The following is a 70,276-nucleotide window of genomic DNA, read 5'->3' on the forward strand; positions in this document are numbered from 1 at the left end:
CCACCCCGGCATCGATCCGCCGAATTTTCCCGTGCCATTGATGACAAGAAAACCAGCTGCTCCGAGAAGTTCACGAGCTTTTCTGCTTGTGTCGGTTCTCATACCCTGTCATACAAAAACACTACTTTCTGAGAGTGGGGAGGGGCGGACCCAGCCTAAAACATGAGCGGGGTTATATCAATGATTAAACCTTTACAACTTCACGAAAAATAGCTAAATACACTGAAATCCATTGAAAACCAATGATTTGAGTAGGGTTGTCAAAATAAGTTACCTTTTTTGTGAGGAAAAGCATGAAGTTTTACTATCAGTAGTTCAGTACAAATCTGGGAACAATACAATACGCTCAGATAAACAACGGCACCAGCTGCCACCTAACATGATTGTTGAGCAAGATTGTGTGCTACAGCAACATTTTGATGTCCACTGATTTTCTGAATACAAGTGTCATTCTACTGCGCGATCCGATTGGAGGATCGCTCGGTTGTCTGCCTCATTGAGCTGCCAGCCGCAAGGTTCCTTTGCAAGCAGCTAACGCCGCCCGCCGGGTCTGCACAATTGAGGAACTGAATAAGACATGATGACAACCACATCACCTTGCCGTGTCAGTCACGCACAAGAGTTGTTTAACCACAAGTGAGGTGACAACCAATTCAAGTTTGAATAAATGAACTCCAGTTGAGAACGAGCGTAGCTTGGATGTTTAGACGTGCGTTTAAATAAACTCCAGTTTTCATTGTGATGTGACAGTTACTGTTAATACAATGCGTTGAAAATAAATGTATCTTCTAAAAAAATGTATGTGAAAAGAATAGTGCAATGGATATTTGATCAGGAAGCTGACCATACCAGCCGCTGTATGGAATGATGGTTTCTTGAAGATATCCAACCATAAAAATGTCCTCCAAGCAGTTTCTCCTTGCTCTTGGAAAAAGGATCTGACCAGGGAATGATAGAGAAAATGCAGACGTTGACCTGAATACTAAACTTCTTGGTTTGCAATGCTGAGAACTCTAGTATAAAAGCGCCATCATCCAAACCATCATAAGTAAATACAAATCTTCAGCAGCGATTGTCGCTCCAGTGCTCAAAGTTCGAAAGAGAGGGTAATGTAAGCCAACTATTCTCATTCCTCAACTATGTCTCATGTTTCATGAAGCAAAACCCTGTAATAGGGAAAATTTTCTCTTCGTTTCATGCAAAGTATTTTCTGTCATAACCTTTTTTCTTCAAGTGTACATAGAGTCAGATGGTTCAACTAGTAAAAGGGCAAAAGTATATTGTAAATAAGTTGAGAAGAGAAGAGAAACAACAGTAGGAGTATCTTTTAGGCCAATCACGTGCAAGCGAATTTTTTTTTGCTACAGCAGCAATAATTGGAGAGGGTATGTGGTTTGTGAACTTTGGTGAACAAAGTGTAGCCACCTTTCGTTATACTGGCGTGTAAACCTTAGGCTTCCGCAGATCACCAAGAGCAGAGGATCAAATTCAGCAAAACAAACGAAAATATACACAATGAATGATGCCACAATTTATTAGTCTATCTACACATAACTTTACAGATTTCAACATTTATATCATATAAATTGTGTTGCTAACATGCCTCAGTCCTCGGGTTACCTATAGGTACTCAGTTCTCTTGTACGGTGCAAAGCTTCCACACATAATTTACCTGCAAAAAGTAGTGTCTGGCAATACTAAGTTCTATAATTAAGTTGTTGATAAGATTGATTCGGAATCCTCATTGTTTCAAGACAGACATTAGAATGGGGAAACTAGTGGCGGCAATCGGCAGGTTCCTCTGCTTTGCACAGGTGAACCAGTCAACAGTAGGCATCAAGGAAAGATTTGGGAAGTTCGAAGAAGTGCTCGATCCTGGGTGCCATTTCGTCCCATGGATAATCGGAAACCGCATCACTGGTGAGCTCACACTAAGGCTTAGGCAGCTCGATGTCCGTTGTGAGACAAAGACAAAGGTACTATGGTATCTCACTTTTGACTTCTCACAAGTCAGATTCAGCTTCCATGTTCATCATAAAGATTGTCCAGAAACCTATTAGTTTTTACTATGTATTTTCTGGTGCGATTATTTTGGTCTTTTGCTCCCCTTATTCACTACTTCTTCTGAAGATAATTTCTGAACGTATTTTTGTTTATGCATCCTCTCACAGGATAATGTTTTCGTAACTGTTGTTGCATCCATTCAATACCGAGCAATGGAAGACAAGGCAAGTGATGCATACTACAAGCTGAGCAACCCAAGAGCTCAAATACAATCATATGTCTTTGATGGTAAGTTTAACTTCTTAAAAATATACTCACTCCATAGTCCATTTGCGTACATACTAGGGAGGTACATAGTCAAAATTATAGTCGATAGCATTGAGTACTGGACCATGCTTACCCTTAATTATGAAATAACTCATTTAAATCAAGCAACATCTTCATGGTATTTATAGGATGGAAAAGCTGTAATGACTACAGTCTTGGTTCCCTGGATGAAAACCATTTTGAACCTGAATCCTACAAAAGTGTGCAGCTATTCTGAGACCGGGGGGGGGGGGGGTAGTCATTTCTGGAAGTTCTCAAAGATATGGATAATACTTGGATTTATCAGTGCTAAAGATCCCCTCGACAAGGTTTTTGACAAGGGCATATACAGGACATCTACTTAGATTTCCATAGATCTTCTACAATATAATAACAGTAGAATATCCTATTGAATCTTACATGTTCTCTTTCTCACAGTTGTAAGGGCAAGTGTTCCCAAACTTGAACTGGATGACGTTTTTGAGCAAAAGAATGAAATAGCAAAAGCTGTGGAGGAAGAGCTTGAAAAGGCAATGTGTGCTTATGGTTATGAGATTGTGCAAACACTCATTGTTGACATAGAACCCGATGAAAAAGTTAAAAGGGCTATGAATGAAATTAATGCTGGTAAGTGTCCATCTACGTTGGTGAAACTTGCTTTGGTCTATGAAGGATGAACTCATATAATTTGCAATTGAAGGGATCGGTGACGTTTTAAGAGAGCAGTTAATTAGGATATTTAAAAACCTAACTGGCTCTAAAAACTTCACAAGATAAATCTATATCAATTTCTATCTAAAATGTTTTGGGTTTATCTAGTGTCTACTCTATCGTTCAAAAAGCTTACAACCTATAACCAATCCTAGCAAACTACTCTAGAAAAATAAATGAGCAAAGATAGATTGCAAGTATGTAATGCAGAAACGTAAATAAGGTAGAAAGCAAACCCGTCATAAGGGATTTTTATTCTGTGGTATCGATAGTTCACGTTGGAGCTCCATCAAGGATATGCTACCGGACAGCATCCGGTTACAGCTCTTGAGCCACCAAGGCAAGACCTCAAGCCGGATGAGCTGTCAAACCACCAAGGCAATGTCTCATCACTAGCCTCTTCCGACTGCTTGTCGTTGTAGTCACTTCGAAGCTTGAGCCACCAAGGCAAGACCTCAAGCCGGATGAGCTGTCAAACCACCAAGGCAATGTCTCATCACTAGCCTCTTCCGACTGCTTGTCGTTGTAGTCACTTCGAAGCTTGAGCCACCAAGGTAATGGTCTTCACGTCCCTGTACAAGCATCTTGCCACCGCTCCACACTAAGTTAGAAGGTCAACAAGCTTGAGCCACCAAGACATAAGATGTCGGCGAGTCACCAAGACTCCAAGGCGTCAGCGCACCTCTCGGTACAAGCTTAGATCACTCGTTGATCCACTCTCTAAGCATCAATCACCTAGCAACACTCTCTAGGTCTAATAACACTAATCACTCACTAATCTATGTGTTAATTGCCTTAGATTATCACTTTTAGCACTTTGGTGGCTTAGATGTCTTCTCAAGTGTCTCTGTGTTTCTCTGGACTCCAGCACGCTCCAGCTCCATCAAATACCGAGTTGTAGAGATATTTATAGCCTCAAGCCCGTGGATTGGCCGTTGCCCAACGGTCAGAATTTTTCCTTAACACCGAATTGTTTGGTGTGTTGCTTCCTCTGGACATCGTACAATCCCGTATGGTCCCCACTCGCAGCTAGCCATTTGACATGTGACACTAACCGTTGGAAATACTCTGGTAATCATCTGGTGTGCATACTCTTCACACCGGAACAACTGGTGAGTTAAGCTTCAATCTTCAACAGCTGACACCTTTTCTGGTAGAAATACTCATGTGATAATACTCCGGTGTACACAACACAAGTGTTGGACAATCCGGTTAACTGATCTTCATTCTTCAGCACTTAGAATCGCCTCTGCAAGTAATGCTCCAGTGCTTTATACCCCTCGTCATCGGACTATCCGGTGCTTTCAAATCTTTTTGCCTTGAGGTAACTCTGCTGCATAAATACTCTGGTGATTTTAACACACAGACCACCAGACTATCTGGTGAAGTCATTAGCCTTTATTTTGCCTCTGGACAAAATACTCCGTTGAGTTCAACCCCTGAACAATGGACCATCCAGTGGAATCATTTTGCCCAGAACTCGTCCAATTCAATCAATCTTGAGTTCGGTTGTGGTGACTTCTTTATGCATTGTACCATGAGACATACTAAAGCATATACTTGGCAAACATGTTAGCCTCATTAACTATGTTATCATTAATCACTAAAATCACATACATAGCTTAATATGGTCATTTTCGCTACAATATCTCTCTTTTTAGTGATTGATGATAACACAACTAAAGCAAATAGCAAATAAATAAATGATACCAATTGTAAAGAGCACAAAGTCTTATTACATTGTTTAGATGTATGTTCTTACCACTTAATCCCCTTTTGTTGTGGTTTCTCGTTTCTCCATCGCCACTTTCTCCCTTGATGGACTCATGAAAGAGCTTCTTCATTGCATGTTTTTAATACTAAATGTAGATAAATCCCCCTTTGTCAACCTTGACATCTTGCTTATTCTTCACTAGGCATGCCTCTTGCTTTGGTTTTCAAACTTCTCCTCTTTTTATCAATAATATCAAAAAAAGCTACAAACATATATTAAATTTGAGGAAGAGTGTTAGAGCACATGAGAGAGAGCTTCATAAATCATCATTCAATAAAATAATATCAAATAAAACGATACCACTTGTAGGGATAATATTTAAGAATATGATATTAATTAAAATGAAAGCACATGGATCACAATTCATGAAACTCACATAATATGATTTGTACTTCCCCTATATGTATACATACATATGATAAGAGATAGATATATGCACAACTACAATATCCATAGAGATAGCTTAAATAAACAAATGAATTGACAATGATACCAATTGTGGCCTTTAAGCATTGCATACCTCCGGTGACGTATTGATTTGCACCATAAGACTACAAAAGATACATCTAGCAACACATGTTAGTCTTAAAATCACAACCTATATGATATGTTCCTCTAAATATGTGCATACAAATGTTGAATACTTGTGAGAGATATGCACTTGATTTTGATAACAATGAAAAATTATCCTATAGAATGGATCATAGCATATGAAAGATATCAATTGTAAAACTAGTGTCATAAAAGGAACCTACGACTAATAAATCATATAAGTTGCTCATAAAAAAAAACACAAGCAATCTATCATATAAAAACCTACACTAGACATTACAATAAATTAAAATATGCACATGCAATCCTGGACAATGCATAGTAACTAGATGCAACACAAAATACATGAACAAGAAGCTAGCTACTATTACCTCTTTTTCCTTTGGATGGGAGATGTTGGGTATATGATGATTATGATCTTCATCAATGCGTCCAAACTTGTACATTTGGCTTCTTTGCTTGGATCTTCACCTCATTTTGTATGCCAAGTCTCCAACTCTCCCAAGCCAACCCTTGTGCTTCGAGTCTTCTTTGTAATTCAAACCGATTAGGGTCTCTTCATGTTAGTGATGACTTTCTTGAGCACCTAAATAGGTTAGTTCCACATCCGATCCTTTTTCCTAACCATATGTGTAACCACCTTGCCATTGTTCTTCTTCTTGAGCTTGTAGTGGTTGCTCTTGTTCTTAATCTTATAGTTGGACTTAGTGTAGAAGGTAGAGGTCATGTTGGAGAGATTCATCACAATCTTTTTCTCCTTAGTCTCATTTTTACTTGTTTATATTGGAAGAACTTGTGGCCTTCTTGATATCATTTGAAACATGTCATGGTGGATCCCTTCGTAAGCTTGTTCACTATTGGTAGTACGGTTATCTTGAAGAGATTGGTCACGTTCTTTGCCCTTTAATCTTGCCAAGTCCTTCTTGAGCTTCTCCACTTCTGGCTTGAGCTCATCATTCTCCTGTGCAATGAGTTTGTTAGGTGGTTCTACAACAACATTCTCAGCATAAATCTCTTGCAAAAGGGTGAGCTAGATATATCAATCAAATCATCACAAGAAGTGAAAGTATCTACCTTAGGATTGAAATTAAATAGAGACGTAGATTGCTTCAAGGAGACGGTCAGAATTTTTTCTTATAGCCTCAACCCCGTAGATTAGCCGTTGCCCAACGGTCATAATTTTCTCTTAACACCGGATAGTCTGGTGTGTTGCTTCCTCTAGACACCGAACAATCCCGTGTGGTTTCCACTCGTAACTAGCCATTTGACAGGTGACGCTAGCCATTGGAAATACTCCGATGTAAGCATCCGGTGTTCATACTCTTCACACTAAAACACCCGGTGAGTTAAGCTTCAATCTTCAACAGTTGACACATTCTTTGGTAGAAATGCTCCGGTGATAAGACTTCGGTGTACACAATACAAGCGTCAAACAATCCGGTCAACTAATCTTCATTCTTCAGCACTTAGAATTGTCTCTGGAAGAAATGCTCCGGTGCTTTATACCCCTCATCACCAGACTATCCGATGTCTTCAAATCTTTCTTTCTGCCCCGAGGTAACTCTGCTGCATAAATGCTCCGGTGATTTCAACACACAGAACATCGGACTATCCGGTGAAGTCATCATCCTTCACTTTGTCTGGACAAAATACTCCGGTGAGTTCAACCCATGAACACCGGACCATTCGGTGCAGTCATTTTGTCTAGAACTCATCCAATTTAATCAATCTTGAGTTAGGTTACGATAGTTTCTTCATGCATTGCATCCATAAGACATACTAAAACATATATTTGATAAACATGCTAGACACATCAACTATGTTGTCATTAATCATCAAAATCACATACATAGTCTAATAGAGCCATTTTGCTACAACAACAAATTAAAAAAATTCCATTCATGTATAGTACGATTTAATCTGATGAGCTTATGTTTACGTCATTATAACAGTTGGTCATCCATCTAAAATCCTAAGGTTGGTTTCATAATGAGTAAAAAATCAATCACTCAACACATCCGAATCACAATAAAATACATCAGTTTGATGTTTAGTGCTAACCATTGAAGGCCCAGATTTCAGCTCACGAGACTCCCTGCCTATCTTCAATGTTTGCCCTCTATTGTTTCACACAGCACTCAAGCACAAGAGAAACAAGACACTAGTATCTTGGCTACGTGCTGTCTCGCACAACAACAAAACCTTTTCTCTTTTTTCTACTTCTACTGATGCAACCACTGAGTAGAAGTATATAAAGGACTCAACCGGTGAGCTCCAACTCCATCCGGTACTTACGCAACAACTCAGGATATCCTCAAACAATCTAAAATCATGCATGCACTAACATATCCTCAAACGTGCAGCTCTTTGACTTGGCTTCCCATAACTAACCACACTCCTAATTACGTGCAACTGAATGTTTATCATCACTAATTCCTCTGCAGTCCGTTGGCTCCATGGTTCGCATGCAACACCGCTTCACACGGCACGCAGGCACTCGCTATGCATGTACTGGCACCTGACACCATACTAGTTTTGCACATCTCACACGTACACCAGCCAGTATGCGGCGGCCTACACAAATACACTAACTACATGCAAAGGAAATAAACATGCAGATACAAAATATCAAGATTAATTTCAACAACCATGTCCTTTTGTTATTTTGTTCAGCTGCAAGACTCCGTGTCGCAGCAAATGACAAGGCAGAGGCAGAGAAGATCATTCAGATAAAGAGGGCTGAGGGTGATGCTGAAGCGAAGTATCTCTCTGGCCTTGGCATTGCAAAGCAGCGGCAAGCCATAGTTGATGGGCTAAGAGATAGCGTGCTTGGCTTCTCTGGCAATGTGCCTGGGACTTCAGCTAAGGATGTGATGGATTTAGTTCTGCTCACTCAATACTTTGACACCATGAAAGAGATCGGCGCAGCATCCAAATCTTCTGCAGTTTTTCTCCCACATGGTCCTGGCGCTGTTGCAGACGTTGCCGGTCAGATTCGAGATGGATTTCTTCAGGCATCTACTCAGCAGGCAAAGTGATGGATTGCATTGAACCTGAATCCAGTTTCATGAATTTGGATTGGTTGGGCCATCCCTACTGGTTTGTCATAACTGAGTGATCCTGCATGCTTGAGTATATTGGCGGTGTGCTTCTTAAACAGTATTAAGCTTGTAAATTGGCTGTGTTTAGTTTACAACAGATAAGGTAGTCTGTGTATAGGTGCCCAGATACAAAATGGAGCATGGGCACATTACAAAAATCTGGTTAATGATTGTGGTGTGACCATACTTTGGCTTATGAGAACTCTCGAGAGTAATGTTCTCACATCTTTTAAAACTTCAATATACCGCTTAAATTCACGCACTTCAGTATTCCATTCTAAGGTTAATCATGATGGTGTCACCGTATTGTTTCAGATAGCTCTACCACAAGCACAACTTACAGCATTAAGCAAACCAGGAAATCACAAGTTAAACAATTAAGAATGGCAATCATAAGCATCAGAAGTAGCATATTGATAACATAATCACATCAACGGGTATTACGGAAGTAGCATCTACAGAACTTAAAGAGTAAAGGAGAACAAAATCTAAGATTGGCACCTCCTCGACTCCTCAAGCTCCTCCCATCTCACCACAACATTTCACACACTCGGGATCGCATTGCATGAAACGAGTCAAATTCTCCGTGGTAATCTCGGCGACATTTTCAATTACGTAGCTGTACACACTAGTTACTAGTGATAATTAGTGACACTAGAACATATCCCTGGACTGAACCAATTAGGTCAGAAAAAGCTACTCAATTCGCAGCTCGGATTAACTAATGCCTTCGCAATTGCACAAGAACCCATCAACGAATCCGTCATACCTAAGGAGACGCGCCGTGTCAGTAGGGGTGGTCCTCCTTGGGGTACCCCTCCTCCGGCCAGTAGCTCAGCCACGAGAACATGGGCCCCTTCGCCATGGCCAGCTCCAGGATGTCAGCGCCGGCCACCCCAGCGTCCACGTCCCTCCCCACCACCCTCACCGCCTCCACGAGCTGGTCACCCAACGCGCGCCCTGCTTCCCCGTCCCTGTCCGCGCCGCCCTTTCTCCTCCCGCCTCGCCCCGCCGCCCTGTCGTCGCGCGCGGCCCGGCTCCTCCCGCTGGTCGGAGGCGGGGGGATGAGCAGCGTGGGCGGAAGCCCGCGAGGGGCCTCCGCGGCGGCGGGCAAGGAGGTGGTCTCGCCGTCGCTAGCGGGCGCCGTCGGTGAGGGCGCCGGCGCTTCCGCCATGCTTCGCGGGGAAGGCGACCGCGGCTCGCATCTGCGCGGGTTTTATTAATGAGAAATTCTACGATTTGCCATCAAATTTCTACAATTTACCATCAAATAAATTCTGTTTACTTCTATACCATCAAATAAATAATTCGGTTTTTTATCCGCCATTGAGTCATCTGATTTTTTAAAAATTCCAAAACTGCCATCAGCTGAACTGGTTCAGCTCATTATAAACAGTATCCAAGAGCTAAAAAAGTCAAAAAAATATGTCAATTTTTATGCACGCTCTATAATTCATAATTAACCTATTTTAACTGCATTCACTAAAAAATACTGTGTAGAATTCAAACTAAAAATCCTCAAAATGTGCTACTTTTGTAACTTCTCGTAATTTTTAAGCCTCACAAAAATTTAAAAAAATCTGAGAAAATTTACTAATATTCCTCTAACGTGATGTAATAATTTCTAAAATTATCTCCCACGTTGAAAAAGTGAGTTATTTGAAATGCACAGTATTACAAAAGTAGCACATTTTGAGAAATTTTAGTTTGAATTCTACACAGTATTTTTAGGTGAATACAGTTAAAATGGGTTGATTATGAATTATAGAGCGTGCACAAAAATCGATATTTTTTTGATTTTTTTAGCGCTCGGGTACTGTTTATAATGGGCTGAACGAGTCCCGCGGAGGGCAGTTTCGGAATTCAGATGGCTCCATGGCGGATAAGGAACCAAATCATTTATTCGATGGTATAGAAATAAACAGAATTTATTCAATAATAAATAGTAGAATCGGTGGTTATTCGATGACAAATCGTAGAATTTCTCTTTATTAATCCGGTGGAGCCATGGACCAACTAACTGAGATTTTTCTGTTTGGGCCTTGAAGGGCCCAATGGGCTAAGGCCCTTCCAGCCCAATATTTGTGGGCCCGAATTCTCTACACGTGGGCCCTGCACTAACCTTGGAAGAATCGAGCGGACCCACCTATACAGCTGGCTTCGGTAGTAGGGCAAGTCCGGGCAGGTCTAATTAGCGCGCGCTCAGAGGCCAGCAAACGAACGATCAGACAACATCCTATAAAAAACCATTTATGGCGACTACGTTGTCCCCACCATTGCCCTTTTCGGTACTACTATGCATGCATGCAGAATGCCCCCTGTGCGTGTTCTCGCCGATTCTCTTTCAGAATCATTTTGGGACGTGGGATATGAGGGTAAGAGAAGGGTGAAAGATTGAAATTACACTTTCAACTGATTTGTATATTCACTTTGATGTGACAAAAGCATTAAAAAAATAAATAAGAAAATTCAAGAAGATGTGCAACCGAATGACACAACATAGACATTTGAAAAAAGTGTGACTTCATGATCTTTCCTCAATCTCCAAAACTTGTATACAAAACATAAAAATAGAAAATCAGATGTAGAAATTGGGATAAAGAAAGTTATAATAAAAAATGTACAAGATTTTTTATCAATACTTTGGTGCATGAAAACTTTTTGATATGTTGCTTACAAGTTACAAATAAAAACTTCAGTGAAACCTTTCCATAAATGTTGTAGGCAAACTTAAAAAGGTTTCATACAATTTATGTAGATAACTTTTTCATATAACCTTTTATTTATAAGTTGTCCCATAAACTTATATTTGAAGAAGTTTTGCATGTAACTTATCTAGGCACCTTATTTATGTGAAAATTTGTTCAAGATAAATTATGTAAAAAAGCTTATTCAAGACAAGTTATTTATGAAACTTATTCAAGACAAGTTATTTATGAAACTTATTCAAGTATATGCAAAGTAGTCAGACTTATTGAATATAAGTAATATATGAAACTTATTCAATATAAGTTATCTAAACATGGTCAATACAAGTTCTCTTTACAAACTTAGTCAATAATCTGAAAAAACTTTTGGAATATAAGTTATATAAACAACTTCTTGAACATAAGTTATCTTGTCAGACTTATTGAATAAACTTATTCAATATAAATTATCTGTAAGAATTTCTCGAATATAAGTTATCTAAAAAACTTGTCCAATATAAATTACCTTGAAAAAAGTTGTTCAACGTAAGTTATGTAAAACTTATTGACTAAAAGTTTCCTATACAAACTTATTCAAGATAAGTTGACCATAATAACTTATTCAAGATAATTATGTAAACATGATATATCCTGGATAAAAATGTTCAGTACAGGCAAAGCTCAAGATAATTATGTAAACTTTTTCATATTTGGGACATGATGTTATCAGGCCAAGCTCACTGCTGCTCACCTCGCTGGGATGCTCCTCGGTCCTGATGAGTGTATATTATGAAGGAAATATGATCAGTGCAAATAATAGTGAAAAAAAAGACATTATGAATTTGCTACAGAAATAAGCACAAGTCAAGTAAAGAACATATAAAGAGAAAAACAATATTCAACAACGCTTACGGTGCTGGTTCTCATCTGCGTCGCGGCCTCCTTGGGCAGTTTGAATAGAGAACACTATGCCGAACACGAGTTCCAGTTACAACCCTTTTAGCTCCAGTGCAAAGGTTGAAATCAACACATTTATGTAGATTTACTAACAGGAACCTACCGGCTACTATGTTGTTCTATCACCATGAAAGGCAAGAAGAGCTATTTATTCAAAAAATTTACAACACGTTAAAAGATAAAAACATTAGTTTTCAGGGGACAGTAAACAAGCTTTCCAGCCAAACGCTTCAAGATGGCAAGGAGAGAACATAAAACAGAGCAGCCGTTATGACCAAATATTATAACACTTCTTCATGGCTAGGATGGACTGGAGGGCGATCCTAAGCACTTCCGAACTCTAGACCATACCAGGATCCCTCAAAAAGCCACAGAAAGCATTTTATCCCTTTAGACATTCTGTGGCTACTACTTAGTAACCCTTCATAAAGCTTGAAAGGGTTGGAAAAGCAGCATAGCTTATCACTTGTTCAGACAGGTGACTGGTGATTACTTGTTTATTCAATGTCCTCTGACTATATACATGTTATATTTGTTACGATTAGCTACATAGATCCACAGATACTAGTAACAAGTTACCTTCCCATTTACTCATGTAGCTAACGAGATTAAACAGCATTAAACAACTATTGCAGCCGAAATGCCTTAGCAAAATCACGAGTACCCTAAAAAGTAACATTGTTACAGTAAACTGGGAATCAAACCTCATCCCACAATCCCCGTGTTATATCAATCGGACATGAATACAACCTAAGAACATAACATCTCAACCAGCATGAAACTAAATTACTAAAAAAATCAAAACAAGCACATGTATTCGAACTAAATGCACCACCACCACCTCACCTCCAAGACGACACCAATAGCATGCACCAAAATTCAGCAAATAAACCAATCAAAATCCAAGATTTACAAACCACCAAAAACTGGATACACGGACGAAAATGTGTACCAACCACGACCGTGCAATCTAACAGATTCAAACGAACCCTCGCAATCAAATTTGACCCAACATGCAAAACCTATGCGAAATCGATCACATCCACCTAAAAACGCCTGCTAAACTACCCGCAAATAGCGTTTGCAGGACCCATCACACACGAATCCAACTGCGTAGCGGCGTAGGCCGCGCCACTAATCCTATCGAAAATACCACTAGTTTTTCCCGCAACAGAGATAAGGGAGGGGAGAAGCAAAATCGGGCACTCACAGCTGCAGCGCCTCGAGGAACTTGTCGTGCTCCGGCTCCGTCCAGAGCTCTCCGCGACTTGGTGATGGTGTATGACTTCATGGTCTTCCTTGCCTCCTCCCTCGTCGTTGGATCCAGGGCATCGAAGGTGCGGTGATCGCCGCTGCCCCCTGCATCTCATGTTGTTTCTTCCCGCCTCTGCCTCCGCCTCCTCCCTCATCCACACCTCCGCCTGCACCTCGCGACGGAGGCAGCGTCAAGCGGCTTCAGCGTCATGCTCATCGAAACCATCAGCCGAGGGCTTGCAGAATAGGGTTTTGCCTCCACTCGGTTGTGTTTTCCCCCTCTCGGCTGCACGACTTGCGAGTTGAGTCGAGAGAGTGAGAGAGAGGGGGGGGGGTGGACTGCGGGTGTGTCGAAGTGAAATGGGCCATGCGCTGCGTGATGTAAATCTAATATGTTTGAGAGAGAACGAGAACAGACGGATCACAAAAGGGGAAAGGAGATGAAAGACTCGGAAACGGAGATGGGACGACTCGAATACGGACTGACCGAACCGCTTTGCTGTCGGAGTCGCGCGTGAGTTGGTAAGTAGCGGGCGTGCTCAAAAAAGAATTTCTGGTCCATCCGTCACTCCAACTACGTTTCTATAGGACTGCTAATCCCCGTGTAAGAGGATCTCCCTTCAAAACTTATTTTTTTGAAAAGTTTTACATTTTTCTGACTTAAAAGTTTTTCAATAAAAATTATCGAGAAAAAATCACCGAGTAAAATTTTAAGAAAAAAGTTATCGAGTAAAAGTTTTTTGAAAATATTTTAAATTTTTTTAATAGACCATGACTTGAACCGTTATATGTATCACAAGTGGTGCACGAGTTGATTTTTAGATTATCTCTAACTATATTTCTTTTATTTTGTTCATTTCTTAATTTTTTTTATTTTCTTTCATCTCCAATAATTTTTTTTAAAAAGAATCGTGAAAAAAAATAGAGAAAGTCTGCTGATGATAATCGCGAAGGAAACAAAATCACTCACCACGGGATTTCGGCCCGGAAGGGAAACGTTGGCAGTGGCCTCACGGAAGCGTCAATCAGGATTTTCGGTCTCCACGTCAGCCACCCGTCGGCATCCTACTCCTGCCTTCCGCTGGCTTCCTTCCCGGGCACGGCTGGTCGTCCCCTCCACTCCTCTTCATCACCCGCACGCGTCGCTTGCTTGTCGTGCTGAGCCGCTCCGCTCCGCTCCACTTCGCCACCCCCACCCCCCCCCCCCCCCGCTGCTTGCGATTCGATCACGCGTCTCTTCCCCACCTCTATGTCCGCCGTGACCGCGACCCTCGCCGCAGCGAGGTCCCCCGCGGTAGCTGCGCTCCGCCGCCGCTGGGGAGCGGCGGCGCCCCTCCGCTCGGCGCCTGGTCTTCGCCCCCGCCGCCGAGGCATTGCCATGGCCGCCGCGCCCGCACCCGTCCCCGCCGATCCGCTTCCCGAGGTACGCGCCCGCGGCCCGCCTGCTCGGATGGCTCTTTCGCTGATGAGTGATGGTTGATGTGTGATTACTGATTAACTCGCTGACAACGTTCGGACGGGGATCGTGTTTGCCGGCGACCCTACGCGCCGTCGGTGGAGAGTGTGGTGTGCCGTATTAACTTTTTATTGGCGATGCACTGTTGTTAACTTGTTATTGGGGGTCGTGATCTCGAGTCTCGAGTGTGTGACGCAGAAGAGAAAATTGATTTTTTTTCCCCACTGGGCGTTTGGTTGGCTACCGCAACTCGCCGCACCAAGGTTAGGCACGCCACAACAAGTTAGCCCCCCTTTTGTTTCACAACCAGACTTCGGCACACCGAAGAAAGTTAGGCGTCGGCCACCTGCTGCGCCACAACATTTTCTGCCAAAGGTTTGGCGAACAAATCGTCCGCCAAACCATCAGCGCGCAGCACCCTTGAGAGAGAAGACGTGCTCCGGTAACCGCTCTGAAATCTGGCGCGAAGCAGAGGTAAGAAAAACTCGTTTGCAAAGAAATCATGCTAAACAACTCATCTTCTCGCACCCTTCCTTCACAAACTGATCCCCATCCTTTCCCCTTCTACGCGCCCATTCACACTCCTGCAGTCCTGCTCTACATCCACTCTTCAGTCCTAATGAAATCCCTCTCAATCCCGTATCAAGAATGGACCAACATACAGGTGAGAGAGGGACCAATGTTAACTTAGCTAGAGTACTGTGTTAAGTAATTATTTGGTCCTTCAAAAAAATTAAGTTATTTTCTAAGGTAAATTATCGTTAACTGTATATTACGCATATTGGAGATGTAAAAGCTTGGATGGTAATCTCACCACTTCACCAAATAGGGTGATCAAATATAAAGTTTGGCTACAAACCAAATAGTTGCCACAAGTTTGGCAAAAACTTGTGGTAGGTTTTGCGATAAGAATCCAAACGGTAGCCTTGCTCGACTTGCCACAATTGGGGCAACCAACCAAACAACTCTATTCTATTGCAATGTTAGGCATGCCGTAACTATGGCATGTGCCTAAGGTTAGTTGTGGCAATCTATGGCAACTAACCAAACACACCCTTAAAATGCCACACTCAACCCAAGGGCTTCGACGATTTGCCACTCTTGGACGATTTTGCCCTTAGCCCCACCCGTCAGTCCTCCTCTCCACTCCCATCTTCTTCCTCCTTGGGTCCAACTGCCCATTCTTCTCCTCACTTGCTTCCGTCGATAGATGAGATCTCCACCTGCGGTGGGGATTCGTCGGGGGTGGTGAGGCGGAAGGGCAATATGTCCTTTTTCCCCACAAAGGAGCTTGCATTGAACCGCACCGTCCCAACAGCGCCATGTCGGAGCTGGTACGGTTGGCGAGGAGCACGGGGATGGGGGCCGAGCGGTGGTTGTAGGAGATGTCGAAGGTGGAGAGGCGGACGAGGAGGCCGGGCTCGTCTAGGATGGGACCAGACTGTGGAGATCTATGATGTTGAGGTAGGCACAGGTGGAGAGCTCTGGTGACACAAGGTTGGTGCAGTTGGAGAGCTCCGGCAGGATGGCGCCGCCAAGGGAGAGGCGCAGGAGGGTGAACTTTGTACACGAGCCTGTTGTAGGCTGCCCCGCGCCGGGAGGGAAGGTGTTGGGAAGATGGTAGCCCGGTGGCAGAGGAGCCAGGGGCCGATGGGAGGACGAGTCCGTGGTCCGGCGACAGAGAAGGGGAAGAGATTGACTGGAGAATAAGATATTGGGGAGGAAGACGACCGACACATGGACCAGGGGTGTAATTGTTTAGAGGGGCAAATTGTCAATGTGGTAACGAAGAGTGGCATTTTGACAAAGCCCACCCTTGAAGTGGCAATAAATCAATTTATTCGAGGCAGAAGTAATAGTGCAATGCCTCGTACCATAAGTTAGGACCATGGGAAGATTTTGAGAGGGGCCGGTGACCAAACAGACATTTTATTTAATTTTTTATCATTAAGAAAATCCAGTCCTTGGAGCTATCGAAGAAACACCTTTGGAGTTAATAACCCATGTTAAACCTCGTAAAGCATGCCTCTAGGTGAGGCCTGCCTTTTGACTGGGGGGGGGGGGGCAAATATCAAGGAAACTGTAGCCATCGTGTGGCAGAGTTGAGGCAACGCATTTTCTGTTGGGTGCAAATTGATACAACCAGCTGGAGATACAACCTACTGGAACCCACAACATTTTATAATTATTCTGCAGAAAAAGCAGTCTGTTCCTTTTGTCTCCCTGAAAAATAGTGCATGCTTGTTGTGTTGTCGTTGTTATACAAGAAGTTTGGCATATCATCCGACTTAATTTGTGATTATCAGCTACAGTATTTATATTACAAATATGCTTGTTGGCATGGTTTGTTCGTTTCAATGTGCTAGATGTTGTTCGAAACGGATGTTATATGTGGCATGTAAAATTGTACGGCAATAATGTAATATCCAATTGCTAGAATACTGTCACTGTCAGTCACATTTTGTTTTCATCTCAATGCTTACCTTTTGTTTTGTCTTATGTGAGTTCTCAGATTTCTGGAGGAAATGGAGTGATGCTCTTAACTTTCTTGTATTTCAGGGTGCTGATTCATTTTTCCGGTCAGTTATCTCAAACATGGAAAAAGTTTATCTGAGCAGGAATCCAACAGCCAGAACCATTTTGGAGCATGTCCATTCTTATGATGGCGACCGCATTTGTTATGACCACTTTGCTTTCCGGACATTTGGGGTGAGTGCTAGCATAGAACTCAGTTATATACTCTTCCTGTATGCATCGTTTGCAATTGTGCAGTGTTGATTATTGTCAAGACAACTAACATTTTTGTCTCTTACAATCGTAGGTTGATGGTTATGGCATAAATTCACTTGCTGAATTTTTCACTGATTTTGGTTATCTACCTCGTGAAGAACTACGGTTTCCAGCAAAAAAACTTAGAGCACTATGGTTTTCCCCTCCCACCAATGATGGCTACACTGGAACTGGTATATATGGGCCCCTGCCAAGGATATTCATTTCGGAACTTCTTGTGGATGAGTTGACCGTGCAAAGCCAGGTAATTCTTGACTTTCTACATCACTTAGCTCGCCCATTTCGGAACTTCTTGTGGATTAGTTGACCACAATTAACAACTGTGCATTTCATAGATCATACTTAGGCTGAGGGAAGGATTTTGAAATGTATTCACAAAAACATTGCTTGTTTTAGGAGAAAAGTAGGGTGAACCCTACTGAAAATACTATATTATGTAAGGTCTTTCATGACCAAAGAAGTAAAATATAAAAGGTCTAAAAGACAAGAACTGAGAACTCCCATCATGATTGCAGTTAAATCTAGGATTAAAACAAATAAAAGGATTAACTACATTTCAAAAGGATCAAAATTGCTTTCTGGGTTTCAATGCCTTTTAGCTTGTTTCTGTATTTCAGTCAGGCGGCTCGGTGGAGCGTAGTGCTTAATCACCGATTAGGCAGGCTAGCTGTCCGATTTTTTAATCAGAAGCATTATATTAATTGTTGTACACTATTACTTGATAAGACTGTTAATAACGTAAACTAGTTTGAAAATCTAACCCTAATTCAGATATGCTGTCAGGCAGGGGGTAGGGATGCTGTTATCTGATAACAACTGCAACTAATCTGCTTTTATTTCCACCACATTTACTCATGCCGATATCTTTTGTTTACCAAAGACATTTACCAGGTTATTTTTCTGTACAGGAAATTATACATAAGTACATTAAAACTTCTGGTAAAGGAAATAAACATGCTGCTCTTGCAAGTACATCTGGGGAGCTGACATGGGAGAAGCCTGTTTATTCTGATTTCCAGGTTTTGTCTAGGTACAAGTTTTAATGACTGTTTTAAAAGTTAAAGCACATGCTGTCAACACATAATTGTTTGAACACACTCCATTTCAAAATATAGGGCGCGGTTTGACTTGGCACAGTCTCCAAAACTGAACTTTGACTTTTCATTTCTCTTATTGTGTATTGTTGATAGCAACAAAATCATACTCATAAGAAAGCACATTCAAATACAAATCCAACGGTACCGTATTTATATCACAAGTCCACATATCGTTAGATTAATTGTTTAAAGATTACCAAGTTTGAATCCTGAAATGCGTGTGCGCCTTATAAAAAGAAATGGAGGGAGTATTAGTTATTCAATGCAAATTCTGGAAGACATGAAAACCCTTTTGTTCATTTCTTTACTGGCGTGTCTGATTCTGTCTTTTGCACTTCTATTTCTTTATTCTAGTGACCTATGCACTTTCTTCATTCGTCTTTGGACACAGGGAAAGTGAATATGCTGCATGGACTCTTGTTAATGGCTATGCACTAAACCATGCCACAATTGCCACTCATCGCCTAGAGTCAGATATCAGAAGTATTAATAGGTTCAACAAATTTGTGGAGGACAATGGGTTCAAGTTAAATTCAGAAGGAGGGATTTTGAAAGGTCTGTTGCTGATAGCTGTTCCACACAGATTATATTTAGCGGTTAATGGCTCCCTGATTTTGTGCAGTACTCTGTAATTTTTGATTTTTTTGAAATAATATTATTTTATTGAAAAATTGCAAAAATATTGTTCAAAATAAGAAATTTGCATAAATAGGTGTCAGTCGGCACTCCAATTGTTGACTAGCCACCTATCGGCAATTGGAATGCCGACATCCCATTTAGCACACACATGGAGGCTTGTCGGCACACCAACTGTCGACATGTCTTGCGTCCCAATATTAAAAGAAAATTTCTTAACTTTTTCATATGATCTCGGATGGAGATGATCTTTGTATAAAAACTACACCTATCGACGATATCTACAACTTTGCAGTTGAACACTTTTCCATTTGAATCCATTTAGATGCCCAAAAAAGTGACTAGAAATTCCAAATGTAAAATTTATAACCACCTTTTGGACATCTAAACTGATTCAAATAGAAAAATGTTCAATTACAAAGTTATAGATATCCTCGATAGGTACAATTTTCATATAAAGACCATTTCCATTCAAGATCATATGAAAAAGTTATGAATTTTCTTTGAATACCGTTTACGAGACACATGATCTGCCGGCAATTGGTGTGCCAACAGGTCCTTGGGGAATTACTTGGTGGCTATCCGGTTGCTAACAAGAGCTAGCACCTATTTCTGCGACTTTCCTATTTTGAATATTATGTTTGCAATCTTCCAATAAAATAATATTATTTCAAAAAAAGATTCGTAATTTCCTGATATATTACCTTTAGTTTTCTATAGCTCAGCTAATTACACTGAACATTGAAAGTATATTTTGCCTGGGAGCATTACAAATAATTGCAGTTTCTGGTACTTGAAGTTTATAAGGAGTGTAGTTTGACCATGTTGAAGTACGCACGTCTTCAGAGAAGGCTATTAGGTTTGGTGTTGCCTTGAAATAATAATCCTTTTCATGGTCATGTCACCTTCGATGCAATCATTTGGCATTCGTCTAGAGTTATTTACCGTGTAGCAGTTACAAAAATAGCCTATTACAGTCGCAAGCATGCCAGATGATATTTTTCCCACCAACTCGTCCTATTCAAATACTTCTAATTGCTTCTAATTTGCACCCCAACTTCTCAACTTTGATTCTGTAAAAAAGGAACAAAGTTTGAATACCCCCAAAAGCCAGAAAATTGGGGCACTTTTGCTGGAAAACAAACAGTTTTTGGCGAGAAACCGGAACCAGCTCCCCTCCTGTTTTGGCTGGTTATGATTACCTGAACCCTAGTATGTAGAATATCTTGAAAATTTATTGCATGAAGTGCACATGTTTTCTTATTGTTACTCCACATTTTTGTAGGGAAGCTAATTTGCATGCTTTTTTTTGTTATGATTTAATAGTGAGTCCTGATGGTCTCCTTCAGCAAAGCTCAACGGTAGCTGATTCAGCATTGTTTACTTTTGCTGATGGAGTCACTGAATCTATTCCTCGATCCTATATTGAATTTGCTGAACGCTTGCTGCTCCCGCAGTTCAAGCATTTGCAAGATGAAGAGGTTTGCATAATTTTCTCACTGTTTTGATTCATCCCTTACTCCTTTTCTCCTATTGTACATTAAGATTGCAGACCATGACTCAGAATTATATATCAAATATTTCTGTTTCCTGCGATAAGTTAACATGGGGCATGATTCACTATAACCTACAGGGTTACTGTACAACTGTTGTTCTCTTTTGTAAACATTAGATTATCAATATAACTATTATCAGAGAATTTATTTCTGGTGCTTCAATAAACACTCATGAATATCAGCAATAATCACTTCTACCCATTGTTCTCATTTTTTTAGAACTATGGGGGTCTCCTGGATTAGATGCATTACGATTCCCTGGAGAATTATTTTACTTTACTCCTTAGCTATTTCAAGTGCCCTAATCTGCTGACCGTAATGTTGCTTTTGTAACTTCTGAAGGTAAAAGAACGCCACAGGCGCGATGGTTTTGAGGTGGGCAATGCAGACAAGATATTCGAGAGCACGTCGAAGGATCAGCTGACACGGAGATGAACAGTGAACTTGATGAACCATTCTGCGAGTTACCCAATGTGCCTCTTGGAAGTGTGTTGGAACCGTGCATTGTGTAAATAATTGTATCTACCTAGGTAAAATAAAAACATGAGAATCAATAAAAAACAACATTTCTACATCATGGTCTTGAATCTGGAAGTTAGCTATCGTTGTCATTGTTACATTGGATCATCAATTATAAATCTGTTTCTGGGGCTGCATGCGAGGTTTCATGTTCTAGAATAAAACATGGCAGGATGGCCAGTTCCATTTTCCAAGGAAATGCTGAGGCATAGCACTTATTGTTAATTCTTGTTGGACGTCCTTGTAAGTTGGAACTATGACAGCAGGTCAAGACAGGTGTTGCCATGCTGGGGGAATGAAACTGAACACTGGTCATTCAAAAAGGTATTTTGTAGGTGTTATTGCAGTTAGGTGCTATTGCAGTATAACTGGAGCAAATTATCAGAAGGAATATCTGGTGAAGTTCAGAAAAGAAGGCAGGATTTAGCAATTGAAAGATCTTTGTTTGCAGATATTTATCTTCGTCTGACAGATCTTTGTTTGCAGATGTTTATCTTCGACTCAAGCATGGTTCCCTGCCATTCCTGATGCATTCCCTTTGTACCTACTTCGTGACTCATGGTACCGGCTCCATGGATTGTCACCAGAGGTACGAATGCAACGATACCTACTTTCTCGGTTTAAAGAAATGCGCACGATACATGCTGCGTTTGCATATTTCATGATAAGTTGCCGTGCTGAATTGTAATAATTTAAGTATACATTACGATCAATCAACACCTAACATCAAATTTCCTATCTGCAACGACCATTGATGCAACTAAAATGACACCAAACAAAAGCAGAAAGCTAAATAAATGGAAGCACCAGTAACACCCATTAATTTAGCACAGTTTTCGACTCTTGGTGCAAGCGATGGGTCAAAGAAAACCAAAGCAGCAGTCTCAACACTTTGCATTGATCCATTTGTCTTTGAGATCCCCTGCTTTAGGCGCGTTTTCTAGCATTTGTTCACTTGAATTCTACAAAGCTGTCCTCGCATGCAGACATGAACCACGATTCCAGCACTTGACATGTGGAGAAAAGAAACTGAAAGAAATCTGGAATAGGCCCTGCTTAAACAAATATGCTAAAAGGTTAAGGTACATCCTTGCTAGATAATGTTAGCTACTATGAGCTCTTCACTTGCCCTTACACATATATAGTAATATATCAGCTTTTTTCTTCAGATTGGTGATCCATCATCTTAAGGAGCCTCTTTAGCAGTGTTTCCGTACATACCCTGCATTAGAAATATTTCATATTGCAGAGTCTGTCTAGTTGCTAAATATTTTGCATCACAGATTTGCACGATTGCCAAGTGGTTGGGAGTTGCTGTTGACAAAGATTCAGACTAATAACATGCCCAATTCATACCAAAGGAGAAATGCTAACTTTTCATTTTCTGGAGAAAAGTTTGCTGTAATTTGCCTTTTCAAAACTATAAAGAAACTCTCCCTCACTTTGTTTCAGGCAAGCCACAAGATCCGAATATTACAATCAGCTGCATCTACCAGTGGAGTACAGTTCACCCAGTTACCCAGAAACTCTTGTATTAAACATAGTAGCGACTAGCAGCCTGTAAACCTGTGTGTGACCTGTCACAGTCCATCTGCAAATTGACCCACCTACTCAGACACTAGCACTCCTAATGGCTAAAGCATAAAGGTAGCAGCCAGGCCATGGTCCGAATCCAATGGTGATATCACTTACCATCATGGATTTATCTGAGCCAAACGTTACATACACCTTGCAAGCTTTCGGATCATGCAGGTACAAGTGTGAAGCAAACCAGTTTGCTGACATTTGTGCGCTCATGTTTGCAAGCTGAGGCTTGTCGCATCTACTTGTAACAATACTATACTTTCCCTTTCAGAAAGAGAGAATGAAATGCAATGCTTTTGCGAAACTTCTGGCGCTTGCTGGTCCAGATGTGGGTGCAAGCTTCCAAAAAGGTGTCAGCTTAATCCATGTAAGCCAACCAATTCCATTTATGTCACTATCCTAATATTCTTTGAAAGTCCTTACGGTTTACTCTCTCCAGTCCCAATAAAAGTCCATTAACTCTTGTCACAAATAACCAAATATAAGTCCATCAACAACTCCAAGCTACTCCCTTTGATTGCAAATGTAGATCGTTTTAGTCTCCTCAACTATTCTCTAAATATAAGTTATTCTCGAACTTCTATACACTTTTTTCTCTTTTCTTCCCTTCTTATCCTTATTTAATAAATACTATCACTCTCACAAATGAATGAGTTATCTTTTTCAATGCAGAATAAATAAAAGATAACAAGGTTGTTTGATCTACTTTTTTAATCTCTGTGCACAAGTGTAAAACGACCTACATTTACAATCGAAGGAAGTATCTTTTATCTCTACTTTATTGTTTTGCCTCTACATAAAGCCACGTAATCAATGAAGTATACAAGCTAACCACATTAGTAATGACAATGGTTGAAGGACAATAGGGTCTTTGCACAATCTATATTATATTTGGGATCGGAGGGAGTAGTAAATTTGGGTTTTTTCCCTAGGAATCTGGCAAAAGCCACTCTCAGAAAATTAGAGAAATCACGAGAATTTTGTGGTTGAATGCTGAATTAGATTTGAGTAAGACAGGTATAAAGTTGGATTGCCCGTATAGTAGATGACAGGCGTGCTTATTGTCAATTAGGAGACCACGTTTCAAGAAATGACCACTGCCACAACGTAGATTCAACCAATTGGGTTCGTTTTGGAAAATAGCTAGAACTAGTTTTATCTCCAAAGTATTAGAGCCATTTTACGGTGATCCATACTACCTGTAAGTAAGAGGTAGTATAAATTTAATCTGATCGTTCACGTGATTGGATATTTTTTAATTATGACAGAAATGTTAATATTTACCCATCATATTATTGAAGGGCACTGTAGTCTTTTTTTATACCTAATCTCTAAATAATTGTTTAACCAAATAATCAGCATTCAGACTAATCTAAACATCAAAACCTATAAATTTGCACGATATAACTACTATATCATTTTTTTCCCAAAAATACTCTTATACTACATATATTTGCACGATATAACTACTATATCATTTTTTTCTCAAAAATACTCTTATACTACATATACTCATCTCATATACTACTTATACTATCTTTAAATAATAGATAGTATTCTAACCAATCTAGATCATCCGATTAAAAAATAGATGACTTAAGTTTGTCCGAGATCACCCTAAAATCTCGGTGGTCTTTAGTAGCTGATCGACCAAACCATTGAGTTCCGGTCTTGTAGATACATCGACGTTGGTATGCACCTTAGATTAAAAGGAAAGCAGTTATCCGAACGAATTAGACCAACTCCAGCAGTGCTCCAAATTTACAGTATCCAATGCTACAGTGTTGGTATATTTGCGAAGTTACTGTAGCACCCATAACACTGTAGCAACGACTGTTTACAGAGGCTGACAGCGGGACCGGAGAGAGAAAAAGAGAAGTAGAAGGTAGGAAATATGGTAGCTGCTGGAGATGAAAAAATAAGGGATACTGTAGTAGTGATAGGGAATACTATAATAATATTTTTAAGGATGAAAATTTAAGATAACTGCTGAAGATGACCTTAATCATAATCCATCTCAATGCTGAACGGAGCCTTACTCCTTAAAGATTCTAAAAACGAGGCTGCGCGATGGAAAGGATAAAGCAAGATTCTACGTCCCTCGCACGGCAATGCAGAATCAGCTTTGGCCCACTAGCTTCAGCAATGCAGTCTCCATCCGCACGCAGTGTGGCAGACAGAGAGGAACATGAAGGACTTTTACCGGTTCATTTTCTGTGTGTTGATTCTCTGGTCAGCACGTATTTGCACGCCTAGATTCCCAGCTCCTTTAACCTATAGGTTTTGCCCCACTGTTTAATATTTTAACCAAAAAGATTAGCATGTTGGATAAGAACGGATTAGCCCTTGCTTTAAGTAGAATCACTTCACTGTTCTAAAAGTGACGGGCCTTGACATACGTTACGGATACAGTAATATTTACTACTTATTTTACTTACAAAGCTGAAATGACCTAGTCATAGCCACTGGGATACAGTAATATTCCCTTGTACAAACTTGAGTCTTAAAATTAGACTCGAGTTAGGGCCTACTTGGTTCATTGCCACACTTTGCCAAACTTAAGTTGGGCAAGTTTGCATGCGTTTGGTTATTTGCTATAGCTGTGGTGCGCCTCACTTTCATAGCATTAGTATTGAGAGTAGTAGAAATTGTAGAGACATAGATAAACTCGAAATTGAATTCGTTTTCATTTCATCGAATCATGTATTTATATAAGATGAAAATGTAGATTCATGTCCGTTTGGAAAGCATCCCTTCCGAACGACATCTCTTCCGAAGGGGCATGAGCAACTATCAAAAGCTATTGAGAGTAGTAGAGATAGAGATGAACTTGTTGGAGTATCGAGTAAAGGGGCTATCGTAGTATTGAGTAAGGGAGCATCTTAACTAACGGACCCTACAAGAGATATGCCCAATCAACAGAGGATATTTTTTAAACCCTAGCCCATCGAGCGATTAGGTCCAAACTCACACGACCAGCGTAAGGCTTGCACGACTAACCTCCTTACATATTATGAGATCCTGCAACTAGCCCTTGCTAGTTGCAGGGCTAGTCCTTACCTAACATATCTAATCACATTTATTACTCTCTACTTAAGTGTTTTTCTTCACTAGACACCCCATCTAGTGAACAAAAACATGGCTGGTGTGGTTAGGTACTATCCCGTCCCGTAGCATTAAATGCTACGAATGGAGCTTTGCGGGTCGGCGCAATATCACACGGTTGACGAGATAAGGTCTGCAGAACGGCCAGGCAAGCGAACGATTTTGCAGGTAGACTCGCGAGGCGCAGAGACAGGACGGGCGGTCAGGGGAGGCAGGTGTGGAGGCTTTCCACTATTGGGATATGCACTCAAAACTCTCAGGGCAAGTTGGACTCACCCGGTTCTTCAAGATATGATCAAAGAGTAGAATATCTAGCTAAGCATGAGTCTACTAATCGAGGTCCACTTGTAAATTCTTCCTTTCTCTAGTATATAAAGAGATGAGGACCCGATTTGTAAGGGAAGAATCGTTAACCAATTAACAAGCACTCATAAAAAAAATACATAGGACGTAGGGTTGTTATCTTTCAGGAGGTCTAAATCTGGATAACTTCACTGTTCTTGAGTTCAACACACACACACACACCGACGAACGCACACCTTAAACGTTGTTTACACATTCTCCTACCGGTACACCTAAAATTATTATCAAGGATTAACCCTCGATAGAAGTCGAGATTGAATTCATTATATTCCATTGCATTGAATCATGTATTTATACAAGATGAATAGATATGTTCATGCCTTTAGATGCTTCTGAATGGACATCTCCTCTGAAGGGACATGATCATTGGTTCATAACACTCTCTTTGATCAATTTTGTCATCTGTATAGATTACGTGAAAACTCTTCCGAAAACCCTATAATAATAAAAATGATGATGATGATGATGATGATATGCCATCGAAAATTCCTTTAAAACTCTAGTGGGAAAATTAGGAGAAAATAATGTGATATATACTTGTATTGCTATTGCCTCGTTAAAAACCTTACATAAGAAACTTTTATGGGAAAACACTCGTAAAAGAAAAGAATACAATATATGTGATTTGATGATCTAAACATGTTATAATTTAGAAGTTTACTCCTCCTAAATTTTTCAACTTTTGAAGTCGTCTCATACCTATTCTAAGAACACATTTTTGAATAAATGTGTTGGTAAAGACTTTATGAATAAATCTGTAAGATTATCACATGATTTTATTTGCACTATATATATACACTTATTTTTCTATAATTTATAAGGATAAAATAATTTTCAGTCAATATGCTTTGTGACATTGCTCTTTATATAACATATATACATTTGAGAATACAAGTAGCATTATCTTCCTAGATAATGGTCGATGATTCTAATGAACTGATACCATATTACTCTTGTATGTGGTTGATCATTTTACGAAGCTATATACATTCACATGATGATTCATATAATGCAATTATTTCAAAATGGTTAGTGGAAGTAGCCACGATGGTATGTTTTGATGACTTCCATGAGAAGATTGTTCCACCGTATAAGAACACAAAGCTTATTTGTGATCTGTCATTACGAGGATCAGATAAATAGCTAGCATCAGTATATTTATCAATAGTCATGTCTTGGTTTTTCTGATAAAATAAACCAATATCCTTTGTACCTTGGAGAAATATGAGGATATTCTTTACTCATGCGCAATGATGTTTTGTGAAACTGCGTTATGTCTAACTAGCAAGTTAACTACAAATACAATATCAAGCTTGATGCAATTTATAAGATATATTAGTGCTCCGATGTCACTGAGATATAAAACTTGAGGACCCAATATCTCTTTATCATCATCCCAAGGCTCGAATAGATCTTTATCCATATCAAGAGATCGAATGATCATATGCATTTTTTATGGATATGATTTGTCCATATTGAGTTTCTTTAATATTTTCTGGATATATGCAGACTAGTGTACTAGTATTTTTGAGAAAAGATTCTAAGTTGTAGATATAATCAAAATTTAGTTTTACCCAAATCTTGTATCTCAAATTCCGTCATAAGATGATTACGTGCTTCATTTAAGTCTTGTGTATTTTCGATGATATTGAGATTATCTACATACAGTGAGATGAGATTATCTGCGGTGATCGTGCAGCCATTGGACCTGATGGATCTGGTGCCATCAGAGGTCATTGTGGCAACGGTGAAGGAGATGACAACCTCCCCCTTCGGATCTGGCGAACCCATCGCCGAGGGTGATGGAGAATGAGGGGCTCATTGGTAATTGAGGCTGCACTGCCGTTGTCATCATCCGGGAGGGACGTCACCTTCAGCGTTGCGTTTTGGCCACGCCTACTGACGAGCAGCGTTGCACCTGAGGGTGTCATCGTTGCGCCTTGGCGTGTGCCTTGAAGAGGTTCCACACCATGACGCTTTGTCGTGTGTGTTGCGCGCATCGTGGGCACCGCGCACGCCGTCGCACATGCTATTGCATGCGTCGTGGCATGAGCCGATGTGAGCACTATGGCGTGTGCCATAGAGGCGCTAGCGGTCGCCGCGGTGAATTCGAAGCCGTCGAGCCTTTGTTTTTCTGTGTTGTGGTCGATTTGCGGTGAAGCGTGCTGATACCATATTGAGAACAGTAAAGATTGTAGAGACAAAGATAAACACGAGATTGGATTCATTATGTTTTATTACATTGAATCATGTATTTATAGAAGATAAACATATATGTTCATACCCGTTTGAAGATATCCCTACCAAACGGACATGAAGACATCTCCTCCGAAGTAACCTGAGCAGCTGCCAAAAGCAATTGCTGGTTTTGATCATTGGTTAACAATTAGATCGCACTTGTCACACACTCATTTCTTCAACAAAAAGATGTACCAAACCGACCCCTAATTTTCAGCACTCTGTTTGGAACACAGTTTTACGGTATTACTCCTTCACTTGTCTTCTTTCTTTTCAAAAAAAAAAAAAAAACAGAGAGAGACTCCTTTGGGATCCCCCTCCCCTCTTTCAAAACCCCCCCAACATGGCCTTAAATGTTGTTGTAAACATGACGCTCATCTGTTGAGTACATGTTTGGCGCATATATTGGCCTTTGCTTTCCTTGTTAAGAACATAAAGCTATTTTTTCTTCAATTTTTTGGTACGAAGCCTCAGAATTTTTAAGACACAGACACGTACATGGTGTACCCGGTCTCTGCAGGCGACTGTTTGCATAGACCTGCTGTCTCCGACATAGACGTGCTGTTACTTCACAAGATTTTAATGATGCAACAACTCCTTGGCAAAACCTATTATTTTACGTACACCACCTACCGTTGCTGGTGACCGGCATGCCCTCTATTTAATTAGCACCTAACAAGGGTGTGAGTGCAACATTTTAGGTCAATACGCGTTGCAAGATGCCACTTACCACCAACTCCCTCAAGATTAAAAGAAATACCCATGACCGTTCAAAATGGATAATTTTGCGAGGAAGGTATATATAAACGCTGAAATCGCACTGTTTCCTATGAGATTCATGCGTTCCAAAGGGTACACAGACGTGCATATAAATTATCATCCAGCGGTACGCGGCGGCAATCTGATACACCCCCTGTTGACGAAACGGCCATTGGCGAATATTTGATTCTGTGACAGACAGTGGATGGTGATATGAAAGGAGGATTTTCTCAAGATCCCCCATCTTGTGTAGTTTAGTCCATGTAGATTCCAAGAGAGCTCTCACCCTCTCCATGGCCTAATCATTGCCATCAGTTTAATCCCATCCCTGAGGTGTACCCCTCATTCCCCTCTTTTCGACCTGCCAATGAGAAGTGGATGTTCCCGTCACTTGTGCTTTTGTGAGGTAGAAAGGCACTTGGTACTATCCATTCCATGCTCCCTCTCTTCTTTCCCCTCTGCCTCCCTCACCTCTGAATCCTCTCTCTGCCTGTGACCGCCCCTCCGTAGGATCCCTCGCAATGGTGCGGCGTGGTGGCGTTCGGTATCGTCGTCGACGGCGAGGGCGCTGGAGCGTGTTACGAGAGGAGGCCAGTGATGCAGAGGGGGAGATGGTGAAGGTGGGATCGAGAGGAGGGGCGAGGTGATCACCTGAGGGATTTCCTACAGTGGTAGGCAAGTCTGATGCTTGGCTGTTGTCTTCAAACAAGAAAGGGGAGTATCTTTTTTTTTTTTCCTTCTTTTTGTTTTCTTTGAACTGTCTCATCGAGCGTCCTGTGACTCGCATCGATTTGTTGAAACAGTTGGTCGATTGTGTCTTCGTGTGTCTGGAGTTGTGTCGTGCCATGGTCGATCATGTGTGAGTGTGAAAATAATGCGTGCGTTGGTCTGAAGGATGTAAACAGAGAGAGGAATGAAGTGTTGTGAGAGGGAAAGAAAATGCAGAGATTGGCGATTCATTCTCAGGTTTTGAAATTCGCTTATTGATATGTCCGTCATCTTGTTTGCTTCATGGCTAAACCTCTTATTGTTTGTTCACATTCTGAGTCTCCAATTTCCATGTATGTGTTTGAAAAGAATTTGAGTTGGATGGTTAGCTCGGTGACGGTTGAGGCGGGTAAATTCCAAAGGGATGCTTTCGGTTTCACCATTGCGATTTTCAGCTTTTCATCATTTCAAACTTCTTCCACACGCTTTGTGTTGTTTGTCCACAATTCTATTTTGTATCACATTATTGCAGGTTGTTCTCAGTCTGAATTGTTTTACACATTATGGATGCACTAATGAATTAGGAACTGATCCGCGTAGAGTTGCAATGCCGGCCCTACCATCCAACAGAGGCAAAAAGAAGCCTAGAGCAATATCTACAATAATGTGATGCATATACAGAATTGTCAATTAAAGCTAAATAGAGAATCATTGGACTGCTTTTGTTAAGCTATATACAAGAGAATATGATCTTTCTGATAGAGGTCCCTTGCTTTTGTTTTAAGGGAATATAGATCCCTTGCTAGAAGGGGATCGTGTTCATGTAGTCTCAGGTCAAGCTCTATAAAGCCTTGTCAGGATTTCCCGATCCTTCACTCACGCGAACTCATGGAACACGATGAACACAAGACGATCTTGTGCTGCGAAAGCGGCAGCTTTTTCTGACTCTATATGTTGCTTATAAAAGAAACCCTAGGCTAGGATGTGGCCTGTGAGGCCGCTATTCAGGCGTGCTACGATCCGTTAAGAGCTGCACCATCCCATAGCTCCAGATGGTGCCACGCAACATAACGAACAACCGAAAAAACAGCTCCTGACACAAAAACTTCCTCGAAGTCACTGCCTTGCCTCCGAACATAGCCCTTCACGACAAGCCAAGCTTTGTGAGTGGCTGCGGTGATTACCAACCGAACGGACTCCATCTTTGCCACTGGCGTGAAAACATCCTAGAAGTCAATGCCTTACCGCTGAACATAGCCCTTTGCGACAAGCCGAGCTTTGTGCCTGACAACGGCGCCCCGCTTGTCACGTTTTATCTTGAATACTCATTTGAGGCATACGGGGGCGATGTCCCACCGGAGGGTCGATGAGGTCCCACGTCCGGTTGTCCTCGATCGACTCCATCTCGTCAAGCATGGCGCGCCGCCAGCACTGGTGCCTCTTCACCTTCGTGAATGTCGTCGGCTCCTCATCGATCGCTAGTTGCAGCTCGTTGGCCCCGAGCTCGTGCAACACTAATCTAGGTGGTGTAGCCAGTCCAAGGATATTGTCGATGACGCAAAAGCGTAGCGGTACATCATCGTGATTAGCATCGCAAGGCGGGGCACATGACGGTGATGAGGCAAACTCCACTGCTGTCGGCGCCTGGCTAGGAGTCATTGGCGTGGGCGGTGTGGGTGTGTTCACGCCTCGTAGCTTGTGTTCGTTAGCTGGGGTCAGGATCGTGCCTTTATTCATCACTAGAGTGGTGAATTCAACATGGAACAGCTCGCCACCGCTGGTGTCCACTGCTTCCCCTTCCTTGCTCCAATCCCATCGCGTCGATTCATCGAACATGACATCGCGCATCACGTGCACGCGGTCATTGACCGGATCGTAAACCCGGTACGCCTTCGACCTGTGCTCATAGTCGATGAACACCATCGGTGAGCTCTAGTTGTCAAGGTTCTTGCGGTGAGATCTCAATGCCTTCACATGCGCCATACAACCAAAAGTATGGAAGAAATGAACCAGGGGTTTCTTGTCTTGTACGGAGTTTTGCTGTTGATGCTTTTGGTCGCTGCTCAACTAAGGATGGAGATGGCTGTGGTCACCGCTTCACCCCAAAATCTCCCGGGCATCGCCTTGGCCTTCATTATGCTCCACGCCATGGTGAGCACGGTTTGATTATGGTGCTTCACTTACTTCGTTCTGTTGGGGTATGGCGCGGTGAGCTGTCGATGCACTTTTTATTTTATAGGCTATCACCTATCAGCTAATTACATATTCATGTTTATGACTGACTTGCATTTCTATGGCTTAGGAAGAACAAAAGGATCGAATAGGTTCTACAAATGTATGCATGTGCTTCGCTAGCTCAAACAATTTTCTTTCTAAAGTGCATACATGAACATATCACTTTGCTTTGTATATGTACTTCTGTGCGCATATTGAGCTAGAAAATCTTGCTTTTGCACTGATGCAGAAATACTGGCTTCACCTGAGAAAATCAACTCAAACATTGCGCAAAGATGATGCTACTTCATCGTCAAGCCATCCTAATGAATCAAACATTCTCATAACCCGTTTCAACCGTTCTTCGAATTCAAGGGATTTTGATCAAGATGGATGCATGGAGATCACAGACTACTCATTACCCAAGGATGACCTCTCAAATGGCTCAGATTGTATGCTCTGGAAGAACGAAACAACTAGTCACCCGAAGGTTTCCAGGATTTCAGATGGAATTTCGAGGCAGAGTGATTCTGTCACTAACAGTATGCATGCTGTGAACCGTAAGTAATTAAGTAATATGTCCTAATATATCGTGTGCTGAATAAGAGTCTGTGCAGAGTACTTCATTTGATCTTCCCAGAACTATGTATTGCGTAATTGTACCATAATTTCATCTTAATTGGAAAAAATATAACAGTGATTAATTATCAGCTCCTTCGATTCCATAAATGAACAATATAAATAATAAAGCAAACAAGAATTTTACTAGACCATAAATAGCTACATCTACACTGGAATATCAAATTACTTCTGAAAATTATAATGTTGCCACAATTATCCTCAATTACTGGGAAGCAGCTTGGATATGATACAACATGTTTATGGCATTGTTGTAACTCAGATTGTTGTTTCAGTTGGTTTAGTTGTTTCAGTTGGTTTAATTGTTTCTTTTTTTTTTGTAAGACTTTGCTTACTTGGCTTTAGCAGCAGTCAATGTCATCATAAAATTCCATCTTTTCCAAAAAAGAAAATTTCTAGATCAATTCACTGCTAAAAAGGAAAAGAAGTATTGTTTCTAGAATACCACATTCATTGAGCAATATAAATCTATGCACTTTGCTTATTTGCAAACTTTCTTAGTAAACCAGAAGTGCTTTGCTAATTTATGGACGTCACTGGGAAACACATCCATGAACATCCAGATGCATCCACTAGATCAGTAATGTTAGGAATTATATATGAATGAATGACACTGTACAACCACATCACTAGATCCATAGTGCCGTCGCTCCTGGGGCGTTGTTGTCTTAGTGAGAGCTCCTAAGATACATCTAATTTAAACCTTGACTTCATTTAAGGAAGTGTTTAGAGTCTCTATGAAAAGTTCAAGTTCCATTTGAAAGTTGCCACATATTGACTTCAAATTTAAAAGGCTAAAGTGAAAGCTTAGAATTTTTTTTGTTTGAAGGAAGCTCCGACTTCATGTTGAAAGTTTGGGTTTTGTAATAGAAAGTTAGAACTTTCACATTTTAGTTCCTCTTAGATAAAAGTTCTAATTCAAGTCGGAAGTTTTCAAAATATATAGGTGGAAGTCTGGAAATTTCCGTATTGAGTTCTATTTTTTCCCCTGGTTTAAAATGGTCGACAGTTAGATGAAAGGCGAGCTCATTGCCAGCCGGGTGTCCATCTGGAGAAGTGTACGAACAGGTGGAGGAAGAATGCTTGGGGATGCAATGGTGGAGCTAGCCCTACTGTTGCAGAAGTTGGGGCTATCTAGATAACATTTCTAATAGAAAACCACGAAAATTAGTCACCCGCAATGTCATATCTTTATCAACAAAACTTCTATTAATGGCATGTCTAGACTCGTGTACGTACGTATTACTCTATAGCACTAGTTACCCGAGATAAAATGGAAGAAAGATGTCAGATATACATGCATGCAAGAGTTTCAATCCGTGTGCCTTTAATAATAAAAATTTGAGAAAAAAAATCTCCCTAAGCGAAAACGGAGGGATAAGCCACACCTCGAACCTAACTCCCCTCCCCGTTGGCCAAAAAAAATTTGAGACGCCCTCTCGTTCCTTCCACCCTCCACCTCCTATTTCTAGATCTGACAATTTTTCTTGAGCTGAAGCGTATTTGTGCTGTCAAATTGAAGGTGGTGAAGATGGTGAGCATGAGGGGCACCGTCAGGCGCGTTCTCGCATTCTCACCTGCACTGCATTGTCACCTGCACTGCATTGTCACCAAGGAGTGCAAGGGCAGGCTAGGCATTAAGCACGTCGTTGCCCGACGCGACCACGGCCCATGGTCCCATGGTGCCGCTACACATAGCATGGCATCAATGGTTTCTCCCCATCGGGCATTGGCACAGCAGGGTCGTGTTACTAACGTGGGCTAATGCGCTGGCCACTGTTGTTGGGGCTTCGGAGGCAGCTTGTTGATGTGTGCCTGGTGAAGACTTAACTACTCCTGTTGTGATTTGGTGATGAACAATAAATGGCGACTATGGCAATGGTTCCGGCGAGTTCATGACTCCCTAGCCTTCTCCCTCCTTTACCACAAGACGGTAGGGCATTCTAGGGCAATTACTTGTATGTACGCCACTGTGGCACTGTATGTGCGTAAGCGCCCTGTAATAGTTCCTGGTGCGCTTATTGGTTGTCAAGAGAAATGTCGTCGAGGAAAGGTATTCATCGGCATTTAAGCAACAACTATGTTCACAAGTGCTGTAATTTTTATTTTCGCATGGCACATAATATATATACACCGTGGATGACCATACCTCGATGTATAATTAGCGTCGTGGCTGACCATATCTCAACATATAAAAAACTTTGTGGTTGACCATAGATCAACACGTATAATAACCATTGTGAAAGTAGCTCGATGTAATATGCATCATTTTTTACTCGACACTACACCACGCACACCGGATCATTGTCAGATCTGTCGGCAAAGGGCACATATATATACAAGGACACAAGACACATACAAAGAGCCGTGCATTTACTATCTGCTATATTTGATCAAATCTGACAAATAATAAGCTTCCTACTTTGTCCTCTTGTATCTGAATCTTTTGAGGTCACTTCCTGCCCACCTCTGCTATGGTTTCGATCTAACCTCAGTAGCTCTTTTCTCATCTCTTTATACCATTCTCAAATTTTTCAGATATGGCCGTTCATTCCTTGCTCTAATTGGTTGTTGTCATGATTCAGTCGATGACTTTTGCTGAATCCATTTTGCTTCTTAACAAGTTCATGGGGTTGAAACTGCATTTCAGAGTGTAGGGATCTAAATGACACGGCGGGACTATTTAGGAGCCGCCAACATAGTTTACTCTTTCTTTTTATCTCCTGCTATATTGTGTACATTGTCTAGTGTTATGTTTACATGTTTGTGTTGTAGTCGTAATATATATGGTCTAGTTTGTCACCGGCTTGAATTTAGTTGGAGAAACACATGGTCAATCTCTTAGCACCTTCATATGCACTCATGCGTAGTATTTATATAGTGGATGCTCCCATTTTGCCTCTCTATGTATGTAAACCCCAAGTACATGAAGAGCCAAGCTGAATGATAAAGAAGAGCGAATCAGAAACAAAACAAGACACCCCCCATTTTGCCGCCGGTTCACAGACAAAATCAAGGAAGCATGCATCTCTGCAAATGTGCGAATGCGCGATCTAATTGGAAAACAAGCCCGATCGATCGATCATTGGAAGATGGATCGTGTCGTACATGTTCATGCGAGGAGCCAGAAGTTCTTGTGGGTCTTGGTGTTGAGCAGGTAGCCGGCGTTCTGGCCCTTCTTCTGCACGCTCACGCACAGGCACTTGCTGTGCTCGATCAGGAACTCCGCCGTGTTGTCGTGCCCGCGGCTCGACCCGTTCGCGCTCCTGAACCTGATGAGCAAAGATCATTGGAGACGTGTTTCTGACATGCATGCATGCGTGGAGAACGTTGGTTGCATGACGGACGCACCCGAGGAAGGAGGAGACGCGGCGGTGGCCGATGACGAGGAGCTCGACGCCGCGGCGCTGGGACTCGGCGAGGATGGTCTGGGCCTTGGCCTCGCGGCCCTCGGTGGCGGGCTCGACGCGCACGGCGCGCACGCGCGCGCGCGGGTGCCGCGCCTTGCACGCGGTCCGCATCGCCTCCATGAAGTCCCCCGCGTCAGCGCCAGCGCCCGAGCCGCCCCCTCCGCCGCCGCCGAGCAACGCCGCGAGTGGGGAGCCGACGCTGCCGCCAGATCCCGTGCGGGAGGGCCCGGCGCCGCCACCCGCGGCGCCGCTGTTGGGGTGCGGCATGTTAACGTGGAGAAACAAGATGTCGTCGCCCTCCACGACGGCGTGGGAGAGCGCCCACTCCATCGCCGCCGTCGACTCGCGGCCGGGATCGGCTACGATCATCACTAGCCGCGGCTTGGCCGGTGCAGCCCCTGCGCCCGCACCGCGGCCGCCGCCGCTGGCGCCGCCCCGTCCGAGGTCGATCAGGGCCATGCTGCAGCCGGCCGACGTCGCTGCATGCAGGCACGCAGCCTCGCCGGCCTGGCTAGCTTAATTGTGGAGAAGTGTGGACGGCTGGCGCGTTTGCCAAGTTTGGGGTGGGGTGGAGAAGAGGAAGAGGTGCACGTACCCCTGCATGCCGGCCTCGGGTAATGCAACAGTTTCGTGAAGCGACTTTGGCGGGAGGCGCGGCCGCGCGGGGTGGGTGGGGTGCACCGGAAGTGAGCGGGAAGCAAACCTGCTTGTACGAGCGACCGCCATACCATCTGGCACCACAAACTTCTGCTTTAAGATTTGTGCGTGTTGACTTTTCTGTTCCCTCTCTCCTCTTTTTGTGCCAAGCACGGATGGCCTTTTCATTTTTGCGCATCTTTTTGCTGTTCCACTGCCGATGTATACGTCGTTCTCTAAATACTCCCTCATATGGGTGGCAGGTCGGGTCGGGTACCGTGGATTTTAGACCAAGAGGGGTGGGTCTACATGTAAAAACCATTTCATAGGACCATCGGGTCAGGGCTCTAACCCGAGTCGGGTTTGAATTCGGGTTTCGCTTTTCACCCGCGGGTGTCTTATGGGCCCCAAAATCTCAGGGCCCAATCCCAAGCTTTGGCCCATTCGTGGCATTCCCACTCTCGACCATATCTCCAGGGCACCGACCAGCCGTCTCACACACCAGCTCCTCTCCGCATACACCTGTAACCCATTCCCAGCTCTAGTACAGGGCACCATGCGTGGCGGCCGGGGGGGGGGGGGGCTACATGTGGGTCGTCGGCGGCTGCAGTTGCAGCTAGGAGCAACAACGGCTACAGGGGGGTGCCGAGATGTTGGACTATCGCTGCTGCGATGGGCGATGCCAAGGGAGGGTGCCTCTGCGATGGGCAATGGCGAGGGAGGGCGCTCAGGGAGGTGGTGGCGAATCTCGGGGAGGGCACTTCCAACATCGTCGAGGCGCCGACATCTGTTGCGTCGTTGCCAACTCCTCTTCTCGTGTGTCGGTGCATGCCCCTCCCTGACTCCCCCTCCCTCCTCATCTCGTGCATCGGGTCTCGGGTCCCTGACAGGGCAAGGGCCGGGACTTGTTTTACACAGCTATCCATTCCGGGGGTCAGGTCGGGTTTTGAGGTCTCAAGTTTCAGGTCGGGTGCGTTCTCGCTCTACCTGGCCTCAACCTGACCCATTGCCACCTTTAACTATGGTGCAGATGCAACAACAACAGCCAAATCATGTTCCTCAACCCCATCAGTCATCAAGACTTGGAGAATTCAAGAGAACTCAGCCCATAGTTTTCAGTCATGCAGTGGAGTCTATTGATGCAGATGATTGGCTAAAAGATATAAAAAGGAAGCTACAAGTTGCACAGTGCAATGACAGAGAGATGGTACTTTATGCTTCGTACCAACTCGCCGGTTAAGCTTTGGACGGATGGGAAGCATATTGTGCTGCACATGATAATCCAATAGTTATCACTTGGATGGAATTTAAATCCAGTTTCCGCACTCATCATGTGTCATCAGGAGATGTTCGTCCGAAGAAGAAATAATTCATGAGCTTGAAGCAAGGACCAATGACTGTAAAGGAGTATGTGACCAAGTTTACCCAGTTGTCTAGGTATGCTCCAAATGAAGTGGATACATATGAGAAGAAGCAAGAACGCTTTCTGGAAGGTCTGAATGATGCTATTAAATATGCCTTACTTCCTCAAGAGTTGCCTAATTTTCAAGCAATGGTAAACAAAGCTTTAGTGGTTGAACACAAACATTGTTAACTAGATGAGAAGAAGAGGAAGATGCCTTTCCAAGGAAGAGGAAGCAACACACGTCCCCGTGTGGCAACTCAAACTCTCCCGCAAGGTCCTATGTTCCGTACCAGGGACGTGTGGCAACTCAAACTCTCCCGCAAGGTCCTATGTTCCGTACCAATAATCAGTACAAGCCTCAGTCTCAAGCCCCTGTTCAGCGCTCCAACTATCAGACATCTTGTTCAACTCCACCATCTACTCCTCAAGTCAAGAACAATCCCGCTACTCCCGCCTCAGGCAAAGGATGTTTTCACTATGGAGAGCTAGGACATTATGTGAATCGGTGCCCTAAGAAGAATCTAAATTAGTCCAACACCAACACTCCGAAGTCCACCCAGTTTCAATCCCAGGCATGTAATGGAAATCAGACCCTTGTTCAGAACAACCGTGGACAACATAATTTCGTTCAAGGGAAGGTCAATCATGTCACCGCAGAAGAAGCTCAAGATGTTCATGATGTGGTGTACGGTATATTCCTTGTCAGCTCTCAGTCTGCATTAGTTTTATTTGATTCTAGAGCTTCACATTCTTTCATAACTACCTAATATGTTGCCAAGCATGGTTTACCTATAGTTATGATGAAACAACCTATGCTTATTAGCTATGCTGGAGGAGAATTGAAAGCATAATATATGTGTCATAGGATGAAACTTAAAATAAGGGGTAGACTTTTCAACAAATCTTGTAGTCATGGAATATAAGGGCATAGATGTTATCCTCGGAATGGATTGGTTATCCAATTTGATGGAGTAATTGAGTGTGCCAAGAGAGCAGTCCACCTGACTAGTGGAGATGGAACCAAAGTTAAGTTCGTAGCTACTACTTCAGCAGCAGAGGATTGTTCTCTCAATTTACTTGAAGAAAACCCCATTGATCAGATTAGAGTGGTTCGTGAATTTCTCGATGTTTCCCCCCAATGAATTTCCAGGTATGCCACTAGATCGAGAAATTGAGTTTGTCATTGAATTGGTACCTGGTACGACCCCTATAGCTAAAAGGCCATATAGAATGTGTGCTAATGACCTAGTTGAGTTAAAGAAGCAAATCCAAGAACAGTTAGGTAAAGATTTTATTAGACCAAGTGCGTCACCTTGGGGAGCCCCAGTTCTTTTCGTGGATAAGAAGGATAGTACTCGAAGAATGTGTAGACTACATAGTGCTTAATGATGTGACCATTAAGAACAAGTACTCGTTACCCCGGATTGAGGATTTGTTTGATCAGATGAGAGGAGCCTGAGTGTTCTCCAAGATTGATCTAAGGTCTGGATATTATCAGTTGAAGATTCGATCATCAGATGTACCCAATACCGCCTTCAGTACTCGATATGGACTATATGAGTATACTGTTATGTCTTTTAGATTGACCAATGCCCCAGCCTATTTCATGAATCTTATGAATAAGGTATTTATGGATTATCTAGATAAGTTTGTAGTGGTGTTTATTGATGATATTCTAATTTTCTCTAGGAGTGAAGAAGAACACAAAGAACATTTGAGAACTGTGCTATAGACACTTAGAGAGCATCAACCATATCAACTGTGATTTTTGGTTAGATCAAGTCGCTTTTCTCAGCCATATCATAACAGCTGGAGGTGTAGCAGTACATCCAAGCAAAGTGAAGGATGTGTTGAATTGGTTACCGCTTACCAATGTGTCAGAGATCCGAAGTTTTCTTAGTTTAGCAGGATATTATCGCCGCTTCATAGAAGGATTCTCTAAGATAGCCCAACCTCTTACCTCTTTGCTACAGAAAAATGTGGTTTTTAAGTGGAGCCCAACTTGTCAAGCAAGTTTTGAAGAATTGAAGAGGATATTGACTACAGCCTAGTGCTAGTTCTACCTGACATCAGCAAGAACTTTGATATCTATTGTGATGCTTTGCGACAAGGACTTGGATGTGTTCTTATACAAGAAGGTCAAGTCGTAGCTTATACGTCAAGGCAGTTAAGGAAGCATGAGGATCATTACCCTACACATGACCTGAAATTAGCAGCAGTGGTTGATGCACTAAAAATTTGGATACAATATCTCATTGGAAAATGGTGTGAGATATACACGGATAACAAGAGTTTGAAATATACATTCACCCAACTGGATTTAAACCTTCGTCAGCGCCGATGGCTAGAGTTAATCAAGGACTATGATGTGGGAATCCATTATCACCCAGGAAAGGCTAATGTGGTAGCCGATGCATTGAGTCAAAAGAGTTATTGTAACTCGATGATGGTTCAAGATAGTCAACCCGAGTTATGGAAAAAGTTTGAGAAGCTTAACCTTGGTTTTGTAGCAGATATAGAAGCAACTACCATAGAAGTTGATTGCACATTATAGCAAGATATTCGTAAAAGGTCAACTTGAAGATGAAAAGCTCAAGGAAATAAGGCAGCTTATTAAGGATGATAAAGCACCAGGCTTTACAGAAGTCAATCAAGGTATTATGTGGTTCAAAAAGAGAATCTGTGTGCCCAATCAGAAGGCCATTAAAGAGTTAATTTTAAGGGAAGCCTATGATTCAACATATTCCATTCACCCCAGAATTACGAAGATGTATCAAGATCTCAAGGATTATTATTGGTGGTATAGAATGAAAAGAGATATTGCAGAATATGTAGTCCTGTGTAATACTTGCCAGAAGGTCAAAGCAGAACATCAGAGATCAGCAGGATTCCTACAACCTTTGAAGGTACCTAAGTGGAAATGGGAGGAAATCGGTATGAATTTTATTGTCGGATTACCCCGTACACAAGGACCCGGTTAAGACTACATATAGTGGAACCAGACTAGCAGAGATGTATATGTCAAGAATAGTGTATTTGCACAGAGTACCGAAGAAGATTGTTTCGGATAGAGAAACTTAGTTTACTTCCAAGTTTTGGTAGAAGCTACACGAGTCTATGGACATGAAGCTGGATTTTAGTCCTGCCTATCATCCTCAAACAGATGGTTAGACTGAGAGAGTAAATCAGATACTCGATGATATGTTAAGAGCGTGTGCTCTGAAGTATGATAAAAGTTGGGATAAGAGTCTATCATATGCAGAGTTCTCGTACAACAACAGTTATCAGGCAAGTCTCCAAATATCTCCATTTGAAGCCCTTTATGGAAGAAAGTGTAGAACACCGCTTTTCTGGAATGAGACTGGAGAAAGTCGTCAAGTTTTTGGCCCAGAAGTTCTACGAGATGCAGAAAAAAAAGTTCAGATAATTTGAGAGAATCTAAAGATTGCACAATCGAGACAGAAAAGTTATGCTGATATCAGACATAGAGAATTGGTTTTTGAAATTGGAGATTTCGTTTATCTCAAGGTTTCACCCATAAGAGGCCTTTGTAGATTTAAGGTCAAAGGGAAGTTATCACTAAGATTAATTGGACCTTTTAAGATACTGGATAAAAGAGGAGAAGTAGCTTACCAGTTGGAGTTATCGCCTTAACTAGCAGATGTGCATGATGTCTTTCATGTGTCTTAGTTGAAGAAGTGTTTTCGAGTGTTCGAAGAACAGTTGTCAATGGAAGAGTTGGATGTTCAAGAAGATCTCTCCTATACAGAATATCCAGTGAAGATCATTGAAAGATCAGAAAGGGTTATCAGAACCAAAGTGATACCAATGTGCAAAGTGCAGTGGAGTCACCACTCAAAGGATGAAGCAACATGGGAAAGAGAAGAAGATCTAAAGTCAGAGTTTCCTCATCTTTTCTCCAATCTGTCCGAATCTCGAGGGCGAGATTCATTCCAAGGGGGGTAGGTTTGTAACACCCTAATTTTCAAATTTGGAAGTTTCTAAAATTGTCTATATTTTAATTTGAGTTTGAATTAAATAGCCTAGGTTTAAAATCTAATTTATAAAATTAAATTCAAAATGAACATAGGCTATATTTGATTTATATGCATTCATGCTGAGTATAGGCATGTAGGGTTTTATGTGGAGTTTATTTGGCTTTGTTTGAGTTGATTTTGTTTTGAATTTGAATTTCAAATGAATTTAGAAAAGGAAATAAAATAGAAAAAAAAATAAAACACTTCCTGGGCCGCTTCCTCTCCCTTTCGGCCCGCCCAGCCAGCCGACCCGGCCTGCCCTGCTCTCTCTCGCTCTTGGCCTGTTTTTCGCGCGCATGCCCGCCTCGCCCTGGCCTGCCTCCCGTGCTCGCCAGCCAAGCGCCCCGCTCAACCGACCATGTGGACGCTCCCTCTCCGCTTTCCGCCTTCTTCATGCGGCTGACACACGGGCCCCGTCCCCTACCTCTTGTTCCCGAGCTGGACTCTATCCCCGTCGCCGTGTCCTAGTTGAACCTGCCACCACCCTAGCTTGATCTCTAAGCCGAGCCCTCGCCTATAAATAGCAGCCGAGCAAGCCTTTACACCCCTCGTCTGGATTCTCCCGCAAGTCGCCGCATCCACATGCCATTTTCACCGAGTTGCAAAACTCCAGTCGCCGTCATTCGCCATTGCCGCATCTCGGTCCAACTCACCGAGTCGCCACTTCCACGCAGCATTGCCACCACCAAGGCATCCTAGAGCACCGCAAGAGCTCATGAAAGCTTCCTCAGCCCTCGGGTTAGCCTCTCGGTTGCCGGATCTACGCCATCAGCGAGCTCCAAGAGCTCTAGCCGCCCCTCGCCGCCGTGGTGCTGTTGGGGACCGTACGATCGTCGACGTGTGTCTTAGGTAAGCTCTCCATGCCTCACCGATGCTCCTCGACTGCTCGTCGTCACAACCCATGCACCGGAGCTCCGTTTTGGCCAACTCCGACGAGTCCTCTACGGCATACCGAGCCCCCTCCGCTGTCCAGTCTCGTACCACAGGCCAAAACTCGTCAGGTCCACCTCAAGCCAACCGATCCAAGATCAAAGGCCAAGATTAGATTACAACATACCTCTTCATCTACCAATCACACACTACCACCTGTCCTTACATAATCCCAGTCAGCATGTCAGCCTAGTCAGCGCCATGTGTCTATCTAGTCAGCATGCCACATCAGCAAGCCACGCAATTAATAATGTTTTTAATTCTAGAATTTGTAGGAAATTGGTAATCTTGCAGATAGACCCCTGAGCTTCTCTATTTTCATAAAAAACTCTATCTTTTTACACTTTAGTCCTTAAACTTTTCTATAATTACAAATAGATCCCTCTATTTTTACAAAAAGGTCCATAAACTTTCTGTTTAGTTCAGATTAAGTTCTTTTCCTTTTTGGATTAAACTCTAAACTTGTTTTTAATGTAACTTTGACGTCCTAGCTCCGTTTTAAGCGATTTTTGCATTGTTGGATATATTTTTCAAAGCTTTATCTTTTTAGATAGGTTTTGTCTTGTTCTTTTGTTTTGTGTACTATTCTTAGTGTGTTTGTTTGTGAGCTTTTCCGGTAATTGTGTGATTAGACAACAACACCCTAGATTAGTTTGAGGAACGTCAAGACCAGGAGCTAGAGTACATTGAGCAGCAGCAAGGAGAAGGCAAGTGTCCTTGATCATCTTGAATCTATGTTTTAAATGTTTTGTTTTACAAAATTACATGCAATGTCTATCAACTGGATGGGTAGTCATGTATGGTAGGGTTTACCTAGTTCTTCCTTTACATTTCTTGAAGCCTAAGTAGTAGTTGATATGAGTCTCTTATGTAGATTTGCTTAGCCATGCTTTTGGGATGTTGGGAAGTGTCATATACATGTTTAGTGGACATATACAATGGTGATGATAAACTTGTTTTATTAACATGGAACCCTAGGACTTGAGCAAGGAGTTGGTTTGATAATGGTGGTTCATGTGGTGGGCTTGTGGATACGTTTGAAGAAAAAGTATTAGGTTTTGTTGGTTATTTCCCTGTTAGATAGTCTTTGCCAAGTGTCACATATAAGGACTGGTTCGAGGAGCGACAACCCAAGAAATACCGTTCAAACATGAGGTCGATATGGGTAAGGATTAGCATATCAATTAGATACCTGGCTGGCATTTGTTGGGGTGCCGGGACCTAATTGGTGAACCATGCTTCATAGTGATTTCCTGATGACACACCACTAGCGTGTGTTAAGTGTCTTGCAAACAAACAGTCGTGCTCTTAGTTATGGGAGACTTGGACCCTCACTTGATTAGATGGTTATGTATAATACAGGTGGTACTAGTTGGTTATGGTTTATGGGATGGGTAACCTTGGATGGTTAATTGTCGGGTTGTTGGGTTATATTTACTTAACAACTGCTTAATGCTTTTGAATTACATTACCGTTTTCTTTACTTGCATTTATGCAAATATACCATGTGTTAGCCTATCTTGTTGTAAACATACATATCATTATCTTTCCCACACTTGTTAAGTACTCCATGTGCTCCCCCTTGCTATCTCCCACAATACATATGTTGCTCAGTGGAGGACTTTGAAGACTTTCAAGACGATGACCTGGTGTACTAAGAGCGTGTCTTCCGCGGTACCTGTGGAGTTGTTAGGTCGCCAATGCTTCTATTCTGCTGCTATCATTTAGTTGCTATCGTTTAGGTAATATGTTGTTTAGGTGAAGTCTTTAATGTAAGAGTTAAACAATTGTAAGTTAAAAGTATTACTTTTGTTACTTCACCTGTGATGTCCTTATGTGTGTTAAACTTTCTTGGCACATATAAGGCACACTTGGTTTTGTCCATTAACACAGGTGTGACACGCTGCCGGGGGGGGGGGGGGAAGGCGCCCGAGGGTTAACAACCACGATGCCACAAGACCTAGCTCGGATCGAGTGCTGGTCGCCACCGAAAGGCTTGTCGTGCTAAAGGTCATCCTTAGTGTCGGGAACCTAACTAGCGAGCGGGTCGACGCGATCCTCTCTAGGCATTGCAAGCACTCCAAGGCTACTCGCCGCCCAAGCACACAAAAATCCACATAAAGACAAGCATTCTTCATTACAAAGCAACCACTCGAATAAGACCCGGGGGTTGGTTGTAGATGACCTCAACACAATACTCCTAGGACCCAAAGATACCCCTAAGCGGGTCGAATCGAACGGTCCAAAGGCAGGAATGAACAACATACAAAAGTGAGTTGGCATAGGCACCAAGCTCCTCTGTGGTCATCCGAGTACCTTCAAAACCGGCACCGACTACTGGCAAGAGGTCTAGGTTGGGGAAGTGGTCGCGGACGAAGGCTAGGGCAAGGCAGGCGTCGGAGACTGTGACCTCAAAAAGTTGGTTGCCGACGGTCTCATGAATCCTCTACTTGGGGCCACCTGCCTTCTCGGAGGCTGTTAGAAACCACTCAATGTGACCGGTCACGATGTTCCCGGGTGTCGGGCGAACCTGAACACCGGCGGACCGAAGCAATGAGTCATAGGGGGTAAAGGCACGGCTAAGATGGTCATAGAATGTCACTCACCACTCATCACTCTCCTTGGTCATCTACTTTAGGTCTTTTCGCACCACGAATAGATCCTCCCAATAACAGCGAAGGCTGTCGTAGAATTTCTCTCTCTGCGGGACGCTTTCCCTGGTCACCCACTCTAGATCCCTTTGCACTGCGAGTAGCTCCTCCCAGCAGGCTGCTCAAGAAATAGGTCATAAGCCACACATGAGTCAGCTGGTCGAGTCTTGCATGGGTAACCTAGGATCAGCACATGGTTCTAGTGGTCGAAATAACACACCTTGAAGATCACTCGGCGTACTCGCTCGCTCGACCGTAAACCCCAGCTCACATTCGACCGCCGCCTCCAAAATATACCGGTCGGTGGGATCATCGGTAGGAATGGTCGGGGGTTCGGTGAGAGCTTGGGGGCTAGTCGGTGTAGGTGGGGGCTCGGTACAGGTGGATAGTTTAGACACTCCAGGCACTCTATGACCACAACAACACAAACTTATCAGAGAACAAAAAGCGGGGGGTTTCATTCAAATATATTACAGAATAGAAGTCACAATCAGATTCTTTACTCCTCGGTGGCCACCACCCGGAAGACAGACGTCACACAGTCCACCGCTCCTTGACACTCCTAGTACAATCTCTCCTTAGCTTCGGGTCCGGCAACCATGGCTCCCTCCCGGACAAGGTCTAGGTTAAAGTTGGGGTTGCGGCTGCAGTAGCACCGGAAAATGTACTCTGCAGTTGACCTCACCACCTGAGCCACGTCCTTTACACCCCTCAGTGCCAGGGTGGCTGTGAGCTCAGAAAAAATTTCCGCTAGGACCTTGATGGCGTAGGCCCAAGCCTGAGCCATGCGGCTATCCTTCGGCTTGATGGCTTCCAGCTCGAGGCTCCCCAGGGGATCCGCCAATGCTTTGAAAGCGTCCTGAAGAATGTTGAGGGTAGTGCATTCGTCCTCTTTGAGCTAGGAGTGCTTGGCGGAAAGCGCAGCTTTCTCCCGTTGGAGCTCGCCACACCTTTGCTGCATCAAGCGCTCGGCCTCCCTTTCTTGGGCCAGCTGTTTCTCTAGCTTGGCACACCTGCTGGCCACTGCTTCCTTCTCCTCGACTAGTCTGCAAATAGAAGCGGGGATACAGTTGACCAGAGTGACCAAGTCAGGGGCTGGCACGGGCGATCGGCGCCACAGGGACCAGAGCCGTCGCCGACGCTCCAAGGGACAAAGTCAAAGCTGATGGAGGGACCGAAACATCCTGCGGGGGCATCATCGAAGGGGTTGTGACGGGAGCCGTAAGAGCTAGCACAGGCCTGCGGAAAACAACAGAGTTATGGAATCAGGATGGAAAGGAAATTCAAGGTATCTATACCTACCCAGAGAAACTTACCATGGTGACAGGGAGCTAAGCACAAGTCTGGTCCTCACGAAGCCGCCGGATCGACTGGTCGGGGAAGACAACTCCGCTATGGGGCTGCCAGTACTCGGGGTCTCACGAGTGCATTTGGACACCTCCGCGGTAGACGAGTCCTCCACCAGTCTCTTCCCACATTGCATAGACTCTTGGTCCACAACGATCTAGTAGGAGCACATCTGGTTGGTGCAGACCTGGTCGTGAGGCCTCTGGTCGGACCTGACCTGGTTGGGGCACCCCTAGCCTGGTCGGGTCTGATCGTGAGGCATCGGGTCATAGCAAGTATGGTTGGGGCGCTGCGGGTTGGGCTCCTACTGATCGGCACCTCTTGTAGGTCCGCTAATCCGCGATCGCCACCTGACCCTGAGTAGACTGGCCACCTCCCCGACCGGACGGGTTGGTGTCGCGACCAAGTCGGTGGGTGTCCGGGGCTGCAACGGGCGACGGGGAGGGCTGGCGGCCCCCATTTTCAATCTCCCAGAAGACCACCTCGACCTCGTCAAGTATCGGTCGCAGGACATCTACCTCAGGAAGATGCTGAAAATAACTTGAACCATAAGACCCTAACCAAGGAAAAGTGTTAGAGTAGGAAACTCTGGGAGATGCTAAACATACCAGTCTAACCCAAGCCCTCTCCGACGGGGGGAGCTCACACAAGGGGACACATGGAGGGCCACCCTTCCTAGCGGCCAGTGCCATCAGCGACCTGACCTGCAAGTTGATGACCTCGTCGGGAAGATCTGATTAAAAGGAATAAGACACCACTTGACCAGCACCTAGTGACAGGGGGACGGCTCTGATGTTACCTGCAAAGTTCTTCAAGGTGTCATCATCACTCCTAATGTACATGTATGCCGGGTGTGCTCTTTGCTGTAGGGGACACAACCGACACTTGATGAAGTCACTGACAATCTTTGACCCCGATAGGCCACCTTCCGTGAGCGTCTTAACTCGGCCGACAAGGGACATCAGTTCTGTGATGAGCATGGGAGAGTTTCCACAGCTCTCCGCAAGGCGCACCGATGCATGTAGCACCCAAAGGTTGTCCAAGGAGTCATCGGTCATGAGGTAGAACCACTCTTCCCTCCAGCCCAACCCGGATGATTTGAGATTCATCTCTAGGTAGGAGCTCATAACCCTGTCATGAAGACGAAAGCCGCAGCTCCCAGTCGCCGGCCCGGGCTGCAACCTGGCCATGTAGAAATACCAAAAGAGATCAAGGCATGACTCAATCCCAATTAAGTTTTCGCACATGTGAGTGAATGATGAGGACATCACTCCCTCGGATACATACAATGATCCTCCATTGAACTTTCAAGGTCCAATCACAAGAGCTCGCGCACGACAATTAAATTTAGAGGTGAGCTCGTTCCTAAGCAACTCTTTATATAATTTTGAGAATAGATTACTACCTAATGATTATGTGTTGTTTAGGAATCATAGAGAGGACAAGGAAACACATAGAGGAAGGCTTGGAGGCGTGGAGGAGCAGCTAGGACGTCCAACAACAGCAGGAGGTCCAGTCCAACTCGAGTCCGAATCAGCCTCGGCCTCCAGGACCAGCGAGCAATAAAACGGACGCCCAGGACGCATCCGGACTCCGTTTTCGACGATTCACATATGGTTGGAAAGATAATTTCATAAGGAAACCAATGGCGTTGGTTTGAGGTCCAAATTCCTTCTGAGTCAACGGGAAACGTCGAAACAATTCAGCATCCAGAATCTGTCCCGGTGCTGCGTCACCGTTTTTGGTCCGTTGGGCCATGTATCGTGTTGGAGTCCATTAGGGACGCGTCTAGGGGTCCTTGGCCGACCCTAATCCTTTATATACAGTAGCCGTTGCCCTAATTAGGGTTGGGTTTTGCTTAGATTATTCTGTCAAGAACAGTTTCGCCGTTTCGTCGGTTTGTGAGACCCCAACTCGTGAGATTAATCATTCATCTGCAATTTGGTTGCATTCTTCCTTGTTCTTGCTTGTGTTCTTCGATTCGCAGGCAAGGATTTTAGCCTTCTTGGCGAGGTCAACCGTGCAATACCGGTTGATAACCAGAGGAGACGTGGTGCTGCGATTGCGGGGTTTCGGATCGTGTTGTTCGGAAGCCGGATCGACTTGTGTCTCGTTTCCACCAAATCGAGATTTACCAGAACCTTTCGGAAGATCGGGAACCCTTGTTCATATTAAGTGGTATTCAGAGCTTCAGGTATACCGTCAGGTTCATATCTACCCTTAGTTTCGAGTGTTTTCGCCTTCGTTCCATAGTCCACTGCCATATCGTTTTTTTTTCCTGTCCTACAACCCTTCCGCGCCTTTAGCTTTTGCATATTTCAGTTTCAGAGTTCGTCGTGTTGAGTTTGTGTCCTGGTCAAGGTCTTGTTGCTGGTTAGGTCGTGTTAGAGTCCAGTTCGTGTGTTTTCCCCCACCGTTTCCATCAAACCCTAGCCTCCGTCGCATATTTTCCCCACTTTCTTCCCGTTTTGTTCTCTAATTCGGAGTCGTTTCTCAAATCGGGCATAACTTTCGCATACGAACTCCGTTTTCAGAAAAGTCATAGAGTTTTTCGCATCGAAACAGCGTTTCGGATCCGTTCGTCCCCGGCTTTGCCGGGTTCGGCGAAATCAGAATTTCCAAATTCGCCTCCGAAGTTTGAGTTTTCAATTTCCAAATATTTTTCTCATTTTACGGCTGAACTTCAGAAAATTCTACAGGCCACGTCTTTCACTTGTTTAAGCTCAAATTTTCTGTGGTTCCCTCTTGTGTGCTCCTAAGTATAAAAAAAATATCAAAAAAATAAAAAGAAAAAGTCGAATTTTCCCAAAAAAACAACGACAGCCCAAAAAAATAGAAAAAAGAGAGGGGCAAAAGAGGAACAATATCTAGAGGAGCACATAGAGAAGGGCAAAGTGAGCTGTGTTAGCGTGTGCTGTTTAGTTCTTTGTTTCAGTTGCTCTTGCTATCCATCATACTTGTTTCTCCACCTTGTTTCACACACATACTTGGTACTTGCAACACTTTAGGCCAGCAACGAGAACAAGTACTTGGGACTATAATTCAGTATTACTATCTGTTTCTGATTTGTGTTCCACATATACATATTTGTTCTCTTTGTGTGCCTTCCAAGCCCCACATATTCTTCTGGACAGCACTGGTTTGCATCCCTGCAATCGCTCGCACGCCTTCCAGGTATCCTTTGCTTTGCTGGTAAGAACCCTGGTAAGAGCTTGGTAAGGTGTCTACCTTTGCTGATCTTGATTGAGAGGCACCACTCCACCTTTGTAGTACGATTATTAGGGATAACCTTCACTGTTTGTTGTTGTGTTTGTTTCCACAATGTCAGTTGAAGGAGATAAAACGCCAAAGGACTTCAAGGAGTGTGTCAGCCAAGAGCAGCTACAAGCTGTTATAGACAATGCTCAGAAGGAGATGAGGGAGACAGTCATCAAGGCTGTCACTGAAGCGATAATTGAGATGAAACTCGCAAACGCGGTTGAGCGGGTGGACAAACGGTTATCCGAGCTCACCGACAGAGTAAATGCTTTGGAAAACCGTCCTGTGCACAACGAAGATGTGAATGGAAGCAACACCGGTGATGAGTTGTATGATGACGATGTTAATGTTGATCCAGCGGCGACATTGCAAAACAGATTACGGCGTCGTCTTCGCACTAACACCACAGGTATGGGTGGCGTTCCACATCACCACCACCATCGAGGTATGTATAATCGAGCTCCTGAAGATCCTTATGCTAAGGTTAAATTTACTATACCTTCTTTTTCGGGACATTATGATGCTGAGGGATATCTTGATTGGGAGATGACAGTAGAGCAAAAATTTAGTGCCCATCAAGTACCTGAACAACATAGAGTTAGACAAGCCACTAGTGAGTTTAAAGATTTTGCTATTATTTGGTGGACTGGTTTAGCTGCAGATGGTGCCACACCTCGTACATGGGAAGAGCTTAAGGTTGCTATGCGTGATAGATTTGTTCCCCCATCTTATCATAGAGACTTGCGTAAGAAATTGATGCGCTTAGAACAGGGAGATAAATCTGTGCAGGATTATTATGGTGAGCTTCAAAAGGGCTTGATGCGTTGTGGCATAGTAGAGGGAAACGAAGATTCTATTTGTCGATTTTATTCGGGTTTGAGACGTGAAATCCAGGATATTATTGATTATAAAGAATTTAACAATGTCAACCAGTTGTTTCAGTTTGCTATGCTTGCAGAGAAGGAGTTGCAGGGGCGTGAGCAGCAGGGCAAGTACAAGGCCAGCACCACATACACGCCGCGCACAGGACCATCCTTTGGGCTGTCCAAACCATCCACTTACAGGGCTCCCTCACCAGCGAGCAAGCAACAAGCAGCTACGGCACCAAATCCGGTCACTACACGACCTTCAGGCTCAGGTAAAAATTCTGTTTTGCAGGGACCTTCCAAGAGTGCTTCCTCTGTTGCATCAACGGGACGCACCTCTGGCATTCAATGCCGTCGCTGCCATGGATTCGGTCATGTGCAGAAGGATTGCCCAAGTCAGCGGGCATACATTGCAACGGAAGATGGGTACATCAGCGCCTCTGACATTGAAGAAGAAGAAGAACCAGTTGTTGAGGAGAGCAACGAAATCTTGGGCAGTGATGACACAGCGACCTATAGGAGCATCATTGTGCAGCGGGCGCTCAGCACAAAGGTACAACAACCAGAGAAGCTGCAACGCCATAACTTGTTCCAGATTTTCTTCGTCATCCAAAATTGGCGAGCACGTGTCATCATCGATGGAGGTAGTTGTAATAATTTGGTGAGTTCAGATTTGGTCAAGAAGCTTGGCTTGACCACACGCCAACACCCCCATCCATATAACCTTCAGTGGTTTAATGATGCTGGAAAAGCTAAGGTAACACAAACTTGCAGAGTTTCTTTTTCCATTGGTTCCTATGCTGATTATGTTGACTGTGATGTGGTACCTATGGAAGCTTGCTCACTTTTATTGGGTCGACATTGGGAATTTGATAATGATGCTATACACCATGGTAGAAGTAATACATATACTTTTATGCATAAAGGAAAGAAAATTACTTTGGTTCCTATGACCCCTGCTGAAATTGTACAAGCTGATAAAGAACGAGCTGCTAATTTGCGTGATACTAAATCTGAAAATCAGCAAGTTGCTAATTCTCTTTACCCACCTAAAAAGGATTAGTCTACACCTAGTTCTAAGGTAGAGGGCATAAAATTGAAGGGTGGTGTTATGCTTGCACTAAAAAGTGACCTTGCTGAAATTTCTAATAATGATATTTGCTACACCTTGGTTTGCAAACGAGTTTTGTATTCGCTTGATGATGTTATTAGTTCGATACCTCCTGCTGCCACTAACCTTTTGCAGGAGTATGAGGATGTTTTCCCAGCTGAGATACCCCCGGGACTGCCACCTATGAGAGGGATAGAGCATCAAATCGATTTGATCCCGGGAGCAACATTGCCAAATCGTGCTGCGTATCGAACCAATCCCGAGGAGACTAAGGAAATTCAGCAGCAAGTCCAAGAGCTTTTGGTCCGCGGGTATGTACGTGAGAGCCTTAGTCCTTGTGCTGTTCCTGTGATTTTGGTTCCTAAGAAAGATGGTACTTGGCGTATGTGTGTTGATTGTAGAGCCATTAATAACATTACTATTCGATATCGCCATCCTATTCCTAGACTTGATGATATGCTTGATGAGTTGTGTGGCTCTGTAATTTTTACAAAGATCGACTTGCGTAGTGGTTACCACCAAATTAGAATGAAACTTGGAGATGAATGGAAAACAGCTTTCAAAACTAAATTCGGATTATATGAGTGGTTAGTAATGCCTTTTGGTTTAACTAATGCACCTAGCACTTTCATGCGTTTGATGAATGAGGTTTTAAGAGCTTTTATTGGACGATTTGTGGTGGTTTACTTTGATGACATATTGATTTATAGCAAGTCTTTGGATGAACATATGGATCACTTACGTGCTGTTTTTAATGCTTTACGTGATGCACGTTTATTTGGTAACCTTGAGAAGTGCATCTTTTGCACGGATCGAGTCTCTTTTCTTGGCTATGTTATTACTCCACAGGGAATTGAGGTGGATGAGATGAAAATTGAAGCCATAAAGAGTTGGCCGGTGCCCCAAAACATCAAACAGGTGAGAAGTTTTCTTGGACTTGCAGGTTTTTATCGTCGTTTCGTGAAGGATTTCAGCGCCATTGCTGCCCCCTTACACGAGTTGACAAAGAAAGGTGTGGTGTTCCATTGGGGTAAGGCACAAGAGGAGTCCTTTGACACTTTGAAGGACAAGCTTACGCACGCGCCATTGCTGCAACTTCCAAATTTTGGTAAGACCTTTGAGCTAGAATGTGATGCTAGTGGAGTTGGCATTAGAGGTGTTTTGATGCAAGAAGGTAAGCCCGTTGCATACTTTAGCGAAAAATTGCATGGCCCTGTTCTTAATTACTCTACGTATGATAAGGAATTGTATGCACTTGTACGTTCTTTAGAGACGTGGCGTCATTATTTGTGGCCTAAAGAATTTGTTATACATTCAGATCATGAATCGCTTAAGTATCTTCGTTCTCAAAATAATCTGAATCGTAGACATGCTAAGTGGGTTGAATTTATTGAATCTTTTCCTTATGTTATCAAACACAAGAAAGGGAAGGATAATATAATTGCTGATGCTTTGTCTAGACGATATGCTTTGTTGTCCCAACTTGATTATAGAATTTTTGGACTTGACTCAATAAAAGAACAATATGTGCTTGATCCTGATTTTAAAGATGTATTGCTGAACTGTAAAGAGGGACGTACATGGAACAAGTTTGTGATCAATGATGGATATGCTCAACATTATGATGGAGTTGGGGTTGAGATGGAGGTGGCAGATGTCGTAGAATGAGATGACAGTGGTGAAGAACTCGAAGAAGGAGGGGACGAGACCCACCAGGAAGAACGAGGTGAAGATCACGATCTCTCCCTGGCGGGGAGCAGGGACCTCCCCCCTAGGGTGATATCCTGAAGACAGGCGGCACAGAAGCAGGCGATTCTCGTACATCTGCTTTAGTTTCACGGCGGTGCACTTGGACTTGGGAAAGTCAGGCTCCATTCTGATGTGTAGCCCCATGAGAGTACGGCAATGGTTTTGGCAAGAGAGACGGGAAGAGATCGGACGTGATGGGCTTTGGCGCAAGGGCTTGGAGTGCGAAGGGGTTTTCGGGGCTGCTGTCCTTTGATTTATAGAATCGACTTAGTACCGCCGCCTCGAATTCCAAGGGCCATTTGGGGAACCAAAATTCCCTCGAAGTCCAGTAACCTTCAAGGTTTCTCTCTCCCATGATTCTCTCCCTCGCGCACGCCCTCCTTTTTCTCTCTCCTATGATCTCCCTCTATGGACGTTTAACCTCCCCTCGGGATGCGGTTTCCTGAGCCGGCCACGATGGTGGACCATGTCGCCGACCACTCCCTGGGCAAAACTCTTGTTCACCCAGGGCCCAAGTGGTACAACTAGGTTTGACTACGTCCTTATGAAGAACAACTCAGATCACTATATCCACAATGGAGCTTGGGTGCTACTGTCAATGTAAAGAATATAGGGGTCCCTTGCTGAGATGGCCTGCAACATCCAATTTTGGCAGTATCAGTTTTCTTTCTCAGGCCCGAGACCACTGCGTGACCAATCGGCTCCAGCATGACCACGACCCTGACCTTCGGGGGATTTCCCGTGACCAACTCTTGCTGGTCACGGGGCAGGTACTTGTTTGGACAATTAAACCTCATTTAATACTGCTACTCATGCCGTTTTTCCATCCCCAGTCAGTTCACTCTGGCTGAGGTGGCATTGCCAGTGCAGGGTTACCATGTCCCATCCCGTAACATTAATTGTTGTAGGACGGGCTCACAGACGCAACAGGGGGTGTGGCAGGTGCGTGTGGGAAACCGGCGATGGGACAAGATAGGTCGGACAACCTGAGCGCGATAAGCGAGGAGGCAGCCGATGGATGGGATGGGCATCACAATGCTCTAGGGAAGGCACAACGCATGCTTATCCTGTAATGATAGTCTATATTGATCATCTAGGCAGGCATATGTCTTTTTGTTGGGCCCACATGTAAGACTCCTACCCCTTTGGAATATAAAGGGGAGGGGATATCTTTTGAAAGGGAGTACGGACTCCTTGAGAAGAATACACAGGATGTAGGGCTATTATCCCACGGGAGGCCTAAATCTAGATATCTCTGGTGTTCTTGAGCAACACACACAGACACGCACATTCCGCATGCACACCCAGAACGTAGATCACGCACCTGTCATCTGGTATACGCCGAAATCATTGTCAGGCATTAACCCTTGACAAAAAGCATCGATGCATAGAGATGATAAAAGGATACTCTTTGCCATAGCATCGAATTACCTCTCCTTGTTTGTGATGTGAGATCTCATCCCTTCCTTGGTGACTCTTCAAACATCTAAACCCCAAGCTTGCAAATAACAAGTCATTAAAACTTTCCAACACAAGAAATTTGTGTCATCGAAAAGTGGAGCACTATGGGAGTCCATCCTAACCCTGAACGTCACAACTCATTAGCCGATGAAGCCTGAACGTCACAACTCATTAGTCGATGAAGCCTAACAGATCACAATGAGACTAAGGCTCAAATGCCACTTGAATTGGCAAAACCTTGTCAAAGGTGTGAAGCTCTAACACCAATTAAAGAGCTAAATGTAAGCCCTAGCTCTGATAACTATTGTAGGGATCGTTGATGTCCTATGCGGTGAATTAGGACACTTAGAATTTATTCGGCTCTAAAAACTACATAAGATAAACCTATATGAAATTCTATCTAAATGTGCTCTAAGTTTATCTAATATGTCTACTCTACCGATCAAAAGAGCTTGCAACCTATCCAGGAAGGTAAATTGCAAGTATGTAAATGCAAAAATGTAAATAAGATAGAGAGAGCAAACTTGGCACAAAGATTTTTATCTCATGGTATTGATGGCATGAATGCAACCCATAGTCCACATTGGAGCTCCACCAAGGATATGCTCCCGGTCATCAAGGCATCAACCCGGATGAGCCACCAAACCACCAAATCAAGGTATTACCACTAACCTCTCTCCCGGTTACTTATCGCCATCTTCACTTTGGAACTTGAGCCACCAAGTCAAGGGTCTCCACGTCCACGTACAAGTGTCTTTTCGTCGCTCCACACCAAGTCAGAGGGTCAACAAGCTTGAGCAACTCTGGCTCAAGGTGCCGGCGAGTCACCAAGACTCCAAGGTGCCAGCGTACCACGAGTTACAAGGTTAGATAACTCCTTGATCCACTCTCTAGGTAGCAACACTAAGGAACTCTTTTTTCTAGGCCTATAAGCACTAATCACTCAATAATCTTGTGCTTAATCACCTTGGATAAACACTTTTAGCACTTTGATGGCTTGGATGTCTTCTTAGGTGTATAAAGGGCTTCTTGGGACTCCAGATGCCTCAAATGATTGAGTGAAGGGGTATTTATGGTCTCAACCCTACAGACTAGCTGTTGCCCCCAATGACTCACAAAAACTATGAACATCGGATGTTCCGACGTTAACAGTGGTACACTCATCGGAACATCTGGTGTATACAACCTAGAAAACTGGCACTTGGAATCCCCACTCAAAACCTATATGAACACCGAACTACCTGGTGTGTTCTTCTTTTCATCGATGGACCATCCGGCGTGCATACTACTGTCATACAAGCCACTTCTTGTCTCTCTACACAAAATGCTCCAGTGTAAGCCTCCGGTGTTCATTGCATAGATCACCGGACTATTCAGTGGGTTGATCTTCAGTCTTCAACTCTTGAAAACGTCTCTGCAGGAAATACTCCGGTGTAAGCCTCCGGTGTTCACACCTCTTCACACCGGACCATTCGGCGTATGGCTTCTTTTCTTCCTTCGTCTAGAAATGCTCCTATATGTACTACACATTGAGCACCAGACCATCCGGTGTGGTGATCCTCACCCTCTGTCAGAAATGCTTTAATGATCACACTTCCTAAGCACTGGACCATCTGTTGGAGTCTTCTGTTTTCTCTTTGCACTGTTCATTGTTTGGTATAATGAACTTGCTTAACACTAGACTATCCGTGAGGTCAACTGCATCTGGACACAAAGCACCAGCATGTACAAACTTGTCCAGCGTCAGACCATCCGGTGAGGTCATTTTCTCTAGGTCTTCTTCAATTCAACCAAACTTTGTCCCGAATTAGGTGGCTTCTTCATGTATTGTATCTATGAGACCTACTAAAGTATATACTTGACACACATGTTAGTCTCATTGACTATGTTATCATTAATCATTAAAATCACATACATGCCCTAAAGTAAATAGTAAAATCTCCCTAAGAGCATGTTTCGTACATTGAGGCAACTACTCTATGTTGGTCTATTTGGCTATACTGAAATGATATGATATTTGATAAAGCATAAACTACTACTTTTATGCCAGCTATTTCAAGTGGATATAATTGTTGTGGTTTTAGGCGCAGTTGCAGCGTGAAGAAGAGGACAAGAACTATATGCATCTAGCCGGTGTGCCATTCTCTAGAGGTTATAGCCATGGATATTGTTGTAAAGTATGGATGGAAATTTAGTGTTATTTGAGATTTCAAACATTCTATAGTTTGTTATATTATTTTTGTTCATGAACTTATTAGCTTGTTGTTGAAAGTTTATAATAAGGACCAGAATACATACATTATGATGTAAAGGTGTAGCGAAAATGACCATATTAGACCATGATTTTGATTTTGGTGATTAATGATAACATAGTCAATGGGACTAATGTTTATCAAGAATATATGTTAGTATGTTTCATGGATGCAATATATGAAGAAGCCACCGCAGCCGTGACATGTTTGGTCGAATTGAAGAAGTCCAAGGAAAATTTGTTTCACCAGATGGTCCGGTGCTATGGATGTTGAACTCACCAGAGCATATTTGACAAAAGGGGAGAGAGGCCTGAAAACCTCACTGGAAGGTTCAGTAATTAGCAAGTGTGCTCACTGGAGAAATTCTTTCAGAGAAGAGTGTCATACTAAAGAATGAAGGCAAAGCCTCACCGAATAATCTGGTGATCAAAGCATGGCAATACCAGAGTGTTTTCAGAAGGCGGAATGGAACAACCCATCGAAAAGTCTGGTGATCAAAGGAAGATACACACCAGAGAAGGTTGTAGTCATGGAAGATCAAAGATCGAGACGCCGGAAGATCCGGTGATGAAGAAAGGCTACACCGGACAATACATCGGATAATGAACAGTGCAAAGAGGCAGAATGAAGTTCAAGGCATCAGATAGTCCAGTGATGAAGTGATGTACACCGGATGCTAACACCGGAGCAATTTAGACAGAGAGGATGCAGTTGGTTCAAATGGCTCAGGATAAGTCACCGGATACTTCAGTGATGGAGATAAAGTTTACACAGGAGTGTCTGATGTTTACAGAGGCTTGAGTGGGATTCCAACGGCTAGTTTGAGAGAGTGTACTTACTGGATGATCCAGTGTTAGTACTATTATTGTCATCAGATCATCCGGTGGTAACAACTTTTCTGAGTCGTTTGGTTAATAGCTAGTGCGCTGGTTTGAGGCTATAAATACCCCTCCACTCAGTCATTTGAAGGTGTGGCATGCTGCTGGGGTCTAGAGGAAGCTCATGCACACTGGAGAAGACATCTAAGCCACCAAAGTGCTTAAATTGATTATCCAAGGCGATTAAGCATATAATTTGTAAGTGATTAGTGTTTATAGGCTTAGAGAGAGTGTTGCTAGGTGATTGTTGCCTAGAGAGTGGATCAAGGAATGATCCAACCTTATACCAAGTGTTACGCCAACACCTTAGAGTCTTGATAACTCATCGGCAAGGTTGTTGACCCTTTGATTTGGTGTGGAGTGGCGGCAAGATACGTGTACGGGGACACATAGACCCTTACCTTGGTGGCTCAAGCTTCGAAGTGATCACGACGGTAAGGAACCAGAAGAGAGGTTTGTGATGAGACCTTGCCTTGGTGTCTTGGTGGCTCATCTGGGTGATGGCCTTATCTTTGTGACTTGGTGGCTCAAGAGCAGTGACCGGGTGCTGACCGGAATCATATCCTTTATGGAGCTCCAACATAGACTAGGGGTGGCATTCATACCATCGACACCACGGGATAAAAATCTCTTGTGCTGAGTTTGCTCTCTCCATCTTATTTACGTTTCCTTATTTACTTTCTTGCAATTTACATTCCTAGATAGGTTATAAACTCTTTTGATTGGTAGAGTAGACTCACTAGATAAACCTAAAGCGTATTCAGATAGAAATTGATATAGGTTTATCTTGTGTAGTTTTTCGAGCCGAATAGATTTTAGGTGTCCTAGTGCACCCCCTCTTAGGACGTCACCAATCCCTTTATTTGGTATTAGAACCAGGGATCACATCTAGCTCTTCAATTTATGTTAGAGCTTCACACCTTTTACAAGGTTTCACCAATTCAAGTGGTATTTGAGCTTTAGTCTCATTATGATCGGTTAGGCTTTACCACCTACTGAGTAGTGACGTCCACTTTTCGATGGCACAAACTTTTCCCGTGGAAAATTCTAGCGTCTTGTTATTTGCAAGCCTGAGGGTTAGATGTTTGGAGAGTCATTGAGGAAGGGATGAGGCAACGCATCACCAACAAGGATAAGCAATTAGATGCATTGGCAAAAAGTATCCTTTTATCATCTATATGTGTTGATGCATTTAATCGCGTTTATTCTCTCACCAATGCACATGATATTCGGACTAGTCTCATTGAAATACATGAAGACACAAATGATATGCGTAATGAGAAATATCATATGCTTGTTACTAAACTTAATGGCATCAAGCAACTACCCCATGAAAGTGCTAATGATATGTACTCACATTTGAATACTCTTGTCAATGAGATCAATGGGTTAGGTTTGACACCAATTGAAGATAATCAAATGGTGAGAAGAATACATCATGCTCTTCTTCTAAAGTACAAGTTGATAGTTTCCATCATCTACGACAACAACAACATCAAGAAGATGACTCCAAGTAAAGTGCTCGGCAAGATCACCGTCTATGAGGTGACCATGAACATGGGGGTTGAAGTTTCTTCCTCATCTGACACCAAGAACCTTACTCTCGTAAGCAAGCAAGAATCATGTCCACACATGAAGGCGAAGATGAGGAGTCAAGAGCAAGATCAAGCTCAAGTGAAGATGATGGAAATGAAGATGAAGAGAACTATGAAGAGGATGATCAAAACACATCAAGTGATAAAGAAATTGATCATAAGATGAATAAGACCTTCTCAAAGTTAGAGAAGAACATCAAAAAGATCAATGCCAAGGTTGATCATTGTATCTCCATTGAAGATTTGGTCAACACAATTGATCATATCAAGAAGAAGAAGAAGAAGAAGAAGACCAAGAATAAGAGAGAGAAAAGGGGAAGAGTTAAGGCATTCGCAAGCATAAAAAGATGGGTGAACAACGATGAAGAGACAAGCTCAAGTGATGAAAGCTTCACCATCCTCCCCTCCAAGAAAAACTCTTCCTCAAGGTCGTCATCACAAAATTTGTCATCACACAAATCATCTCACAAGTGCCTCATGACTAAAGGTATGTATAGCGATGTAAGTGATGATGAATCCGATGAGAATTCTCCCTCCTATAATGAACTCCTTCATTTGATCAATGAGCAACAAAGGACCCTTAAGAAACAATCAAAAGAGCTTAACAAATTCAATGCACTTAACAACATTCATGCTACCTTTATTTCTAATTATGAACAATTATTGAGCAAATTTAATTTGCTAAACAAGGAGCAGGATAAGCTTAAGGCTAAGTTTGAGTATATTTAATCTCAAACTAATGTCCCTTTGAAGCAATCTATCTCTCTATTTAATTTTAATCCTAAGATAGATGCTTCTACTTCTTGTGATGATTTAATTATTTTATCTAGTTCATCTTTTTTAATGAGATTTGTATTGAGAATGTTGTTGTAGAATTATCTAACAATCTCATTATACAAGAGAATGATGAGGTTAAGCAAGAATTGGAAAAGCTCAAAAAGGACTTGACGAGTTTAAAGAGAAAAGGATATATCCAACCTCCTCAAGATAACTGTGCTTTCATAGTGAAGAAGCTTACGGATGGGTCCACCGTGACATACTTCAAATGCCATTAAAAAGGCCACAAGTCCTTCCAATGCAAACAAGTGAAGAAGGAGACTAAGTAAAAGAAGAAAATAATGAACCTCTCCAACAAAACCTCCAACCTCTACACCAAGCCCAACTACAAGATCAAGATAAAGAGCAATCACTACAAGCTCAAGAAGGACAATGGCAAGGTGGTTGCACACATGGTTGGAAGAAAGGATTAGAGGTGAAACCAACCTATTTGGATGCCTAAGGAAGTCATCACCAACATAATAGACCCCAATCTATTTGGATTTCAAAGCAAACTTGAAGCCCGAAGCGGCTATTGGGATTTGGAGACTTGGCTCACAAGATAAAGTGAAGGTTCAAGCAAAGAAATCAAGTATACAAGTTTGGACACTTTGATGAAAATCGTGATCATCGTATACCCAAATCTCCATCCAAAGGTAAAAGATGTAAATGGTAGCTAGACTTATGTTCATTTTTTTTTTTTGCTTCTAGCTTATTTATCTCGTCTAGGATTGCATATGCTTATTTTAATTTATTGCAATGCCTTGTGTAGGTTTTCATATGATAGTTTCTTGTGTTTATTTCTAACCAATGAGCAACCTACATGGTTTATTAGTTGTAGGTTCATTTCATGGCACTAGTTTTTATAATTGGTATCTTTCATATGCCATTATCCAATCTATAGGATAAATCTCAATTGTTATCAGTAACAAGTGCATATATCTCACAATTATTCAACACTTGTATGCACACTTTTAGGGAGAGTATATCCTATAGGTAGTGATTTTGTGACTAACATATGTTGCAAGTTGTATCTCTTGTAGTCTCATGGAGCAATCAACATGTCTCCGAATGTATCAATGCTTTAATTAGTATAATTGTCAAATCTTTTATTCATTTGAGCTACCTCTATGCATAATATAGCTTACACTTCTGTCGGAGGGTGAACTCCTATCGCAGGGATCCGGAGGGACCCCTTTTTGAGATTCAACCGGGGGGGATGATTCTGAATATGTTTGCGGGAGAAATAAATGGGTGTAAATGCGATGGCAGGTGGGGTGCAATGATCTAATGCAGAATGCAGTAAATGCACTAGAGGCTTTTAGATAGGTTCGGGCCGCACTGAGCGTAATACCCTACTCCTGTGTGGATGCTATAAATGCCCTGGGAATGTCTCTCAGGAATATTGCTGGTTACAAGAATGTTTGTCTATCCTAGAGCTTTAGGCTCCTTGTTCTTCGGTGGTCTTAGCTTCTGTGCTTGTACTGAGAGTTCTTCGAGTCTTGGCGTCTGTGTTCCAGAGTTCCTCAATCTCTCAGAGCCCGTCTCTGTCCGTGCCCACCGGCTCTCTTAAATACTCGCCGGCGGTAGTGTGCCCCGAAAGGGAGGGCATGAGTTCCAAGGCGCCATAAATGGAAAAGCAGTCATTATGGCCTGCTGTGCGAAATGACAGCGGGGTTGAAAACGCGCCCTCGCCCGGTCTCGGGCATCATGATGGCGTTCCGCAACAGGCGCCGCGGAGAGGGCCCACCGGGCAGCCACCGAGCGGTCCGACGTGCCTGTTTGGTCTTGTACGCCTGTCACAGCAGGGTGGAAGGCGGAGCGCCTCGGGCCTCGCGATGTTATCCTGAGTCGCGCCGGATGACGCGGGATGGGACCCGCGCATTAAATGTCCCCACGCCCTTCTACCAAGATTCGGTAGGGTCTGACACCGAGCGTGGCAAGAGCAGTTGGAGGTGACAGACCACGCGCCCTCTTAAATGCGGCATCGGGCCTTTCTCTGGCTGACACCTCATCGCTGGACCCCTGTTGGGGCCACCGACGAAGGACTTTTTGGGCCGTCGGGGAACCGAGTGCTCGAGGATCACTGTTCACATCCCTGAGCACTCTCTCCCTGAGACGCCCTCTCTTGGTCCTCGGGGAACCGAGTGCTCGGGGGCCACTGTTCATGGCCCCAAGCACTCTCTCCCGGAATTGACTGTTCGGATCATCGGGGAACCGAGTGCTCGGGGGCCGCTGTTCGTAGCCCCGAGCACTCTCTCCCGGAACTACCTTCCTTCGGTTCTCGGGGTACTCGGGTGCTCGAGGGCCACTGTTCACAGCCCCGAGCACACCCTTTCCGGTTCTCGGCTTTTCTGGTCGTCGGGGGACTTGGGTGCTCGGGGGCCACTGTTCATGACCCCGCGCACTCCCTTCCTGACACTTGGTCTTCGCAGATCATCGGGGAACTCGGGTACTCGGGGACCACTGTTCATGGCCCCGAGCGCCCTCTCCCGGGACTTAGTCTTTTCGTACCTCGCGGAGATGATCCCCGCGAGAGGGCGCCGCGTGGCAAACTGCTGGCCTGGCCTCGGGATTCGGGGACCCCTGGTTCCTGATTCACCGACAACTTCCTATTTTAATATTTTGTCTAGTTATGCATATGTTTCTTTCTCATCATATATATACACATATATGGGAGTTTAGACTATATTATGTGAGTTTCATAAATTATGATCCATGTGCTTTCATAGCCTACAATTAGTATATCCATACAATTGGTATCTTTTTAATTGGCTCATGATTTGTGAAACTCTCTCCCATGTGATCTAATGTTTTTCCCTTTGAGTTCAACATGTGCATATAGCCTTTTTGGGAGATTGTTGACAAAGTGAGAGAATTTTGATGACCAAAGCAAGATGCAAGTTGCAAGATGAACATTGTGGAGGAAAGAAGAAGAAGAAGCTCTTGCATGAGTTGATCAAGGGAGATAGTGGCGATGGAGAAAGGGGGAGCCACAACAAAAGGTGACTAAGTGGTAAGAACATGCATCCAAGCAATGTGGTAAGACTTTATGCTCGCTTGTGATCTTTACGTTTGGTATCATTTATTATTTATCACTTGCTTTAGTTGTGTTGTCATTAATCAACAAAAAAGGAGGAGATTGTAGTGAAAATAGCCCTATTAGGCCATGATTGTGATTTTGGTGATTAATGACAACATAGTTAATAAGAATAACATGTTTGTCAAAAATATATATTAGTAGGTCTCATGGATGCAATACATGAAGAAGTCACCGCAGCCAAGACAATGTTTGGTCGAATTGAAGAAGTCCCAGCAAGATCTGCCTCACCGGATGGTCCAGTGCTGTGGATGCTGAACTCACCGGAGCATATTTAACAAAGGGGGAGAGAGGCCTGAAGATCTCACCGGAAGGTCCGGTGATTAGCTTGTGTGCTCGCTAGAGCAATTCTTCCAGAGAAAGATGTCGTGCTGAAGAATGAAGGCTAAGCCTCACCGGATAGTCGGGTGATCAAAGCATGGAAACACCGGAGTGATTCTATCCAGAAGACAGAATGGAATAACCCACTGGAAAGTCCGGTGATTAGAGGAAGATACATACCAGAGCATTTCCACCAGAGAAGGTTGTAGCCATGGAAGATCGAAGATCAACACGCGAGAAGGTCCAGTGATGAAGCAAGGCTACACCGGACAATGAACAATGCAAATAGGCAGAACGAAGTTCAAGACATGGGATAGTTCGATGATGAAGTGATGTGCATCGGATGCTAACACCGAAGCAATTTACACAAATAGGATGCAGTTAGCTCATATGGCTCAGGATAACTCACCGGTAGTCCAGTGATAGAGATGAAGCATACACTAGAGTGTCTGTTGTTCACAAAGGCTTGAGTGGGGTTCCAACGGCTAGTTTGTGAGAGTGTACTCACCGGATGATACGGTGTTAGTACTATTATTCTTACTGGATCATCTGATGGTAACAACTTTTCTGAGTCGTTGGGTTAACGGCTAGTGTGTAGGTTTGAGGCTATAAATACCCCTCCACTCAGTCATTTGAAGGTGTGGTATGTTGCTGGAGTCTAGAGAAAGCTCATACATACTTGAGAAGACATCCAAGCCACCAAAGTACTTAAAGTGATCATCCAAGTCAATTAAGAATAAAATTAGTAAGTGATTAGTGCTTATAGACCTAGAGAAAGTGCTGCTAGGTGATTACTGCCTAGAGAGTAGATCAAGGAGTGATCCAACCTTGTACCAAGTGGTACGTCAGTACCTTAGAGTCTTGGTGACTCACCGACAAGCTTGTTGACCCTCCGACGTGCTGTGGAGCGGTGGCAAGACATGTTTACGGGGATGCGGAGACTCTTGCCTTGGTGACTCAAGCTTTGAAGTGATCACGGTGACAAGAAATCGAAATATAGGCTAGTGGTACGACCTTGCCTTGGTGGCTTTGTGGCTCATTCGGGTGGAGGCATTATCTTTGTGACGTGGTGGCTCAAGAGCTATGACCGGATGCCGACTGGGAGCATATCCTTTATGGAACTCCAACGTGGACTAGGGGTGACACTCATGCCATCGATATCACGGGATAAAAATCTCTTCTGCCGAGTTTGCTCCTCTACCTTATTTACGTTTCCATATTTACTTTCTTGTAATTTATCTTCGACTGTAAGCTCTTTTGATTAGTAGAGTAGACTCACTAGATAAACCTAAAACATATTTAGATAGAAATTAATATAGATTTATCTTGTGTAATTTTTAGAGCCGAAAATAGATTTTAACTATCCTAATTCACTCCTCCATTAGAACATCACCGAAAGGATGAAATTGTTGTTCACAGAGCCTGCCAGTGGGCCCGGGGAAGAGGACAACGACAGTTACTGTAGCTGTAATGTAGCAATAATGTAGCTGTACTGTTCACAGAGGCTGACAGCGGGTCCGGAGAGAGAAAAAGAGGAGTAAAAGGTAGAAAATAGGGTAGCTGCTGGAGATAAAAAAAAGATATTGTAATAGTGATAGGGGATACTGTAATAGTATTTTTGAGGATAAAAATTTAAGTAGTTACTGGAGATGGCCTTCCGTAAAATCGCCATAAGTTGCATGCCTTTGGAGTTAGTTCCATAACTCGTTTTGTTCCCTGAAATTGAACACCCCTTTAAGTCGATGGAAAATTCCACGAAACTGCCGTAAGTTACACATAACTGTAACCGGTGTAGATTAATTGTACGTATATAGTAGTATAGATACACAAAAGGACACGACAGTTTTACCAATTAAGTACTATTGCGAACAGAATTATGTTTTGAAATCTGCAACACCGGGAATTCAGCTAGTTTCGGAAAGGCAAAGCCTGTTCGGTTTGAAATACATGCTGCTCTATGGTCCCAGGTGGGACCCAGCGGACTGCCCGCTCAGATTGAGATTCACCTAACCAATGAGCCAAATGCCCAGTTGCCCACGGCGAGTGCCGGATCTGCGCCGGCTGTACAAATGGCCCAAACCACAGTAATCGCTGGTGCCCGCGGCCACGGTCCGTTGGACGCGAGCGAGCGCGCGCGCGCGCGCTAAGCAACGTGTGTCGCGCGCTTCGGCTCGAACACGGGGGTGTACGCACCCACAAACCAGGCGCGCGAGGACGCGAGGTGCCGTGCCCGCGACCGGAAGGAAGCCGACGCGCTCTGCATGCGATGCCGTACGAAAGGTGGGTTTGGTAGAGCTTTTAAATCGTTTTTAAAGTAAATCGGTAGGAGTTCTACTCAACAGTAATTTATAGTTTTTAGATTTTAGAGTGATCTCGTGTAAATGATTTTTTAAAATGAATCTGATGTTAGATCTAAGAAAATTAGCTTCATCTGATTTATTTTTTTATAGAATTACTTCTTTCATAAAATATACAGTAAAAAATCAATTTTTCCAACTAATCATTTTCACATCACATAAAATTTAAATCAACCATGCTCTATCAAACATATCTTTAAAGTTCGCCAACAGCTCCCGCAACTAACGCGTCCGGAGAAGCGTCGAGATCTGAAGCTGTGAATTTCGATCGGTGCACGCATGTACCGTCGATATACGGCGGTCAAATTGCAGCAAATGTATGTGCTCCATGGCTTGCCAATTCATAAACTCTTTGTCTCTCCCATTAAAACGTCATCATCCGATCCATCTCCTACACGAACCAACCTCCCCAACGTACCAACCACACACCCTACGTTGTACCATACGCACGCTCGTACAGGACAGCAACATTGACGCACACGTACGTAGCTCGATCGCCTGGTTCTTTCCTCGATAGATCGACCAGGCTAGCTAGGCCAATCGATCTCTCGCGTCCATCTCGAAGACGGTGCTGAGGTTCATGGGGCTGACGTAGTCGAGTGACCCGCTCACGAACTGTCTCACGATGATGCGGTTGGCGCGCTCCGTGGGGTGGTACGGATCCCAGAACACGTACTTGCTCCGGTCGCCGCACAGGTTCGACGCCGTCATGCACAGCCCCAGCCCATTGTAGGGGCCCTGCCCGCAGCACGCCTTCTTCGCCGTCTTGAACCCTGCGTTTCACTCGCACGCCTCGTTAGAATTCCTCCTCCTGCAGTTACGCGCGCGCACGACGTATACACCAAGTGATTCGTCAGGTCATGAGACTGTACCGTAGGCGGCGGGATTGGTGATGAAGTCGAAGTGGACGCGGAAGGTGTTAGCGGCGATGAACGTGCCGGCACCGAATTGCCTGTTGAGCTGGTCCAGGGCGCCGGTCAGCTGCGGGTTGAAGAGCTCCGCGGCGCGCATCAGATCCTTGACGCACTCGCCGTTGCGGCTGCGCGTCGCCAGGACCGCCGGCGCGCAGCCCAGCGGACCCGTGCCCGTCACCACCACGCGACGGCAACCCATCATGTACAGCCTCTGCGTGCATGGCCATATGCATGTGTGTGTCGATTGCCATACACTGCACCTTCGAAATTTAACAAGCAGAGACAGAGAAAGATCGAGAGACGGACGTACGACGAGGATCTTCTTGTACTCCAAGACGAGGTAGCGGACGTAGTCGGGCAGCGAGTACTGGCGGGAGCGCAGGGAGATGGGGACGAGGAAGTAGTTGTTCACGAAGTCGTTGCCGCCGAGGGTGATGAGCACCAGCGCGCGCCGCACCACCTGCTGCGCACGGGCCGCGCCCACCAGCGCGCGCAGCTTGCCCTGGTACTCGCCGAAGTACTCTAGCTGCGTGTTCATCCGGATGATGTTCAGCTGCACACACGCGTATGTATAGTAGGTGTGTAAGACACGGCATGCATGCCAAATCAAGGTGCGTCAAAAGGCTGCCAGGGGAAACGATTCGTCGTGTTCTCACAAACTGGAAACCAGTGTCGTTGAGGATGCCGACGCCGGCCGACGCGAAGTTGGCGCCGACGAGCAGTTTCTTCCCGCGGAGCCCGGGGCTCAGGTACGGCAGCGTGGGCTCGGCGCCGAGGTGCTCGCCTGTGACGAGATAGACACACAGCAAGAGAGTTAGCGTGTCAGCAGGACGAACCCTGCAACAACGAACCGCTGCAGTGCAGAGGGATGCGACGCACTTATAATGTCGGGGATGTTCAGGCCGTTGGAGAAGCGTCCGGTGGCGCGGTGGGTCGGGTAGTCGATCCCGTACGGCGGCCCGTCGGCGCGCGCCGTGGTCATCAGGTAGTTGTTGTTGCCGCTGTCTACCAGCGAATCGCCGAAGACCAAGAAGGTGCGCGCGCACTCCGACGCCGGCGCCAGTAGACCAACGGCGAGCACAGTCGCCAACAGCAAACAGGAGGAGGCGCTCATTGTCAGAAGTGTTTGCGGGGGGTAATTAGAGTGATCAATTCATTCATGCAGATGAACACCTGCGTCTCTGAGGGTTATATAGGATTGTTCCTGAGGGCCAGGTGGGTACGGGCCAACAGATCATGAATTGCATAGCCTACTGATTTTCCAACAGTAGTATCATAGTCATCCTGTGTAGTTTTTTTATCTGCATCACTTGTATATAGTTGATATATGATAGTAGTAGATTGAGTCTAATGGTGTTTGAGTGATCGGTTCATGTTGATGAATCGATTGATGCACGGGTTGATAAGATCAATTGGATTTAGGGTCAAATGAGGCATGAATAGATAGCGTCACACTATCACAAGATTAGCCTATGCCTCCGATTAGGATGTGCCGCGACTTGCCTATACCAACTGGAATCATCATCGGGGCTAATAGTGTGCGCTGACATAAGTTAGAAGTCAGGAGGTCGAGGTTATGTGCTACTATTCTGGACCTCACGCGATGATCAATGTTATGGATCTAGTGAAAATAAAGGCTTTCTAAATGGCTTGAAATTAGTTTGATATAATCAATCCGATGTAATTTTTTTAGCATTTTTATAGATGTGATCTATACCCGAATTTTTTTTCCATGAACGCTGCCCTCAACCCGTGAGGGGCGGATTTTAAGTATAATGTATTAAAATTACGCCGCCGTTGCAATTTGATTCTATGCTTGTCAGGGGATAATCCCTAACAAATCCGGGATGTACGGATTGATGGGCGCATTGATCAACATTTCTTGAGGTTGGACTTAATGGACTCAAGAACACGAGAATTTTATCTAGATTCAAGCCTCCCGTGTGATAGTAGCTTCATGTCCTGTGTATTTTCTTATGGATTGGATAAAATCATTACGTAATGTGTTTTTCGGCCTCCACTACAAGCTGTGTCATCCCCCTTTATATATCAAGGGAAAAAGGTGTACATACAAACGAACCGTGTCAAACTCTGTGGTAGACCTATACATGACAAAGCCAACTACACCTAGCCCAACATGACAACAGATAGACACACCCGTCCAGCTCTGGT

The 70,276-nt window shown here is 43.6% G+C and overlaps 6 protein-coding genes and 2 long non-coding RNA genes across 11 annotated transcripts in view; 4 read left to right on the forward strand and 4 right to left on the reverse strand.

Moving 5' to 3' along the window:
• LOC133907121 (uncharacterized) overlaps positions 1–4,777 on the reverse strand; it is a 5,399-nt gene extending 622 nt beyond the window's left edge. The window contains exons 1-3 of one of the 3 annotated variants that reach the window (XR_009907933.1): positions 850–1,636; positions 275–550; positions 1–105 (exon numbers count right to left, since the gene is read on the reverse strand). The exon at positions 1–105 is cut by the window's left edge and continues 622 nt beyond it. This is a non-coding gene — a long non-coding RNA (uncharacterized LOC133907121). Of the gene's footprint in view, positions 106–159; positions 551–849 lie in introns of those variants that run through there. The other 2 variants (XR_009907934.1, XR_009907935.1) reach the window with 2 other exon arrangements.
• Positions 1,044–8,686, forward strand: LOC133907119 (hypersensitive-induced response protein 1-like). Its single transcript, XM_062349146.1, has 5 exons — positions 1,044–1,111; positions 1,759–1,976; positions 2,172–2,292; positions 2,749–2,937; positions 8,021–8,686. The coding sequence occupies exons 2-5, from the start codon at positions 1,767–1,769 to the stop codon at positions 8,383–8,385; spliced, it is 885 nt and encodes a 294-aa protein (XP_062205130.1). The 5' UTR covers positions 1,044–1,111; positions 1,759–1,766; the 3' UTR covers positions 8,386–8,686.
• Positions 7,038–9,662, reverse strand: LOC133907120 (uncharacterized). Of its 2 annotated transcripts, none has more exons than XM_062349147.1 (2): positions 9,218–9,662; positions 7,038–7,126 (listed from the first exon to the last, which is right to left on the reverse strand). In XM_062349147.1, the coding sequence occupies exon 1, from the start codon at positions 9,620–9,622 to the stop codon at positions 9,236–9,238; it is 387 nt and encodes a 128-aa protein (XP_062205131.1). In that variant the 5' UTR covers positions 9,623–9,662; the 3' UTR covers positions 7,038–7,126; positions 9,218–9,235. The 2 variants fall into 2 exon arrangements, with proteins under 2 accessions (XP_062205131.1, XP_062205132.1); XM_062349148.1 differs by lacking the exon at positions 7,038–7,126 and adding an exon at positions 8,222–8,317.
• Positions 9,663–14,535: 4,873 nt separating this feature from the next.
• On the forward strand, positions 14,536–21,453 carry LOC133907282 (2-oxoadipate dioxygenase/decarboxylase, chloroplastic/amyloplastic-like). The gene is made up of 7 exons (XM_062349279.1): positions 14,536–14,769; positions 17,362–17,511; positions 17,624–17,836; positions 18,501–18,622; positions 19,081–19,244; positions 20,652–20,806; positions 21,224–21,453. Exons 1-7 carry the CDS (start codon positions 14,596–14,598, stop codon positions 21,314–21,316), a joined length of 1,071 nt encoding a protein of 356 aa, XP_062205263.1. The 5' UTR covers positions 14,536–14,595; the 3' UTR covers positions 21,317–21,453.
• Positions 21,454–21,995: 542 nt separating this feature from the next.
• On the forward strand, positions 21,996–32,939 carry LOC133908067 (uncharacterized). Its single transcript, XM_062350190.1, has 3 exons — positions 21,996–23,152; positions 23,256–23,351; positions 32,622–32,939. The coding sequence occupies exons 1-3, from the start codon at positions 23,147–23,149 to the stop codon at positions 32,937–32,939; spliced, it is 420 nt and encodes a 139-aa protein (XP_062206174.1). The 5' UTR covers positions 21,996–23,146.
• On the forward strand, positions 29,530–30,447 carry LOC133906966 (uncharacterized). Its single transcript, XR_009907885.1, has 2 exons — positions 29,530–29,870; positions 29,960–30,447. It is a non-coding gene; the product is annotated as an uncharacterized LOC133906966 (long non-coding RNA).
• Positions 32,940–36,122: 3,183 nt separating the features above from the next.
• Positions 36,123–36,903, reverse strand: LOC133907002 (autophagy-related protein 9). Its single transcript, XM_062348973.1, has 2 exons — positions 36,362–36,903; positions 36,123–36,282 (listed from the first exon to the last, which is right to left on the reverse strand). Exons 1-2 carry the CDS (start codon positions 36,877–36,879, stop codon positions 36,123–36,125), a joined length of 678 nt encoding a protein of 225 aa, XP_062204957.1. The 5' UTR covers positions 36,880–36,903.
• A 30,593-nt stretch (positions 36,904–67,496) lies between these two features.
• On the reverse strand, positions 67,497–69,251 carry LOC133907487 (GDSL esterase/lipase At5g33370-like). Its single transcript, XM_062349538.1, has 5 exons — positions 68,984–69,251; positions 68,761–68,888; positions 68,415–68,657; positions 68,063–68,315; positions 67,497–67,963 (listed from the first exon to the last, which is right to left on the reverse strand). Exons 1-5 carry the CDS (start codon positions 69,216–69,218, stop codon positions 67,722–67,724), a joined length of 1,101 nt encoding a protein of 366 aa, XP_062205522.1. The 5' UTR covers positions 69,219–69,251; the 3' UTR covers positions 67,497–67,721.
• Between the last annotated feature and the right edge of the window lie 1,025 nt (positions 69,252–70,276).

Source organism: Phragmites australis, chromosome 24 (genome assembly GCF_958298935.1).
Source record: "Phragmites australis chromosome 24, lpPhrAust1.1, whole genome shotgun sequence".
Lineage (NCBI taxonomy): Eukaryota > Viridiplantae > Streptophyta > Magnoliopsida > Poales > Poaceae > Phragmites > Phragmites australis.

Excerpts from the sequence above, each read along its gene's own strand:
- LOC133907120 (XM_062349147.1), bottom strand. The coding sequence starts at position 9,622 with ATGGCGGAAGCGCCGGCGCCCTCACCGACGGCGCCCGCTAGCGACGGC.
- LOC133907119 (XM_062349146.1), top strand. The coding sequence starts at position 1,767 with ATGGGGAAACTAGTGGCGGCAATCGGCAGGTTCCTCTGCTTTGCACAG. Across the intron at positions 1,977-2,171 it reads GTTGTGAGACAAAGACAAAG|GATAATGTTTTCGTAACTGT; the intron begins GTACTATGGTAT and ends ATCCTCTCACAG. Across the intron at positions 2,938-8,020 it reads TATGAATGAAATTAATGCTG|CTGCAAGACTCCGTGTCGCA; the intron begins GTAAGTGTCCAT and ends TATTTTGTTCAG.
- LOC133907002 (XM_062348973.1), bottom strand. The coding sequence starts at position 36,879 with ATGGCCCTGATCGACCTCGGACGGGGCGGCGCCAGCGGCGGCGGCCGC. Across the intron at positions 36,283-36,361 it reads CGCGTCTCCTCCTTCCTCGG|GTTCAGGAGCGCGAACGGGT; the intron begins GTGCGTCCGTCA and ends TTTGCTCATCAG.
- LOC133908067 (XM_062350190.1), top strand. Across the intron at positions 23,352-32,621 it reads AAGGTGTCAGCTTAATCCAT|AAATACTGGCTTCACCTGAG; the intron begins GTAAGCCAACCA and ends GCACTGATGCAG.
- LOC133907282 (XM_062349279.1), top strand. The coding sequence starts at position 14,596 with ATGTCCGCCGTGACCGCGACCCTCGCCGCAGCGAGGTCCCCCGCGGTA. Across the intron at positions 17,837-18,500 it reads AGTTGACCGTGCAAAGCCAG|GAAATTATACATAAGTACAT; the intron begins GTAATTCTTGAC and ends TTTTCTGTACAG. Across the intron at positions 20,807-21,223 it reads AGCATTTGCAAGATGAAGAG|GTAAAAGAACGCCACAGGCG; the intron begins GTTTGCATAATT and ends TAACTTCTGAAG.
- LOC133907487 (XM_062349538.1), bottom strand. The coding sequence starts at position 69,218 with ATGAGCGCCTCCTCCTGTTTGCTGTTGGCGACTGTGCTCGCCGTTGGT. Across the intron at positions 68,658-68,760 it reads ACGACACTGGTTTCCAGTTT|CTGAACATCATCCGGATGAA; the intron begins GTGAGAACACGA and ends GCGTGTGTGCAG. Across the intron at positions 68,316-68,414 it reads AGTACAAGAAGATCCTCGTC|AGGCTGTACATGATGGGTTG; the intron begins GTACGTCCGTCT and ends CCATGCACGCAG.